The sequence below is a fragment of the Oncorhynchus tshawytscha genome, linkage group LG11, assembly GCF_018296145.1.
Source record: "Oncorhynchus tshawytscha isolate Ot180627B linkage group LG11, Otsh_v2.0, whole genome shotgun sequence".
In the NCBI taxonomy this organism is placed as follows: domain Eukaryota; kingdom Metazoa; phylum Chordata; class Actinopteri; order Salmoniformes; family Salmonidae; genus Oncorhynchus; species Oncorhynchus tshawytscha.
In genome coordinates this window covers 44,157,201-44,224,707 of record NC_056439.1, presented here as the reverse complement: position 1 = coordinate 44,224,707, position 67,507 = coordinate 44,157,201, and the positions used below count along the sequence as shown (strand labels likewise).

The 67,507-nt window shown below is 43.9% G+C and overlaps 2 protein-coding genes and 1 long non-coding RNA gene across 17 annotated transcripts; 2 read left to right on the top strand and 1 right to left on the bottom strand.

Annotated features, from left to right (window-relative positions):
• Positions 1–8,314: 8,314 nt before the first annotated feature.
• LOC112262038 (heterogeneous nuclear ribonucleoprotein Q) lies at positions 8,315–16,484 on the top strand. 4 transcript variants are annotated; one of them, XM_024437710.2, is made up of 12 exons: positions 8,315–8,467; positions 9,934–10,093; positions 10,834–10,952; positions 11,356–11,463; positions 11,590–11,703; positions 11,946–12,122; positions 12,226–12,361; positions 13,162–13,367; positions 13,577–13,726; positions 13,827–13,948; positions 14,135–14,499; positions 15,174–16,484. In XM_024437710.2, exons 2-12 carry the CDS (start codon positions 9,946–9,948, stop codon positions 15,197–15,199), a joined length of 1,671 nt encoding a protein of 556 aa, XP_024293478.1. In that variant the 5' UTR covers positions 8,315–8,467; positions 9,934–9,945; the 3' UTR covers positions 15,200–16,484. The 4 variants fall into 4 exon arrangements, with proteins under 4 accessions (XP_024293478.1, XP_024293477.1, XP_024293475.1 ...); XM_024437707.2 differs by lacking the exon at positions 8,315–8,467 and adding an exon at positions 8,549–8,685; XM_024437708.2 differs by lacking the exon at positions 8,315–8,467 and adding an exon at positions 8,550–8,685 and having other exon boundaries at positions 14,135–14,472.
• A 234-nt stretch (positions 16,485–16,718) lies between these two features.
• On the top strand, positions 16,719–43,371 carry LOC112262037. Of its 11 annotated transcripts, none has more exons than XR_002955273.2 (7): positions 16,719–17,045; positions 35,033–35,106; positions 36,784–36,909; positions 37,023–37,182; positions 40,122–40,231; positions 42,331–42,724; positions 43,135–43,371. It is a non-coding gene; the product is annotated as an uncharacterized LOC112262037 (long non-coding RNA). The 11 variants fall into 11 exon arrangements; XR_002955274.2 differs by having other exon boundaries at positions 16,721–17,045; positions 36,835–36,909; XR_006084583.1 differs by lacking the exon at positions 16,719–17,045 and adding an exon at positions 17,620–17,658 and having other exon boundaries at positions 36,835–36,909.
• Positions 43,372–44,681: 1,310 nt separating this feature from the next.
• LOC112262034 (snake venom 5'-nucleotidase) lies at positions 44,682–53,743 on the bottom strand. Of its 2 annotated transcripts, none has more exons than XM_024437706.2 (9): positions 53,367–53,743; positions 53,040–53,166; positions 52,621–52,809; positions 51,249–51,446; positions 50,509–50,663; positions 50,242–50,350; positions 49,840–49,989; positions 49,369–49,569; positions 44,682–45,074 (listed from the first exon to the last, which is right to left on the bottom strand). In XM_024437706.2, exons 1-9 carry the CDS (start codon positions 53,727–53,729, stop codon positions 44,908–44,910), a joined length of 1,659 nt encoding a protein of 552 aa, XP_024293474.1. In that variant the 5' UTR covers positions 53,730–53,743; the 3' UTR covers positions 44,682–44,907. The 2 variants fall into 2 exon arrangements, with proteins under 2 accessions (XP_024293474.1, XP_024293473.1); XM_024437705.2 differs by having other exon boundaries at positions 44,683–45,074; positions 52,944–53,166.
• Positions 53,744–67,507: the final 13,764 nt, after the last annotated feature.

Sequence of the window (67,507 nt, the reverse complement as noted above, 5' to 3'; positions counted from 1 at the left end):
TTTTTCCCCCCAGCATTCCCAGCATAAGGCGCTAGTCGATTCAGGCGCAGCTGGGAATTTTATCGACAGAGCGTTACCCCTTAGTTTAGGGATCCCCATTATTCCTGTAGTTAGACCTTTCCCGGTTCACGCTCTGGATAGTCGACCATTAGGGTCCGGGCTAATAAGGGAAGCCACTATCTCCTTGGGCATGGTGATGCAGGGGGGTCATGAGGAGAGAATCAGTCTCTTCCTCATTGACTCTCCTGTGTTTCCTGTGGTACTAGGCCTTCCCTGGTTAGCTCAGCATAACCCCCCTTTCTCCTGGCAACAGAGGGCTCTCACGGGGTGGTCGTGAGAGTGCTCGGGGAGGTGTGTAGGGGTTTCCGTTGGTGCTACCAGGGTGGAAAGACCAGACCAGATCTCCACCGTGCACATCCCCCCTGAATATGCCAATTTGGCTCTCGCCTTCTGTAAAAAGAAGGCGACTCAATTACCACCTCGACGGGGGGATTGTGCGATAAATCTCCTGGAAGATGCTGCGCTTCCCAGGAGTCAAGTGTATCCCCCAGTGTAAGGCTCCGAGACACCTGCCCAGAGGTAAGCTACACCCCTTACCCGTTCCTCAACGACCTTGGTCACACCAGTCTGGAGATTTTTTAACCAATCTACCTCTTTCACAGGGAAACACTACTATCCACTACTATGGATCGTTTCTCTAAGTCATGTCGTCTCCTCCCTCTGCCCGGTCTTCCTACGGCCCTACAGACTGCGGAAGCCCTGATTACTCACGTCTTCCGGCACTACGGGGTGCCTGACGATATAGTGTCTGATCGGGGTTCCCAATTCAAGTCGAGAGTCTGGAAGGCGTTCATGAAACGTCTGGGGGTCTCGATCAGCCTTACCTCCGGTTTTCACCCCGCGAGTAACGGGCAGGTAGAGAGAGTCAACCAGGATGTGGGCAGATTTCTGCGGTCCTATTGCCAGGACCGGCCAGGGGAGTGGGCGGCGTTCGTGCCCTGGGGTGAGATGGCACCGTAGTGAGACCCCGGTGTTCGCACCGGGGGACCGGGTCTGGCTCTCGACCTGAAACCTGCCCCTCCGCCTGCCCTGCCGGAAGCTGGGTCCGCGGTTTGTGGGGCCATTAAAATTCCTGAGGAGGGAGAACAAGGTGTGTTATAGATTACAGCTTCCCTCTGATTACCGTATTAACCCCTTATTCCATGTGTCTCACCTCAGGCCGGTGGTGGCTGGTCCGCTCCAGGAATCTGAGGTGCGGGAGGTCCCTCTGCCCCCTCTGGACATCGAGGGGGGCCCAGCGTACTCCGTTCGTTCCATCCTGGATTCGAGGTGTCGGGCAGGGGGCCTTCAGTACCTCGTGGAGTGGGAGGGGTACGGTCCGGAGGAGAGGTGCTGGGTTCAGGTTGCGGATGTTTTGGAACCCGAACTGCTGTGGGAGTTTTCAACGTCGCTGGAGCCGCGCGTCAAGGGGGGGGGTGTGTGTGTGTATGTCAAGACTTCATATTTGTTTTGTCTTGTTCCATTCCACACCTGGTTTTAATTCCATAATTGCTGCATGTATTTAGTCCTCTGTTCCCCACCATGTCTTTGTGTGTAATTGTTTATTGTTATGTGCATTTTGTCAGGCGCTATACTTTTGCTATGTTCCGTGTTTGTGGCACGTTCTTATGTGCTGTCATTTTTGGACCGGAATTAAAGTGCGCCTGTTTATTACACTCTGCTCTCCTGCATCTGACTTCGCCTCCTGTACACACCTCTGACATAGGGTTCTTTAACCTTAGATAAATCCTGCTCCGCCATGTTCCCAGTCTCACAGCTCTGTAAAGTAAATACCCCCACAGAGCCTCAGAAGGCAGCAGTCAGCTTGGGGTTGGTGATTCATACAACTGCCTTGTATCTGGTCCAAAGCACATGCAACAGGCTATGTTTAGGAGTAAACTGGGACAGAAAATTGGCCCTACACTGGCAAAAAAAAAATCCTTGAGGCCCCTAAACAACCCATTTATTTCCTTGAGAACACCATTATACTTTTGCTCAAAAAACCAAGTTAGACAGGCCCACTAGGCTTAAAATAGACCAGCCCATTTAGCATTTGCCCGAAATGCCAGATGGCCAGTCCACCCCTGGCTATGTTGTCATTATTCAAAATCCTAGATGCACTCTCCCCATAATTGCATGTGATTTTTATTTTGCTCCAGACATTTAAAAAAATTCAGCTGTTTGGTAAATTTCTATTCCAAATATGTTCCAAATGGGTTCCCCTTCTCTGACCAAATTAACTCATGACTCAATTATGTTTTATCAGCCAGGCTTTTAACTTCTCAATATTGGCCTATTGCATCTGACATGGAAACAAACAATACTAGGTGATGATTGATACCAAAAGAGTGCAATATAAAGGGTAGGTAAACAAGGGAGTAATGAAGACCAGGTGTGACTGATGACGGTTGCCAGGTGTATGTAAAGATGGCTTGCCAGGACCGGTGGTTAGTAGACCGGTGACGTCGAGCACCGGAGCGGAGGAGTGGACGTGACAGTACCCCCCTCCGACAAGCGGTTCCAGGCGCAGGACATCACCGGCCAGGAGGACGGGCCCGAGAGCGAGGAGCGGGCCGATCCGGACGACAAAGGTGGAAATCTCGGCTGATGTTGGGATTTAGAATGTCGTCCACCAGAACCCAACACTGCTCCTCTGGACCGTACCCCTCCCATTCCACCAGGTACTGGAGCCGACCCCCACGGCGTCGGGAGTCCAGGAGTGATCTGATGGCATAGGTGGGGCTCCCATTGATGTCCAAGGGAGGTGCGGGGGTGTCGTCGGGGTTGAGCAAACACCGGCCTGAGGAGGGAAACATGAAAGATCCGGTAGTTAGTAGGGAGTTGTAATCTGTAAATTACCTCGCTGACCCTCCTGAGGACTTTGAACGGCCCCACAAACCAGGGACTCAGCTTCTTACAGGGCAGGAAGAGAGGGAGGTTCCTGGTGGAGAGCCAGACGCAATCACCAGGATGAAACACAGGAGCCTCACTGCAGTGGGAATCCGCCTGCTCTTTCTGGCGGCGGACGGCGCGCTGGAGTCTCACGTGGGTATCGTTCCATACCTCTCCTGTGCTCCTGAACCAATCATCCACCGCAGGAGCTTCGGTTTGGCTCAGATTTGATTTGCGTCCACGGAGCCAGGGCTGGCTGATAACGCAGAACACACTGCACGGGAGTCAGCCCGGTGGAGGAGTGTTGCAATGAATTCTGGGCGTAATCAGGCCCAGTCCCCCTGCTGGTCCTGGCAGTGGCTCCTCAGGAACCTCCCCAGTTCCTGGTTCATCCTCCCCGCTTGCCAGTTAAACTCGGGGGTGCCCGGAAGTGAGACTGACCATGACCCTCAGCTTCTCCATGAAAGCCTTCCATACACGTAATGTGAATTGGCGGCCACGATCAGAGACAATATCCTCGGGAAGGCCATAGTGCCGGGAAGACCTGCTGCAACAGTGCCTCATTGACCTGGAGAGCGGTAGGGAGACGAGAAGGATGAAACAAAAGTATTTAGAGAATCTATCCACTATCACCAAAATGGTGGTAAAACCATCAGAAGAGGGGAGATCAGTGACAAAGTCAATGGACAGATGAGACCAGGGATGCTGAGGCACAGGAAGGGGAAGGAGTTTCCCTGCTGGAGCGTTCCGGGGAGATAGGGCGAACAGAACAGGAGTTGACATATCAAGTGATGTCCTGCACCAAGGTGGGCCACTGGTACTTTCCAGAGATGGACTGAATGGTGCGGGTAATACCTAAATGTCCAGCGAGGCAGGAGGCAGGTTTTCGAGTAATATGCACATGGATACAATTTCTGTGGATTACCTTGACATTTAAAACAGGAAAATGGTCCAATTAACACACTTATCAAGAGAATATCCCTGGTCTTCCCTACTGCCTCTTATCTGGCGGACTCACTAAACACAAATGTTTAGTTTGTTAATTATGTTTGAGTGTTGGAGTGTGGCCCTGGTAATCTGTAAATAAAAAAATTTAAGAAATGGTGCTGTCTCGTTGGCTAAATATAAGCAATTTCAAATTATTTATACTTTTAACTTTTGATGCTTAAGTATATTTTTGCAATTACATTTATACTGAAGTATATTTAAAACCAAATACTTTTAGACTTTTACTCAACTAGTATTTTACTGGGTGACTTTTACTTGAGTCATTTTCTATTAAGGTATATTTACCTTTACTCAAGTATGACGTTTGGGCACTTTTTCCACCACTGATCAGAGCTAACACATTCATTCAATGTAATAGAGCTGAGCTCTTTGACTTTCAGGCTACGATGTTTTTGAATGTAATGTAAAAGATTGAAGGGCACTTGAAAAGAAACCAAAAGAACTAGCTAGAGCCCTTCTTCCAAATCTTCATTTAAATGACAAATGCACAGCCTAAACTGTAAGTTACGGAGAGTAATGATCTAGCTAGTTAATAACACAGAATATCATGATTTTTGGAGGGAAACATATTAATCAAATCTACTTATCCTACAATACTTTAAAATAGTTAATCTCTCACTTTCTCTACACAACTGACTAGGTCATAGGTACCAATGCTTTGTAATAACCAGAGTATAAAACATAACTAAAGTAGTACAAACATATGTTTAGCTCCATTCGTGCAAGGATCCCTATTCTCGAGGGACAGTGGAAATCAGACCCTTGAATGGGAGATTGAGTAGATACGTGTGTTGTAGAGTCAGGTCACTATCAAGGTCAGCTTTCCCTGCCTATAAATTTACCACTGAGATGTGGAGACATACAGTGGCCATATGTGAATATTTAGGAAGTTCAGAAACTTCTTCCAACCACCCCTTCAAGCTACACAAATTGATTATGAGTCATCCATGGGTGACATATGCAGAAAGAATAGCATATTTTACAAAGATGGCTTGCTTAATTAATGCAGCATGTCCGGCTTCCGTCTGCCAAGTGAATTAATTAGTTACAAACCCATCATTCTTAGGGTCCCGTCTTATGGTGAGCCTAGAGCTCATAAATGACAAGGGCCCTGCACAATGACATTGGTCATGCCCTTTGCTCAGGCTCCACACCTTATGAATAAGCAAAGGGCATGCTCAAATGGCTCTGGCAAAATATGTAACTCTGGGCATTCAAGTCAACTTCTCATGGTTTGTGATCAGCTTGTGGTGGAGGATGTCATGTGATCATGACAGTATATAGGGGCTATGATACAAATGTGATACAGCCAGCCATTAGCCTACTGAGAAAAGGTCTCAGTAAGAGGATTTAAAAGCATAAGTGTGCTCACAAGTGCCGGTTTAGCAGCACAATCTTTAAAAAACCAAACCACAAGTTGTCTTGATTGACTGTTGTCAGAAGAATAGCAACTTTTGTTTCCAACTTTTTTAGGGCCAACGACTATCACAGCTATTTATCAACAAATCGAATTAAACAGTCAAACTATACAGGATTTCGTGATAAGAGTGGCGGTCTCTGGAATGAACACTTTGCCTGATCGCTTGTTTGGTTGAACTTCTTTGTTTACATCGGATGTTTGTGAGAACAAGCCAATGAAGAGGGTGACATGCTTTGGTGGATAAGGGGATTGTCAAGGGTGTTTAACTACGGTTCTCTCTCCTGTCAACCAAGGATGATTTCAACTCCTCCCTAGAAGCAGGATCGTAATTCATTAGGCACCAAACAGATGAAAACAGACTGGAACCAGGAGGTATCTACCTAAACTTGTCCAATAAGAATCAATTGTTTTTATTTTCTGTTGCGAAACATTTAAAGTTTTGCACTAGTGAATACAACCCTGCATTACCAGGACAGTTAGACTGAGACAATAATATCGGCCTCTACACCTCAGAGGTTTGCAGTAATTAGTGTGTCTGATTATTCTTCAAAAGAATATTGAGTGAAATTCAATAGGATCTGAACTGTGTAGGTTAAAAACGTGACTGACACATACTAGTTACTATGATGTCTAAAAAATTGTAATTTAGTTGAAAATAGCATATCCCAATAGTATCAAACACGGCCAACTCATTTTTAAAAGATAATGAAAAGGATTGAGGTTAATTCAAGGTAAATTCATGCATTTCAGTAATGGGATTGTTCAATTTACTGTTGATAATCGGTCATGTCTAGATGACACCCACACACACACACACTTTCACACTCACTATATATGCTGCTGCTACTGTGTATTATCTATCCTGTTGCCTAGTCACTTTACCCATATCTACACATACATAGGTACCTCAATTACCTCGTCATTTTTTTAGGTCAATACAATCTCATCCAGAGTTGAATTTGAGGGTGGTAGAGCATACTTATATGATATGTTTCTTCATTTGTAACATTATGTGATTTCAGAGGTGGCACCACAGGTCCAAGATATGTTGGGGGAGGGGGGTATTTCAATAAACAGTCAGGATACATCATCTCACATTTTATAGTTCCTGCAATATCTGTTGTGCAGACGGGGGGTCCTGGGGCCCAGAGTTTTTCCTGATCTCTGCAGTGGTTCTCAAAGGCTAACCCATTTGTGGTTCTCAAACTTGATTAGGTGAATCTGAACATCTAACACAAAATTGGAAAGCATCCTAACCAGATAAAAGCCAGTAATTCATGTATTTGATATGTTCCAAAACATTTTTGGCAACAACTGATTGGAAAATAGAACTAACATGGCAGAGTTTGCTTTATGCAGGTTAGACTCCTGTAGGCCTTTGTTGCTGTAAGTTGCTCACTCATCACTATTTTGTCTATTTAATTCCAATCAATTTTTTATTTTTTAAAAATTGAACCTTTTAACTTGGCAAGTCAGTTAAGAAAAATTATTATTTACAATGACGGCCTATCGGGGAACAGTGGGTTAACTGCCTTGTTCAGGTGCAGAACGACAGATTTTTACATCGTCAGCTCGGGGATTGGATCCAGCAACCTTTCAGTTACTGGCCCAACGCTCTAAACACTAGGCCCCGGATTGATACATTTTAATACAAAACCAAATTGGATCACATTCACATTTTCTCTTAACACAAATAAATGGGCTGATTTTAGGCTGTAAATACATGTTTGGGCTATAAATACATGCTGCAGTAGTTTGTGTCGGGGGGCTAGGGTCAGTTTGTTATCTGTTTGTTATATCTGGAGTACTTCTCCTGTCCTATCCGGTGTCCTGTGTGAATTTAAGTATGCTCTCTCTAATTCTCTCTTTCTTTCTCTCTCTCGGAGGACCATGCCTCAGGACTACCTGACATGATGACTCCTTGCTGTCCCCAGTCCACCTGGCCGTGCTGCTGCTCCAGTTTCAACTGTTCTGCCTGTGATTATTATTATTTGACCATGCTGGTCATTTATGAACATCTTGGCCATGTTCTGTTATAAACTCCACCCGGCACAGCCAGAAGAGGACTGGCCACCCCACATAGCCTGGTTTCTCTCTAGGTTTCGGCCTTTCTAGGGAGTTTTTCCTAGCCACCATGCTTCTACACCTGCATTGCTTGCTGTTTGGGGTTTTAGGCTGGGTTTCTGTACAGCACTTTGAGATATCAGCTGATGTAAGAAGGGCTATATAAATACATTTGATTTGATGTTACCGCTTTGTTTACAGTGGGCAGAGGCAATCGGAGCGAAAATGCTTTTCTTGCCTACCTGCAGCTTTGATTGTTCTCAGTAGGCTAATTAACTGAATCACAGATTAATTGTGCAGAATGGGCAAATCATGTGACAAATTAGCTTCAATAGTCGTTTGTCCCTTTAATCAAGGCTAGTTAATATTTTGTATTAAACTGAATCCAAAGTGTTGGGGCATATGCCAGCTCATCTGGTGGCAGCCCTGCTGTGTTGATCTCTGCAGCATGGATAGATGGAACTCGCCACATAATGATACAAATGAAGAAGCTATCTCGACATTTTTAGATAGTATGTCAATGTTTAGACAGTAGCTATCGACGTTTTTAAAAAATCGTGGCGGGAATGGCCTTCCATACAAAACCTTGATCATCTGCCACTCTACTAGGCAAGCCCGTGCATGGGTGTCTAAGAAACCCCATCGATGAGAAAAAAACTCGCGGCGTGAACGGGTTTTCGCTAGTTACCACTGCCACAAAGTTATAAACCCCGCCTTGTTCTATAATTAATCTTCTTAACATGTTATTTTGAACCTAAACCTAACCACAGTGCTAACCGGATGTCTAACCCTAACCTTAAATTAAACCCCAAAACCATTTTTTTGTTTTAATTAATGTTTACGAAAGCCATTTTAAAATAATTTTTACTTTGTGGCTGTGGTAACTAGTAGAAACCGCGTGAACGTGGCAGCCATTTTACATCCTCAAGAGTGAATGAGTGGAGCCGGACCAGTGCCGGGAGTTTTTACACTTTTTCCTCTTTTAATTCTCACATTTTCCTTCCGAAACAATCAACACCATACAAGTTGGTGATCCATCGGCAGGTATGATGAATACTACTAACTGGTCACGTGATCATAGTACAATGTATAGCTAAAGTCTGTGAGCTTGTGGTGTTTCAAACAATGTGGAAACTGGTGGTTGGGACGGGTTCTACAGACCGGCTTTTTGAAAATGGACTCTCCCTATGTGGCGGCACGTTGACAAACCACGAAGCTAGCTAGCATACTACAAGAAGGCCTCTGTTAAACCAAAGATGCTGGTAACATCAACCTATGACATTCGAGACAAATTATGTCAACCAGCAAGTTACATATGAGCTATCATGTTTTTAATGTTGCTAAATAGCTAATTTAGCCAAGTGAGCTAATTCTGACAGATCATGAATGACACATGTTCATTGTCACGGGCTAGCCCAGCCCGTGGCTAACCCAGCCTGCCAAGGAGCTATCAGCAACGCGTGAGCGTGCAAACTTCAAGAGGATTGCCTTCTGCCATAGTTTTAATGCAACTCGTGAGCTAGTTCTTCAGCTAACCAATGTTGGCTAATAAAACATTTCATTTCATCCCGCCAACGTAGCAAACTGGCATGCTTAGCTAGTAAGGTTTGTTATTGCGACTTGACAGCGTGAGGACTATCATTAGCTAGTTAGTACCGCATGCTATTATTTAGCTAACATTGGTTAGCTAGCTAACGTTAAGTTGTTGGGCTATATACAGTATTTGGATAACGCAGCTAGCTAGTTGACGTTGGCTAACGTTAGGCCACAATGCTAACTATGCGTTTTTGGTTGATAACTACTTAGCAACCCAGCTAAATGGATTAGTTAGATATTGGCTGCAATGAAGACTTGGCATGAACTGAAATAACGGGAGTTCAATTTGACTTACATTTATGCTCGCTAAGTTTGCTTACTAATTAATACAGCGTCAGTGGCTTGAGACAACGTATCAAACATTTGTTATAACCATTGTTAATAGTTAGTCGACCACGTAGTATACTCCTGTACACATGCTTGTTGACCGGCTTGCTAGCTACCGGAAACTGGTGGTAGTTACACTGCCGAAGGAACACGTGTATCAACTATAACGTTAGTTAGTGCTGAAGTCAGCAATCAGTAGACTAATTTATCATCTAGCAATCAGGCCAAGCCCTTGTAAATGTTAGTTAGCGTGTTGTGCAAATGTGTTCTTCAAACCTAGTCAAAGGCGGGAAATATGTAATTGCGTGTACACACATTTTACCATGTAGCCTAGCTAATTGTCCTCACAAATGGAAATAATTAACGTATGCAGTTAAACTTTTTTTTAAATCATTGGTATTCATAAGTGTCAGCATTATCAAATTTGATAGACAAGCAAAATCAAATATTGTAATTCAAATGTGACCTGATTCCACTGTAAGGGACCACATGGACCCATGTGTGCCTGTTGAACATGACATCCCCCAAAAGCTCTCAACAGCCTTGCACTTGACCCAGCATTAATTTGGCTCATTGCATTTGCACAGATTTCTGGAGACATGGCCACAGAACATATTAATGGAAATGGTCCAGAAGAACCAATGGATACCACTGCTGCAGTTACCCATTCTGAACACTTCCAGACTTTATTAGAAGCTGGTTTACCACAGAAAGTTGCTGAAAAACTAGATGAAATTTACATAGCAGGTAAGGCACACTGAATACCCAGCATATTTGTATACATAATTAAAAATGTTGCTATTGCATGTGCTGTCATGTATTACATTACATTTTGAATGTGGGAATTGGGATCCTCAAGCAACTTTTTGTGGTTTCCTACCAAAATGGGTACTGCAGTGTTATGAAAAAAGAGAATTTGGACACCACCAATATCGGTGTGAAATAAATGTCATGTCTACATTTCCGTTGTCTTAGAGGTACATCTGGGCAGAGACCACTGGCGACACGGCCAGTGTTGTGTTTAAGAATTCAAGTGTATCAGCACAGATGAGCGGCGAGTTAGGCCACAGTTCGGCGGAGGTCTCTCTGTACAGTCTCAGGCAGAGAATTCAGCCAGATGGGCGCATGCAAGAACAATGGCAGCAGCTGTCGGTGGCTGGGACAGGTGATGGGTCTTCCAAGAGCAGAATGTGGACACGCTCATTAGGAACGCACAGTGCAGAGGACTGTTACATCACATCTGTTGTGATTAGTTCTGCAAGGGTTGAAGGTGCTGTTACTCAATGCACTTTGTCCCAAAAAAATCTGACAATGTTATCTGAAGTATGACTGCATTATTCAAGATTTCAGAGATCCCCAATGCAGTTATAGCCACAAAAATAAGAACTTTGATACCTCCAAACATGCATTGCGGCTAGATCCGTTTTGAGAAGATATCCCGTAGTTCTGTTCCTGCTAGTAATGGATGTTTTCTGGTGTCTCCTCAGGTTTAGTATCTCACAGTGACTTAGATGATAGAGCGATCGAGGCTCTGAAAGAGTTCAACGAAGAAGGTGCTCTGCAAGTTCTGTTGCAGTTCAAGGACAGCGACCTCTCACATGTCCAGGTATGTTTGGAGGGGGACGGCGTAGTAGAAGTTGGGTCAGCTGCATAATTAGTATGAAAATGTATGCTCACTACTGTGTCGCTCTGGTTAAGAGTGTCTGCTAAATGACTCAAATGTAAATGATTAGACTGCACTGTGCGTCTTTAAACAAAATGCTACCATCTAAAGCAGTGTTTCCCAACCCTGGTCCTTGAGTACCCCCAACAGTACACATTTTTATTGTAACCCTGAAGTAGCACACCTGATTCAACTTCTCAACTAATCATCAAGCCCTGAATGAGCTAAATGAGGTGTTTGTCCAGGCTACAATGAAAATATGTACTGTTGTGGGTACTTGCGGACCAGGGTTGGGAAACACTGCTATAAAATATGTATTGATTATTGTTATTTTTTTACTCAACAGAACAAAAGTGCCTTTCTTTGTGGAGTTATGAAGACATACAGACAGAGGGAGAAACAGGGGACCAAAGTCTCAGACTCCAGCAAAGGACCAGATGAGGCCAAAATCAAAGTATGGTTTTAACAAATATTCTTGAAATAAGCGATCGTAGAGATTTTATAAGGGTATCATTATTTTATGACGTGCAGTTGTTCTCTGGAGGGTGTTTGACCTGAATTATGTTATTTAAATGAACAGGCCCTGCTGGAGAGAACTGGCTACACACTTGACGTGACAACGGGTCAGCGGAAGTATGGAGGCCCTCCCCCGGAGTCGGATCACTCAGGGACACAGCCCACGATCGGTACAGAGGTATGTCTCTACAATATTTAAATAGTGTTCGATTAGTGTGTAATAGTTTTCCTCAGTGTGGATGGTGTTTCTGCATTCTGTGTCCAAATGATGAAATCATGTACTTTTTCCTGGAGTGACTTCAGTTGCATTGATGGTTTACCGCTAAGATCTGACTGGACACATTAATTCTGTATTTTGGAGATTTATTTTAACAATGTTTCTTTCACACCAAGATAACCTCCATTTTGCTATCATCTCAGATTTTTGTTGGCAAGATCCCCAGAGATCTATTTGAGGATGAGCTGGTACCTCTGTTTGAGAAAGCTGGGCCCATTTGGGACCTGCGTCTGATGATGGATCCACTCAGTGGCCTCAACAGAGGTTACGCCTTTGTCACTTTCTGCACTAAAGAGGCGGCACAGGAGGCTGTCAAGCTGGTATGAAAAACTTGTGGTAAACTTCTCTCCTGACAGAACAGTAGGAATGGAGAATTTAAGCCCACCCAACAATGTCATGAACTCTCTTATCCTCTCCCCACAGTGTAACAACAATGAAATTCGACCTGGCAAACATATTGGCGTGTGCATCTCTGTGGCCAATAATAGACTGTTTGTTGGTTCCATCCCCAAGAGTAAAACAAAAGATCAGATTGTGGAAGAGTTTGCTAAAGTCACAGGTAAGGTTGAATGATCCTCTGGACATTTTGAAGGGCCAGTCATGTTGTGTTGGCAAAAGTGATTGTTTCCTTGGCTTAGCAGTAACTTTGACAACTGTCTGTAGCTGTTGCCTTACTATCACTGAATGCACCAATCGTGATCAAGCACTAGAGCAGGGCTGCCCAATCCTGGTCCTGGAGGGCCAAAACACCTTTGTTTTTTGTTTCTACCTGGCAGTTAATTGCAATCACCTGGTGTCCCAGGTCTGAATCTGTCCCTGATTAGAAGAGGATGAAAAACAGTGCTTGGTCCCTCCAGGACAAGGATTGGCAGGCCTGCACTAGTGTGTTAGATTGCGTTCATTCTGAGTTAAGAGTTATGTGAGGGCTATATATTGTAATGTAATAGTTCATTCCCAATGTGATGGTTCTGTGTCCAAATGATGAAATGCATATATTCTACCCTGGAGTAAATCTGTTTACGCTGATAGTTTACCGCTAAGATCTGACTGGACACTTAACTGGGCACAAATCAACAATCTCTTGAGACTAATGTCCAAAGAGAACAGCTGTGTCAAATAAAGGAGACACTAAATGTTTTGAGTAAACTGAAGGGAACATTCTTTGATTGCATAAAGTCTTGAATGTGAAATATTCTCTTCTGGTGCCAACTGCTGTATGCTTTTCAGTAAGGTACTCAGAGTTCAATTTTTTGACTTGGCATTGCATATGGAGGCGCTAGAGCGAGCTGTCTGGTGCACTGGTCACTGTTCAGCTAGGATACCCTTTATGCCTTTCCCTTTCTGCCCCTCTTTCAACAGAGGGTCTTAACGATGTCATACTGTACCATCAGCCAGATGACAAGAAAAAGAACAGAGGCTTTTGCTTCTTGGAATACGAAGACCACAAAACTGCAGCTCAGGCCCGCCGCAGGCTGATGAGTGGCAAGGTCAAGGTGTGGGGGAATGTGGTGACTGTGGAGTGGGCCGACCCCATAGAAGACCCTGATCCTGAAGTCATGGCCAAGGTATGGGGAGCAAAGATAACATGGCTCATTTTGCTTGTGAATAAATTGTGATTTGATTTTTGTTCTGTCTATCTGTAAACTTGTAGACGAACACTGATTTGTGTTGGAGGCTGTTGACCAAGGAGTAAGAATAGAGGTAACCACCCGTGTCTGAGAGCCAGAAACGGATTTACGGGATTGATAACCCACCACTACTTTTCCCCTCCCAGGTGAAAGTGCTGTTTGTCCGGAACCTTGCGAGTACTGTAACGGAGGAAATACTTGAAAAGGCCTTCAGTCAGTTTGGCAAGTTGGAGCGGGTGAAGAAGCTGAAAGACTATGCCTTTATCCACTTTGAGGAGAGAGACGGAGCAGTCAAGGTACAGGCTGGAGTCTTTATATTTCTCTAATGAGAGTATCACGAAATTGTGGTAAAAATTGCAATTTTTTTGAATAGTTATTAAACTTGCATCTTGACAGGCCTTGGCCGACCTGAATGGGAAAGACCTTGAGGGAGAGCACATTGAAATAGTCTTCGCCAAGCCACCTGATCAGAAGAGGAAAGAACGCAAAGCCCAGAGGCAAGCGGCTAAAACACAAATGTAAGCAAACCTTGATTTGCAGTTATTCGAGACCTTCATTATAGTTACATTGTTGGGCGGCCTTTCATCATTGAGTTCTCTTGAGTGACTGAACAGAGAAGTTTAAAACATGAAAAACATAAAATTCTCGTGTCCTGTATGGTTACTAAACAAGTGCATATCCTCTCGCCTACCCATTCTTCACAGGTATGACGATTACTATTTCTACGGCCCACCCCAGATGCCACCTCCCACAAGAGGCAGAGGACGAGGCGGCGGCCGTGGTGGCTATTCCTACCCCCCTGACTACTACGGCTATGACGATTACTACGATTACTATGGCTACGACTACCACAACTACCGGGGCGGCTATGAAGACCCCTACTATGGCTATGAGGACTTCCAATCTCCCGGCCGAGGACGATCCCGAGGCGGAGCCCGTGGTGGTGGTGTCCTATCCTCCCGGGGCCGTGGAGCCGTCACGCCCAGGGGCAGACTAGGGGGTTTCTCCCAGCGAGGAGGCAGTGGCCCTGGATCAAGCAGAGGTGTGCAGGGGACCAAAGGGGCACTGGGTAAATGGGGACTAGCTGTGTCAATGTCAATGCAAATCATAGCTGATGGCAAAGTGTTAAATGCAAACATACTATTTGGACAGGACTTTTTCCCCCTTAACTTGAATTACCTTTTTATAGAAATATTATTTTTTACCTGCATTTGTCTTCCTTATTTGGCATAAATTGACCCACGGTGTGTGAGAAGCCTAGAAAAGTAAGGAATCAGTCATACAGATGGGCCCATTTTTATTTTTACTTTTGAAAGCTGGGCTAGATGTCCCTCACATTAAATTGGAAAAATGTTATGTATGCAAATGTCTTTAGCTTTATGTCCAAATGATGAAATACTTATATTCTATCCTGGAGTAACTCTGGTTATGCTGATAGTTTACCGCTAAGATCTGATTGGACACCTTGGACATTTTAGGTTATTGTATACATGACTAGAAGACTTCCTCAGATTTGTGTCCATTGATGGGCAAGTATCCTTATTCTCAACATTTGAAGACAACTGCCTTGACTGATGTCACCTTTCAGAGCACCAACTCTGAAAGGTCTGTTCCTCTGCATATTTAGATTAGCATATATTTAAATCTGCATATTAGGATTACCCTGAACTAGTTTTATATAATGTTAAATGATTGAATGTCATTAGTGATGATTATATTCTGTATCTGTTGCTTGGCCAACAGGGAAAAGGGCTCGAGGCCGATCCTGACCTGTCACTATGAAGACTGACCTACTGTGTTGGGTTACACCAGAAGCGGCAACGGATACGGATGGATAAGTCAGCGAAATGGTCCAATATTCCAGCCTTACAGAAGCATCTCCCCCAAACTGCCACCTAAACAATCACCAGATTATTTAGATACACACACACACACACCCCCTCCCCCAATGCCATTTTAGATAATTATTGAAGAATTTGCACTTTTTAAGTTTTAGTTTGAAGTGGCTCAAAGGAGCTTGATGCTATTGTATATTTTTGTGCTAATCGGAATTTTTATTGTCGGAATATCCATGTTAATCTTAATCGTTTGATTTGGATGTTTGAAGAGAACATCTGCAGGTTTTGGGTGTGACCACCAGGCATGGATAAGTCAGGCATTCCAGGAAAGTGGTTCTTTTCAGAACTTGTCTTTTAAAGGGTTGGTTAACTACCTCAGTACAGAGGATTAAACTACCCTGCCTGTACTGTAAATAGGGAAACTATATTGATGAAAGCAGGGCTTGTTTCCTACAAAATATGCACAAGAGCAGTAGAACAACCGAAAGTACTTAATGTAATATAGTAATTTTGTTGCAGTTCTGACACTGCAAACAGTCAAACTGGCCGTGCAAAATAATTGCATATGATGAGCCTGAACAAGCCCTGCTTTTATCCTATTTTCAACTGAATTAGCTGCCTTGCTTATTCAGATTATTGTAGTTACTGGTTGTATAGTTTGGAAAATGTTACTTTTGTAAAGGCTTGAACATCAACGAAGGCATCAACTGCCTTTTGAAAAAGCCCTGCAGTGTCCCTTTGCCACTCCAATGGATAAAAAAAAAAAAAAGAATAGAACATAATTATGTTCAGTCAGTTACACCGACCCCCCCATTTAGTTTAAAAGAAATGTCCCAATCATGTGAAATCTTGAACAGTCCCCCTCTAACTCTAAGCCAGCTACTATTTAGTTAAGCCACTTGATTGAAATGAATTGCCCGTGTGCCTGTAGCTGTTTCAGGGGGGTGGGGGGTCGTTGTCATTGTGGTCAAAGGGATACTGCAGCTATGATTTGTATTCCATGTATAGCAAAAAGGATACCGAACTATTCATCCGGTTTTGTACACAGTTAACTCCCTCAATAAAATCATTACAACCACCTTTTGAAAAGATGTTAGCAGTTTTAAACCATTGTTGGTGGCCAACAACGTTTTTTGCATTCCTGCAAATAAATTGTTTTATACTGTAAAATGGAGGTGAGTGTAACTTATTTTTGTAATAAAGTTTTTGATTTCTATCTGTGTCTTACTCTCTGTATGACTTTCTGTTGAACCATCTCAGTTATGCACTGATTATAGCATAGAATTGTAACATCCTTTTCTGATTCACACAACACAGTAAGCACTACTTTCTCACGCAGGGATTCTTCAACCAGAGGCACATGTGTACTGTCCTGTGATTTCAATTGAATCATTACGTTGATCAGTACTTGGCAGTGACACATCGGTTTTGTCGTCAGCCTGCTGCAACATGAAATGAGCGTTGTCGAGATTAATATATGCTTTGCTTTTAGAATATTGTGTATCTTCATCGTTATGATAGAAGGTGATGTCTACATAAAGGCTATAAAAATAACGGCCAACAATGTTGCGTGATCCCATAATGAACCGGAGGTGACAAGCATGGCGAAGACCGACTCCCGTTATTTTGATGACGAAAACACATGTTGGGTGTATGATTGATATTCATAAATACAAAGACCGTGAATGCATGGGGAAGCCATTGTTGACATAAGCAAGTCTTCCGCTAAGGGACAGCACGAAATGTAATGAAGGGACATGGGTGTTCCAAAATAGGGGTGAGTTTTCTTTTCTTTTTTTGGCGGGGGGAGGTTGTCTTTGTGGGGGGCGGCACAGGGGAGGGTAGTGTTTTTTTTATTCTCTGGTTTAAATTCACTCTTCTGCACATACTTTCCCTATAAACAATAGCTTGACTTTTGATATTACCGTAATACATTTTAGAAACATTTGTGAAGGTTTGGTATGGTGTGACTATTATTAAGCTTTAGTTACTGCAAGCCTATGATAGGAAAGCAGTGCGCCCTGGCTCTCCAACTGACTCTGACAGTTGAACTTGAGGTGAGGAACACGCAGAGCCTGTCACAGGCGGGAAAGGGGTTTGTTCGCCACTTTCAAAGTTCCAACTACGAGCGCTATCAATGGCTCACAGGCTCCGAGAAGCACTGCAAACTGTACTGCTGGGAATGCCTATTATTTGCAAGTGATCGATTTGGTGTTTGGAGCCACACTGGCTTTGCAAACTTGAGTTGTCTAACCAAGGCAGCAACGAGACACCAAAGTATGGCTGGGCACTTACAAGCAATGGTGCTTTTGAAAACTTTTGGGGACACCCGAGTGGATCTACAGCTCAACGAACAAGCTCGCAGGGCAACGGAGCTGCACAATGAAAAGGTGAAGAAAAATAGGGAAATATTGAAAAGACTCATTGATTATTTTTGGGGGGGACTTAAAGCTCAAAGTTTGTGGACCAGAAATGGATAGAAGAATATTAATATAACTCTGTTGCACTCGACTATGTTCTTGCCTATTAGTTGAACTGTACTGTATTGTACTCTTCCCCTGCAATTCTCTGAATAAAAATGTCAATTTCAAGGTGACGCAACGTGTGGTTATACTGCATTTCTGTCTAAATGTATAGTGTCTAGAGCCATGGCATTATAATGATGGTAATAAGAGGTGGATTAATTCGGGTGGGACTGTGTAGGACCTCGCTGAAGGCCCACTGTAGTTGAGTGTATGTAAACTAATGACCCACTGGGAATGTGATGAAAGAAATAAAAGCTGAAATAAATCATTCTCTCTACTATTTTTCTGACATTTCACATTCTTAAAATATAGTGGTGATCCTAACTGACCTAAGACAGGGAATTTTTACTAGGATTAAATGTCAGGAATTGAGCCTCCCGGGTGGCGCAGTGGTGCTGTACTGCAGCGCTAGCTGTGCCACCAGAGATCTGGGTTCACGCCCAGGCTCTGTCGTAACCTGCCGCGACCGGGATGTCCGTGGGGCAACGCACAATTGGCCTAGCGTCGTCTGTTGGGGAGGGTTTGGCCGGTAGGGAAATCCTTGTCTCATCGCGCACCAGCGACTCCTGTGCGGTTGGCTTCCGGGTTGGATGGCGTTGTGTTAAGAAGCTGTGCGGCTTGGTTGGGTATTGTATCAGAGGACGCATGACTTTCAACCTTTGTCTCTCCCGAGCCCGTACAGGAGTTGTAGCGATGAGACAAGATAGTAGCTACTAAGCAATTGGGGAGAGAAATAAAAAATGTCAGGAATTGTGAAACTGAGTTTAAATGTATTTGGCTAAGGTAAACTTCCGACCTCAACTGATGTGTTATGAATTCTAGCTAGGTGGCTAACATTAGCAAGGTTCGGGGTTAAAACGTCTTATGGCTGGGGGCTTGTATTGAGTAGCTTGGATGAATAAGGTGCCCAGAGTAAACTTCCTGCTACTCCTGCCCAGTTGCCTATATATGCATATTATTAGTAGATGTGGATAGAAAACACTCTGAAGTTTCTAAAACTGTTTGAATGATGTCTGTGACTATAACATAACTCATATGGCAGGCCTGAGAAAGACAAGGAAGTTGGAAATCTGAGGTTTGTAGCTTTTCAACTCATTGCCTATGGGATATACAGTGGGATATTGGTCATATTGCACTTCCTAAGGCTTCCAATAGATGTCAACAGTCTTTAGAACCTTGTTTGATGCTTCTACTGTGAAGGAGGGGGGAATGAGGGCTGAATAAGTCAGTGGTCTGGCAGAGTGCCGCGAGCTCTTTCTCGCACGCTCACGTGAGAGCGACCTGCGTTCCATTGCATTTCTACAGACAAAGGAATTCTCCGGTCTGAACATCATTGATGATTTGTGTTAAAAACATCTGAAAGATTGATTCTATACTTTGTTTGACATGTTTCTACGAACTGTAATATGACTTTTCGTCTGAACTTTCGCATGGACATGCCCGCGCGTCTTGAGTTTGGATTGTGTACTGAACATGTGAACAAAAAGGAGGTATTTGGACATAAATGATGGACTTTATGGAACAAATCAAACACTTACTGTGGAACTGGGATTCCTGGGAGTGCATTCTGATGAAGATCATCAAAGGTAAGTGAATATTTATAATGCTATTCTGACATCTGTTGACTCCACAACATGGCGGATATCTTTTTGGCGAGTTTGGGCTCTGAACGCTGTACTCAGATTATTGCACGGTGTGCTTTTTCCGTAAAGTTTTTTAAAAATCTGACACAGCGGTTGCATTAAGGAGCAGTTGATCTAAAGTTCCATGCATAACACTTGTATCTTTTATCAATGTTTATTATGAGTATTTCTGTAAATTGATGTGGCTCTTTGGAGGCAAAACATAACAACACGCCAATGTAAACTGATATTTTTGGATATAAATATGAACTTTATCGAACAAAACATACATGTATTGTGTAACATGACGTCCTATGAGTGTCATCTGATGAAGCTCATCAAAGGTTAGTGATTCATTTTATCTCTATTTCTGCTTTTTGTGACTCCTCTCTTTGGCTGGAAAAATGGCTGTGTTTTTCTGTGAATAGGTGCTGACCTAACATAATCGTTTGGTGTGCTTTTGTCGTAAAGCCTTTTTGAAATCGGACACTGTGGTGGGATTAACAACAAGTTTATCCTTATAATGGTGTAAAATACTTGTATGTCTGAGGAATTTTAAATATGAGATTTCTGTTTTGAATTTGGCGCCCTGCATTTCCACTGGCTGTTGTCTTATCGATCCCGTTAATAAGAAGTTAAGGGTTAGGGTTAAGGTTAGGGGTTAGGTTAAAGGTTAGGGTTAGGGGAAGTGTTAGCTAACATGCTAAGTAGTTGTATAGTAGAGGACCTGTTGGACTGTATATTTTCTTAGTAGGTGCTTGTTAGGGCACAGATGACAGACCGGCAGGATTATAGTTGAGGTAGTTTAATGACGCTGATTCACATAGAGCAGTAACGGTACAGCACAGTACAGCGTATGGCTTGACAATTGTGTTAACCAAAAGTGGTGTGGTTCTGAAAAGGGGGAAATTAAATACAATAGTAAATGGCAGCTATAAGCTTAATACAACCTCCAATTACATAAACTATAAATAAAATGTCTACAATAGGTTATCTGCTGCACAGGGCAATACAATCTAACAACAGGGATGTGACTTCACTAATGAATGATCAGAAAAGTGCAACTACAAAGCACTACTGAGCAGCATCCTCACACAACTGCATGAACTTGAATGTACAGTATATAGCTACATCCACAAGGCTCATTGCTAACAAAATACCCACAATCTATACAGTATAGATCCATAAAACCACAGGGCATATAAGACTAAACACTGAAATGCTAAATGTCTGAAGTGAGATGACAGAAACAACAGGGTTAGCAAGCTCACAGTTGCTAGCTCATGGTAAAACACTAATTAGCTCAATAAAGGAGTGTGTCCAAAACACATGAATAGTAAGAAATATGAACAATTCTGTAGGACGCACACCGGCCTTGGCTAAAACAAAAAATTAAAACGAAAGGTAATCACAGGTGATGGCTGGAACTTATCACTTGGCTTGTGTACTTTCTCTAGTTACTTCCTTCTCCTCAGTTAGAGATTGCCCAGCATGCTCTGCTCCACATCACCGTTGGGCAAAGCTACAGCTCTCTTCTGATGAACTAATATTTACTCTCAATAGTCTTTCGTACAGCTGCCCCCAATTGTGACATCAATTTTCTTCTGAGAAAGGCTCAGGGCATTTGGGAGGGGTTACGGCAGGCATACTGTCATCATCTTCTCTGTCTGGGAGAGCTGGGAGGACCACTAACTGGGCAACACTACGGGTGTATGTTCTGTCATTGATCTTTACATCAGCAAACCTCACATGACCATCTGCGCTTGAGTGAACTTTAAATGACACGTCTGATGGGCCAGAGGTCTCTCGGAAGCTGGGTGTCCACCAACATAACCACCATATCCCTTTTGAGGTCAACAGGGATGGCATGCCGCTTCTGGCTGGCCATCAGAAAGGAATCAGCATCGATGTTGGTCAGGAGGTCCAAGTATACACCCATCATGGTGAGGCGGATCTCTGCAAACACCCTCTCAGGGCCGGGATGGCACAGACGGCTGTCGCAATCTTGGATCAGAAGTCGAGTGGATGGATGACCAGGATGGAGGACGATGGGATGAACTGTAGCATGTTCTAGATCTTCGGCACAACGTAGTCTACCACCAACTTGGATGAGCTCTCTAGACTCGTCAAGCTCAGGTGACAAAGTAAGTAGGCTATTGCTGGACGGGACAGGCTTATCAGCTTTCTGTGAAACTCTCTTACTGGGCTGTCTTGTAGATGAAGATCAATGCTTTCTGGTAGTCTTCGGCAGTAGGTTCACCACCCTGACCTGGGTCTTGGGGACCAGCAAGTCGAGTGACATCGTAGAAGGTGGGCTTCCGGAGTTAAGACGTGTCCTATTCAGGATGAGTGTTTGGCTTAGCTAGCCACTCGTCTGGAATTTGAAGGAGAAATGGTGGTCCTTTGCTCGATCTGTTGAGCACCACAAGGTCTTTCAGGGTCTTGCCTTTCGTGATGTCATTACTGAATCCACATATGCACGGAGGTCTGTAAGATCTTGACTCTGCCACCTGGGTGCCTACAAAAGCTTTGAAGCAGCATGATTCCAACCACAGCCACATCAGCACAGTTATCCACAGGGTGGTCTGGTCAATCTTCAAGGTAAGCTCTTTCTCTCGCAGCTTAGCAAGCTGGGCTCCAGTGACAGCTACACATAGCTCCTGTCTTGGAATGCAATGTAGTCGCTTAGGAGCAACTCTGGACCTGGCCTTCAGGAATGACAGGTAGGTCTTGTTGTGACTGTCTCCAGGTACGTAACAGACCCGTATGCCTTCTCTGACGTGTCGCAGAACACATAGATGTCTCTGGTGACACTGAACTGGTAGACATCTGTAGGTACGTAGCACCTAGGCAGGGCGATGAGTGGCAGATCTGTAGCTCTCCTTCCCAATTGTTCCAAGCCTGGAGTAGATCTTGAGGGAGAAGAGGGTCATCCCAGTGTCACGAGAATTTTTATCCCAATGGTTGAACTCAACTACCACTATAGCTTTGACCAATTCCCAGAAGCTTGTAAGACCCTGGTTAATGAAGAATTAGACAAAGCCCTCAGTCTGCAATAGATCAATCCTTTATTCAGAGAGTACTCTGAAGTCAAAAATGAGAACACAGTCATTTTATAACTCCCATACCCCCCCCACACACATGATCTTTTACAAGCCATATCTAGCCGTTCCTCTCCTTATTATTAAATTATGACTCTAACACATTTCATACAATTATATGATTTCAGGGTGGAATACTTTAATCATTACTTTAAACATATAAATTCCTTTATCACCCAGTCCCCATGTTTATCCCAGAGCTGCTGGACCAACACTTTGGCTCGGGTGGTGTATGGTAGAAAGAACCAAAGGGGGTCATACTGGCTGGCAAGAACCTTGTACACATTTTGCATGGTCAGCACTCCGTAGTCCACAGCTCTATGCTTTTAACCCAAGGTGTCTGACCGTCTGGCAGTGCCAGCTGAAGCCTAGGGTAGACTTGGGTGAATCTTCTTTCTCTTGGGCAAACCAAAGCTCGAGGTTGTTGATCTGGCCAACCACCTTCGGTAGGCGGTTGATTCTTGGCATGTTGCTAGCCCACTGGTGTAGCTAGAACCCGCCAGATGCCAGGAGCTCTCGTAGCTTGTCCACTAGCTGTCTGGCTTCTGCTAGTGTTGGCACACTCCGGAGGAAGTTGTCAACTTAGAAGCACCTCTCTACGGAGACCAAAATATCTTCGCCAGGCTCACTGTTTTCTGTGACATGCCTCTGGAGGGCAAAGACTGAGCAGCATATGCTCCCAGGAGTGACTCACCCAAGTTAGATCCTGGCAGCAGGGACTCATTCAGGTTGAGACCCTGCAACTGGTAGGAGCAGTTGAATACGATGTGATTCTTGCCGTTGTGACTCACCATGTGGTGGGTGATGTACCATGATTCTCCTTCTTGAGTTAGCATGTCAGAGCTTAAATTCTTGCGGATCAGTGGGACGCTAGCGTCCCATCTCGACAACTTCCGTTGAAATTGTAGAGCGCAAAATTCAAATGACAGAAATAGTCATATTTAACATTCATAAAAATACAAGTGTCATACATCAGTTAAGAGCTTAACTTCTTGTTAATCCAGCCGCTGTGTAAGATTTCAAAAATGCTTTACAGCAAAAGCACACCATGCGATTATCTGAGGACAGCACCCAGCACACAAAAACATTAAAAATAATTCCAACCAGGCAGATGCGCCACGAAAGTCAGAAATAGCAATAAAATTAATCACTTACCTTTGAAGATCTTCTTCTGTTGGCACTCCAAAAGGTCCCAGCTACATCACAAATGGTCGTTTTGTTCGATAAAGTCCTTCTTTATATCCCCAAAATCTCAGTTTAGCTGGCACGCTTCATTCAATAATCCACCGGTTTCCATCCTTCAAAATGCATACAACAGGAGTCCCAAACGTTACCAATAAACTTCTCCAAACAAGTCAAACAACGTTTATAATCTAACCTCAGGTACCCTAATGCGTACATAAGTTATACAATTTACGTCGGAGAATCATTATTGTCATTACCGGAGATAAACAACAAAGTACTCGCATTTACTAGAACGTGTAACAAACACTACAGCCAAAATGGGAGCCACTTAGAAAAACTACAAATTATAGCTCATTTTTCCAAAAATAAGCCTGAAACTCTTTCTAAAGACTGTTGAGATCTAGTGGAAGCCCTGGGAACTGTAATCTGGGAGGTTTTCCCTTCATATTAAAAATGAAAGCCATAGGAATCAATGGTGGGCTGAATTTTTTTTTCTGGATGGTTTGTCCTCAGGTTTTCGCCTGCCATATCAGTTCTGTTATTCTCACAGACATTATTTTAACAGTTTTAGAAACTTTTGTTTTCTATCCAAATCTACCAATTATATGCATATACTAGCTTCTGGGCCTGAGTAACAGGCAGTTTACTTTGGGCACGCTTGTCATCCAGACGTCAAAATACTGCCCCCTAGCCCAAAGAGGTTAACTGAGCCTGCTGCACCAGCTTCTGTATCTCAGTACTGTAGGCTGCAGTTCTCTTTGGATCCTTAGCAAGCCGTCTCTACATGCTTCTAAGGCTTTGCATTACCGCTTCCTTATGGGCTTGGAAGCAGGGAGTGTCTCTCTTGTGCAGCAGTGGGATGGTGTAGCAAAACACTAAGAATATACAGTCTATCAGTGACCCTGAAGTGTCCATCCAAGTCTGGTCTGAATGGCTGCTGGCCTGCCCGGAGGATCCAACTTCAATGGTTTGATGGGGGTGATCAAATGAGGATGATCTGCACCAATGAGGACTAGAGGCTTGGCATTGATGAACGGCTGACCAACCAAGTGCTTGTACCTTTTCTGAAGGCTGGTCACTGGATAGGAATGGTCTGGTAGTCCAAGGCGAGTCGTGGTGAAGACCCCTTTCATCTGGAAACTGGTCTTGGGTTGTGAGGCAGGAGAGATGCAGAAGGTCACTGATGCACCACGGAGGGTCTGGATGTCCTACCAAATTATTCTGGGGGCTAGTTTTTCTGGGGTCGCTTGTATCCCAAGCTTCTGTGCAGCATCTGGAAGGAGTATGGTCGGACCTATCATCCAGAATAGCATAGGTGTCGAGGGTACATTCTCCATAGTGTAGGAGCACCCTGATCACCTTCAGCAAGACTACAGTCAACTGGTCATTCTAGGTAAAGCACCTCTGTGGCTTTGCTTATCAGGCAGCTCTCCTCTTTTGGTGCCTCTTTGGGGGTTCTGGCATTGACCTCACGAAGGACTTGCAGATGCGTTCCCTTGCAGAGACCGCAGGGCTTCTTGAGGGTGCACTGGGACGCCTGATGGTTCCTTCCACAATGCCAACACTTCTTGTTGGTCCTGATCCACTCTGCCACTTGCTCCTTGGTGAGCTTCTGGATGGCTGAGCACTGGTTGAGATAGTGCTCAGGGTTGTTGCAATAAGGACACTATGCCTTCACCTTGCCTTTCTTCTTGCCGGCAGCCGAACTGTTGAATGCTGGGGCAGCAGCTCCACTCTCTGGGTTGTCTTTAACTCCGTGAAGGATGGATGTTTCCCGTGGCGCGCTTCTGACTTCTGCCCAAGTCTGTCCTTATGCTCTTTGTTTGAAGACTGGCCATCATAGCCTTGCCACCAGGACTTGTACTGTAACCACTCTGAGAACTCGAGTAAGGTGTATGTGGTACCTGGCTGATGAAACATGTAACAGTGGAAGTCTGACCTCATCTCAGGTGGTAGTTTGCTGAGTAGACGTGCCACATGAGACCCACACATCCGCTCTATGTTGCCATCTGGACTCAGTGTCCGGAGCATGCCCACTAGGTACTGGACCTGTAGTGCAAACTTCTCGAAGGCAGCTTTACCCCAGGGCATACATCGGGAGAATCCATGACACTGGCTATCTTCTTCAGCGACATAGTGTGGCTGTCCAAACTTGTTGTTCAGGGCTGCCATTGTGTCTGAGAAAGGCGTAGGCGAGTTGAGTTATGTATCTGCTACTAGGCAGGCTTCTTATAGCTTTAAGTGATCCACTAGGATCTGATACTTGAAAATATCATTCCCATCAGCTGGTAGGAGGTTCCCTAGTGCAATCTTCAGGCGAGCAAACTCACGTGGGCCTCGGCAGTTGAAGTTATGGCTGGTTGGCCTAGGCCCTCTGAAGGTCTGCACTGCTGCTGTGATGGTGAAGCCTCTAAAGGGCTACGGATGGGGTTCAGGGTCTGGCCTAGGTATCCATGGAACCTGACCTGGTTGGCAACCTGGTGGGTGCCCTGGTTGCCTTTGGCTGGCGGCTCTTTATGGCTCATAGGCTGCTGCATGAGGTTGAGCTCTAGGAGGAAAAGACTGCTGAGGCACTGCACCAACGTAGCGCTGTGAAGGTTTGGCACTGGTTGGCTATAGTGCCTATCAGGGTGGTAACTTGACTCTCTGGGACACGGCAAAGGTGTAGCCTCTATTGAAGGGTGGCCTGGAGTCTTGACTACTGATGCTTGTCTGCTCTGCTTAGCAGCAGCGGAAGTAGCCTGATCCCTCATGACCTTGAGCTCACTCATCAACTTGTCCAGGAGTTCTACTACTTTTTCTTTATCTGGCTGCTCTGATTCTTCCTCTGTTGGTCATGGTGGTGGATCAGGCCACTAACAATCATCGCATTCCTCTTCAACGTTATTATACTCTTCACTGTACTCCTCGCTGAACTCGTCCTCTAGCTCAGGTGGGGGAATGAGGTGGACTGGGAAAACCGACTCAATTTGTACAGACTGTTGTTGAGTAGACTTTGTGGGGGTGTAGCTGGCTGCAGTCGGAACAAGGGGTGGCTGGAGATGCAGACCTTATCCACAAGCTTCCTCATTTCCTGTTTAACTGTTTAACTGTCAAACTTCGCCAATTCTCTCTGTATGGCTAGTTGAGATATATACGTAGCTTCTCTTTCTCTTTCGGGATCTCCTCTAGTTCTGCTTGGTAAGTTGTTGTTAGCTTTCTGTGTTCCCGGTAAACGTAGGGTGTGGAGGCTTCTCTGCTTACCTCCATGTGCTCTCTTCTTCTCTGCTGGCTGTGGGCTAGCTGGGGTTCTGAACCATACCTTCTGTGGTGATGGCTCTGATGGTCCCTCTCTGGGGCAGCATCCCATTGAACCTGGCGAGTGGATGAGGTTGCACATGACGAGGTGAAGAGGGTCATCTTTGCCGCTTCTTCATGATGCTGTGCTATGGTGTGGTGAAGCGTGCAGTCTATGGCTCATATAGTCTACCTCGTAATCCTGTAGATGCTGTAATGGCTGTGTCTGACGCTTCGGACAAACAGCAGGCTGTGTGAACGCTTCACTCACGTAGTAGTCTTGCATCTTGCTCCAGGAAAGCACTGAAGATCCATCTCGAATGGACCTCAATGTAGTGGAGGACCTGTTGGATTGTATATTCTTAGTGTTTCCTTAGCACTATGCGTTCTCTCCCAAGGGCACAGATGACAGACTGGTAGGATTCCAGTTGAGCTAGATTATTGACGCTGATCCACATAGAGCAGGAATGGCACAGCACAGCACAGCGTATGGCTTGACAATTGTGTTAACCAAGAGTGTGTGTGGTTCTGAAAAGTGGGAAATTAAATACAATAGTAAATGGCAGCTATAATCTTAATACAACCTCTGGTTACATCGGCAATAACTAATATGGTTACAATAGCTACAATTTATTTGATTTTAATAGATTATCTGCTGCACAGGGCAATACAACCTAACAACATGGCTGCGACTTCACTAATGAATGATCAGAAAAGTTAAACTACACAGCACCCCCGAGCAGCACCATCATCCTTACACAACTGCATGAACTTGAATGTATATTGCTACAGCCACAAGGCTCATTGCTAACAAAATATCAACATAATCTATACAGTATACATCCATAAAACCACAGGGCATATAAGACTAGACACTGAAATGCTAAATGTCTGAAATGAGATGACAGAAACTGTCACGGATTCCCAAGGGTACTGCTGCTGTCACCGGCCTCTAGGCGTTGCTGAACTGTCTGATTACGCACATCTGATTCCAATTCCCCCCGATTAGTAATTGTATATATGTGCCCTCTGTTCACCATTGTCTTGTCAGTTATTGTTCCCATGTCTGTTGGTCTTGTGAGTACCTGTGCTTTATTGTGTTGGGTTTTTGTGCTGCGTGTATTGTGTACTTGTTATTACGGGTCTCGTCCCGTGTATTGTTATTACAGATCTCATTCTGTGTATTTATTAGAGGTTTAACCTTGCTCTTTTGTTTGTTACATGCCTGTGTTTTTGTATACATGTTTGTTTTGGGCTTCCTCCCCCATGCCTATTCCTGGCATGTTGTATTTTTGGGTAGAGTATTAAAAACCCCTAATAGGTATTCCTGCACCTGTCTCAAGTCATTTATACAATGTGACAGAAACAACAAGGTTAGCAAGCTTACAGTTGCTAGCTCACATAAAAACACAAATTAGCATAACAAAGGAGTGCGTCCACAACACATGAATGGTAAGAAATAGGAACTCACATTTCTGAAGGACGCACACTGGCCTTGGCTAAAACAAAGAATGATAACTTAAGGTAATCACAGGAGATGGCTGGAACTTGTCACTTCCTTCTCCTCAGTTAGATCTCCCAGCATGCTCTGCTCCACATCAACGGTGGGCGGCGCAATAGTGCCCTTATGATTAACTAATATTTACTCTCAAGTCTTTTGTACAAGTAGCATTTGAGCAACTTTAACTAAAGTTCCTTGTTGAGCCATGTACTCGCAACCTTTCGGTTGCTAGACGTTTGCGTTATATATCACCCCGACCAACTACCCTACGTTTGTTTTTGCTTTAAGTAACCATATGTCTTATGTAACCAAATGTAACATATCATATTAATTTGAGTGTCCCGGATTTAAGTTTAATGTTTACCCTCTACCACACAGAACCCACTAATCTTCCGACGGAAACGCACGGGGTGGCTAAAAACAGACCTCCATCTTCTGCTAGCTTGCTACCCATGGCTCGGCTAGCTGTCTGAATCACCGTGATCCCCAACCAACCTCACTACTCACTGGACCCTTATGATCACTCAGCTAAGCATGCCTCTCCTTAATGTCAATATGCCTTGTCCATTGCTGTTCTGGTTAGTGTTTATTGGCTTATTTCACTGTAGAGCCTCTAGCCCTACTCATTATACCTTATCCAACCCTTCAGTTCCACCACACACACACACATGCGATGACATCACCTGGTTTCAATGATGTTTCTAGAGACAATATCTCTCATCACTCCTAGGTTTACCTCCGCTGTATTCACATCCTACCATACCTTTGTCTGTACACTATACCTTGAATCTATTTTATCGCCCCCAGAAATCTGCTCCTTTTAATCTCTGTTCCGGACGTCCTAGATGTCCACTTCTCATGGCTTTTAGCCGTACCCTTATCCTACTCCTCTGTTCCTCTGGCGATGTAGAGGTGAATCCAGGCCCTGCAGTGTCTAGCTCCATTCCTATTCCCCAGGCGCTCTCTTTTGATGACTTCTGTAACCGTAAAAGCCTTGGTTTCATGCATGTTAACATGAGAAGCCTCCTCCCTAAGTTTGTTTTATTCACTGCTTTAGCACACTCTGCCAATCTGGATGTCTTAGCCGTGTCTGAATCCTGGCTTAGGAAGGCCACCAATGACTCTGAAATCTCCATCCCTAACTACAACATTTTCAGACAAGAGAGAACAGCCAAATGTGGCGGTGTTAGGCTGCAGAGTTCTGTCCTACTATCCAGGTCTGTACCCAAACAATTTGAAATTCTACTTTTAAAAATCCACCTCTCTAAAAACAAGTCTCTCCCCGTTGCCGCCTGCTATAGACCACCCTCTGCCCCCAGCTGTGCTCTGGATACCATATGTGAACTTATTGCCCCCCATCTATATTCAGAGCTCGTGCTGCTAGGTGATCTAAACTGTGACATGCTTAACACCCTGGCCATCCTACAATCTAAGCTTGATGCCCTCAATCTCACACAAATGATCAATGAACCTACCAGGTACAACACCAAAGCCGTAAACACCGGCACTCTCATAGATATCATCCTAACCAACTTGCCCTCTAAATACACCTCTGCTGTTTTCAACCAAGATCTCAGCGATCACTGCCTCATTGCCTGCATCCATAATAGGTCAGCGGTCAAAAGACCTCCACTCATCACTATCAAAAGCTCCCTGAAACACTTCAGCGAGCAGGCCCTTCTAATTGACCTGGCCCGGGTATCCTGGAAGGATATTGACCTCATCCCGTCAGAGGATGCCTGGTTATTCTTTAAAAGTGCCTTCCTCACCATCTTAAACAAGCATGCTCCATTCAAAAATGTAGAACCAGAAATAGATATAGTCCTTGGTTCACTCCAGACCTGACTGCCCTTAACCCACACAAACATCCTGTGGCGTTCTGCATTAGCATCGAACAGCCCCCGTGAAATGCAATTTTTTTCAGGGAAGTTAGAAACCAATATACACATTCAGTAAGAAAAGCCAAGGCTAGCTTTTTCAAGCAGAAATTTGCTTCCTGCAACACAAACTCAAAGTTCTGGGACATTGTAAAGTCCATGGAGAATAAGAGCACCTCCTCCCAGCTGCCCACTGCTCTGAGGATAGGAAACTCTGTCACCACCGATAAATCCACTATAATTGAGAATTTCAATAAGCATTTTTATACAGCTGGCCATGCTTTCCACCTGGCCACCCCTACCCTGGTCAACAGCACTGCACCCCCCACAGCAACTCGCCCAAGCCTTCCCCATTTCCCCTTCTCCAAAAACCAGTCAGCTGATGTTATGAAAAAGCTGCAAAATCTGGACCCCTACAATTCAGCCGGGCTAGACAATCTGGACCCTTTCTAAAATTATCTGCCAAAATTGTTGCAACCCCTATTACTAGCCTGTTCAACTGCTCTTTTGTGTTGTCTGAGATTCCCAAAGATTGGAAAGCAGCTCTGGTCACCCCCCTCTTCAAAGGGGGGGACACTCGACCCAAACTGCTACAGACCTATATCTATCCTACCCTGCCATTCTAAGGTCTTCGAAAGCCAAGTTAACAAACAGATCACCGACCATTTCGAATCCCACCGTACCTTCTCTGCTATGCAATCTTGTTTCAGAGCTGGTCATGGGTGCACCTCAGCCACGCTCAAGGTTCTAAATGATATCTTAACCGCCATCGATAAGAAACAATACTGTGCAGCCGTATTCATTGACCTGGCCAAGGCTTTTGACTCTGTCAATCATCACATCCTCATCGGCAGACTCAACAGCCTTAGTTTCTCTAATGATTGCCTTGCCTGGTTCACCAACTACTTCTTCGACAGAGTTCAGTGTGTCAAATTGGAGGGCCTGTTGTCCAGGCCTCTGGCAGTCTCTATGGGGGTGCCACAGGGTTCAATTCTTGGGCTGACTCTCTTCTCTGTATATATCAATGTCGCTCTTGCTGCTGGTGAGTCTCTGATCGACCTCTAGGCAGACGACACCATTCTGTATACTTCTGGCCCTTCTTTGGACACTGTTAACAACCCTCCAGATGAGCTTCAATGCCATACAACTCTCCTTCCGTGGCCTCCAACTACTCTTAAATACAAGTAAAACTAAATGCATGCTCTTCAACCGATCTCTGCCTGCACCTGCCCGCCCGTCTAGCATCACTACTCTGGACGGTTCTGACTTAGATTATGTGGACAACTACAAATACCTAGGTGTCTGATTAGACTGTAAACTCTCCTTCCAGACTCACATAAAACATCTCCAATCCAAAGTTAAATCTAGAATTGGCTTCCTATTTCGCAACAAAGCATCCTTCACTCATACTTCCAAACATACCCTCGTAAAACTGACCATCCTACCAATCCTCGATTTTGGCGACGTCATTTAAAAAGTAGCCTCCAACACCCTACTCAACTAATTGGATGCAGTCTATCACAGTGCAATCTATTTTGTCACCAAAGCCCCATATACTACCCACCACTGCGACCTGTACACTCTCGTTGGCTGGCCCTCGCTTCATTCTCGTCGCCAAACCCACTGGCTCCAGGTCATCTACAAGACCCTGCTAGGTAAAGTCCCGCCTTATCTCTGGTCACGTAGCACGCGTTCCAGCAGGTATATCTCACTTGTCACCCCCAAAGCCAATTCCGCCTTTGGTCGCCTCTCCTTCCAGTTCTCTGCTGCCAATTACTGGAACGAACTACAAAAATCTCTTAAACTGGGAACACTTATCTCCCTCACTAGGTTTAAGCACCAGCTGTCAGAACAGATCACTGCACCTGTACATAGCCCATCTATAAATATCCCAAACAACTACCTCATCCCCCTACTGTATTTATTTATTTATTTATTTATTTTGCTTCTTTGCACCCCAGTATTTCTACTTTGCACACGTCTACTGTCAAATCTACCATTCCAGTGTTTAATTGCTATATTGTATTTACTTTGCCACCATGGCCTATTTATTGCCTTTACCTCCCTTATCTCACCTCACTTGCTCACATTGTATATAGACCTATTTTTCTACTTTATTATTGACTGTATGTTTGTTTTACTCCATGTGTAACTCTGTTATTTGTGTCGAACTGCTTTAATTTATCTTGGCCAGGTCGCAGTTGTAAGTTGAGTTTGCGTATTGATTTAGGAGTTCAAAGACCAGTGACAATGAGTCAAATATTTTATAACACAGTTACACAATGTAAGCGTATATCTTGACATGTCCCATTTTTATTGAATCCACAGATATCTGCACATGATTATGGGTTTCTGGTTGTTTCTGGCAGGAGTTGTTACTTCCTACTATTTAGGCCCAGAAACTGTTTCTTTACTGAGTCTTTCAAGCCAAAGACCTTTAGTGTAGCTACAGTTGAAGTTGGAAGTTAACATACACCTTAGCCACACATTTAACACATTTAAACTCAGTTTTTCACAATTCCTGACATTTAATCCTAGTAAAGATTTCCTGTCTTAGGTCAGTTAGGATCACCACTATATTTTAAGAATGTGAAATGTCAGAATAATAGTAAAGAGAATAATTTAATTCAGGTTTAATTTCATCACATCCCCAGTGGGTCAGAAGTTTACATACACTCAATTAGTATTTGGTAGCATTGCCTTTAAATTGTTTAACTTGGGTCAAACTTTTCGGGTAGTCTTCTGCAAGCTGCCCACAATAAGTTGGGTGAATTTTGACCCATTCCTCCTGACAGAGCTGGTGTAACTGAGTCAGGTTTGTCGGCATCCTTGCTCGCACATGCTATTTCAGTTCTGCCCAAACATTTTCTATGGGATTGAGGTCAGGGCTTGGTGATGGCCACTCCAATATCTTGACTTTGTTGTCCTTAAGCCATTTTGCCACAACTTTGGAAGTATGCTTGGGGTCATTGTCCATTTGGAAGACCCATTTGCGACCAAGCTTTAACTTCCTGACTGATGTCTTGATGTTGCTTCAATACATCCACATCATTTTTCTTCCTCATGATGCCATCTATTTTGTGAAGTGCACCAGCCCCTCCTGCAGCAAAGCACCCCCACAACATCATGCTGCCACCCCCTGGCTTCACGGTGGGGATGATGTTCTTCAGCTTGCAAGCGTCCCCCTTTTTCCTCCAAACATAATGATGGTTATGGCCAAAATTATTTTTGTTTCGTCAGAACAGAGGATATTTCTCCAAAGTACGATATTTGGCCCCATGTGCAGTTGCAAACCATTGTCTGACATTTTTATGTCGGTTTTGGAGCAGTGGCTTCTTCCTGGCTGAGCGGCCTTTCAGGTTATGTCGATATAGGACTTGTTTTACTGTGGATATAGATACTTTTGTATCTGTTTCCTTCAGCATCTTCACAAGGTCCTTTGCTGTTGTTCTGAGATTTATTTGCACTTTTGCACTACGTTCATCTCTTGGAGACAGAACACGTCTCCTTCCTGAGCGGTATGACGGTTGCGTGGTCCCATGGTGTTTATACTTGCGTACTATTGTTTGTACAGATGACCGTGGTACCTTCAGGCGTTTGGAAATTGCTCCGAAGGATGAACCAGACCTGCCGAGGTCTACAATTTTTTTTTTTCTGGGGTCTTGGCTGATTTCTTTTGATTTTCCAATGATGTCAAGCAAAGAGGCACTGAGTTTGAAGGTAGGCCTTGAAATACATCCACAGGTACACCTCAAATCAAATTTATTCGTCACATACACATGGTTAGCAGATGTTAATGCGAGTGTAGCGAAATGCTTGTGCTTCTAGTTCCGACCATGCAGTAATATCTAACAAGTAATGTAACCTAACAATTTCACAACTACCTAATACACACAAGTGTAAAGGAATGAATACGAATATGTACATAGAAATATATGAATGAGTGATGCCCGAACGGCATAGGCAAGATGCTGTAGATGGTATAGAGTACAGTATATACATATGAGATGAGCAATGTAGGTTATGTAAGCGTTATATAAAGTGGCTAGTGATAAATTGATTACATCAATTTTTCCATTATTAAAGTGGCTAGAGTTGAGTTAGTATGTTTGCAGTAGCCACTCAATGTTAGTGATGGCTGTTAGAAGCTGTTTTTCAGTCTCTCCGTCCCCGCTTTGATGCACCTGTACTGACCTCGCCTTCTGGATGATAGCGGGGTGAACAGGCAGTGGCTCGGGTGGTTGTTGTCCTTGATGATCTTTTTGGCCTTCCTGTGACATCGGGTGGTGTAGGTGTCCTGGAGATTTATTGACATCAAATGTCATTTAGCCAATTAGCCTATCAGAAGCTTCTAAAGCCATGACATAATTTTCTATAATTTTCCAGGCTGTTTAAAGGCAAAGTCAACTTAGTGTATATAAACTTCTGACCCACTGGAATTGTGATACAGTGAAATAATCTGTCTGTAAATGATTGTTGGAAAAAGTACTTGTGTCATTCACAAAGTAGATGTCCTAATCGACTTGCCAAAACAATAGTTTGATAACAAGAAATGTGTGGAGTGGTTAAAAAACTAGTTATAAAGACTCCAACCTAAGTGTATGTAAACTTGCGACTTCAACTGTATATACTTATAATCCAGGTTGATTGAGTGTGGTTTTCTATTTCTCTTTACAGCAGAACCAGCAGGAGTTGTTTCCCTTCGGGCGTAGCTGTGCAGTCTGAGAAAAATTAAGATATAAAAGGCACAGGTAAGTCCGCTGCTACAAAAGATGTGTGTGACTGAATGTCTATTAGGATGTTGGTCATATTTTATTTCTATGAGTTTGAGAATGATGATTGTACTGTTGCTGCTGTTAGGCCTCTGAGTTTATGGTTCATTTTAATAGATTCTCGCAATACAGTAATAAATAAATGAAGTACCATCAGTCTTATGTTTTACTGACTCCCAATGGCCAAATAGTATACTGGCGCACATCATGGAATTGAAAGGGTCCCACTTGAGCACTTTTATTAATTTGGCTATATGTGACAAAAGGGTGGACTAATGGTTTTATCAATATTTAACAGATTAAAAAAAACAAAGTAGAGTTAATTGGCATTATTTATCTTAATATTTATCTATTGACAGACCAACCTTACTTCTAGAGAACTATCAACCATGGCTGGACTTGAAAGTTCCCTCAAGTGAATGCCTCTCTTTAGGTAGAGGTATGGGACATTGAAAAGATCTCCTTATTTTGTGCATTCTTAAGTGGTTCTGTTATAAGATGTGATATTATTTTGCTCTGTTTCAAGGTTCTGGAACTGGTTCTTCAAAAAGTTGTGTATCCCTGGTACAGAGGATCACTGGCGAGTTAAACAAGGCTTCTGTTTGCAGTGAACATGTTGCCAGAGTAACAATTTCAGTTGAATGATTTGAATGAACAGTCCAAGTTTAGGGTGTGTTTGTAAATTCCCTTTAGCTATCTATTCCGAGTTCAGAGGACTCATCTGTGTGCAAGAGTACAAAATAACTGAATTTACGAACGCGTAACACCTGTTGAATATGACCAGTGTCAATAAACTTCTGGCAAAAAAACAGAAATTCCATTGTTTCCAGCAGCACAGTTAGTCACCAACGCATTAGATAACATAAACAGTCTAACCAGCTCTGCTAGGGTGAGAAAAATGGCCAGAGTGAGGTGTTCTCTCATTTGTCTGAAAGTAGCTAGCAAGCTAGCTAACTTTATCCGGTTATATTGGGTGCTTGACTGCCGTTGTGAGGTCAGAATCCTCGGATCAACCCTACTCCTCGGCTAGAGGTTCCAGAGCACGTTTGGAACACTCCGAGAGCCAAAACCGCTGAGGACAATCTGACAACGCAGTGAATTTACAAATGCCCAGAGCACACTCTGAGCTTATTCTGACAACCCAGAGTGAATTTATGAACACACCATTGTTCGCCGCACACTATCTTCTATGCCCTTCAGACTGTTAGCTGCTAACACAAAACAAATGGAATATGTTAGCTAACTATTTACCTTGTTGAACGCACCTCAGGTGTGTTACTGTATTCCTCGAAAGTAGTGCTTCATGTTGCATTAAATATTTGTATGCATAAACATATGACCTGGTTGTTTTCACCAGTGAAGGGATATTACAGATGATGAGGTGTTTGAGGATGAGCTGAGTGACTCTGCATTTTGTTGCTGCTGTGCTTGTACGCCGAACTCAAAAGATAAAACGGGCTTTAAACTATTCTAGTGATCATATTTTTTTACCTTTAATAATATTTAACCTGTAAAATGTTTCATTGACACATCAGAGATGATTTATATTCTGATTCACATAGAAAAAGGTTGTTTTCAGGCTTGATTTGCTGTCTCTCCCAGGACTTAAACAAGCCAAAATGGGCCATTATAAATCAATTCTCATTCCCATTTTAGGACTCCATGAACCATTTGCTTCTCATATTCATAGACAACTTTCCTCCCAAGGCCACCATAGAGCCTAGCTCAACCTTGGTTCCCTTCTTGCACAACTACTGTGACGTTTGCAACAAGAAGCCCTCTGTAAGTAGCCTAGTAACCCCTCCCTCCTTCCTCTTCTCCCAAATACTGCCCTTCCCTACAACTAATTTCCTCCTAGGTCTGATAACCCTCTCCCAATTCATTTGAACTGAAAGGGCTTTATTGTCATGGGAAACATGTTTACACTGCCAAGCAAGTCTCTCGTGCTGAAGCTACAGCTGAAGATCAGGGAGCAGCAGGACCTGCTCTTCTGCTTCATGAATTTCTTCACGCTGGAGGGTGCAGTGCACGTGCTCCAGTTCTGCCTCACGGTGGGTAAGTAGGCTTTGGCCATTCACCTATATCCCAGATAGTTTTCAGTCTATTGTATCCCTATGTCCTGGCCCAGAAACAACCCCCCTAGCCTCTATTCCTTCAGTGTTTAGAAATCTGAAGGAAATGGATAAGTGAAAGCAATATGGCAGAAACTCTCCGGTAAACAACCCCTTCCCCCTTGGTGATTGCAGATTTTAAGCCTTCAATTTTGACTGAAGGGGGAAGGGTTGTTTCTGGACCAGGTCCAAGTCTTGATTCCCCTTCATTACACAGGAAATAAGGTATTGAGTTCACCTAGCCCTCTAATAGGCTAATTAAAGATGTATTTATTTCACACTGTATACACATTCCTTAATTAGCTATAGCACTGGTTGTAGTTCCTCCCTCTCATTCACCACTCTTGTCTTCCTCTGTCTGTGGTGACTTACTTATCACCAAGTGACACTTGTGAAAATGTCAATTGGTGTCAAGTGGCACTGAGAGAACATGTCTGCGAAGTTGAAGGGTTTACATGGTGCAACATGTCTGCTAGAGCAGCCTGTCTGCTGCTGGTAAGGCCTGGGGTCATGTTATTTTAAACTGTTATGCAACGGCAAAAAAAGAAGGGGTTTTGAAGTACAGGTAATCCCTTCCTGTTTATTTTTTATTTATTGTATTGAATCTTTATTTCACTAGGCAAGTCAGTTAAGAACAAATTCTTATTTACAATGACGGCCTACCCTGGCCAAACCTTAACCCGGACGACGCTGGGCCAATTGTGCGCTACCCTATGGGACTCCCAATCCCGGCTGGTTGTGATACAGTCTGGAATCGAACCATGGTCTGTAGTGCCACCTCTAGCACAGATGCAGTGCCTTAGACCGCTGTACCACCCGGGAGCCCCATATGAACAGTTTTCTAAGCAGAATATTCATTTTTACAAATGTCAGGTTTGTTAAGTCATGCTGATATGTGTTTCTCTCTCCAGTTGCTGAGGTCCTCATGCCACAGTGGTCAATCAATCAAATGTATTTATAAAGCCCTTGTTACATCAGCTGACGTCACAAAGTGCTGTACAGAAACCCAGCCTAAAACCCCAAACAGCAAGCAATGCAGGTGTAGAAGCACGGTGACTAGGAAAAACTCCCTAGAAAGGCCAGAACCTAGGAAGAAACCTAGAGAGGAACCAGGCTATGAGGGGTGGCCAGTCCTCTTCTGGCTGTGCCAGGTGGAGATTATAACAGAACATGGCCAAGATGTTCAAATGTTCATAGATGACCAGCAGGGTCAAAAAATAATAATCACAGTGGTTGTCGAGGGTGCAACAGGTCAGCACCTCAGTAGTAAATGTCAGTTGGCTTTTCATAGCTGATCAGTCAGAGTATCTCTATCGCTCCCGCTGTCTCTAGAGAGTTGAAAACAGCAGGTCTTGGACAGGTAGCACGTCCGGTGAACAGGTCAGGTTCCATAGCCACAGGCAGAACAGTTGAAACTGGAGCAGCAGCACAGCAAGGGGGACTGGGGACAGCAAGGAGTCATCAAACGTGCAGCTTGTTCTAGCCCACCACCATGGAGGGAGCCATGTTGCCCTCCTACGCCCAGGTGGAGGCAGAGGACGACATGGTACGTTGTACAGTGTATGGCCCCTGGGTGGCAGTGTGGATCCAGGATTAGTTAGGAAGGCACACAGTAAATTTAGTGAATCAAGATCTGTTCTGTACAACGTATGTGGATTTACTGGCCTATACATTTCCTTATTCAATACCATGATTTGTTTCTTTCTTTGTACAAAGGTGAATGGGGAAAATATTCAGAAATATCCATTCAAAGGAGCTCTGAGACTAACTCCTTTCAAGATCATTAGTGAATTTACAAAGTTGTCAAAGTGACTTGTTTTGCTGTTATTAATTTCAAGCAGGATTTTCATTTAAGGGTATCTGCTAAGAAAATATGTAATGTTGTGTGATCAAATGTGATTCACTGGCAGAGACCACTGCCCTCTGACTATTTCATCCTCATAATTCCCACAGCATTGCTCAGCAGACTTGAACCTCAGTATATTGCTCTTATTATTCTTCTCCCAGAGTCTTCCGTAGCTGATGCGCTAGATATTTCCCATTCTAGCTGTATTTTACCCCTACTAGAGCTGTTATCAGGGAATACATATCCTATTTTAGATCCTGTACTAGTTTATTACAGTACTTCCTGTATATGTCGCTCAATCACAGTGGTCCTTTGCAATGTGTTTCCCCTTTAACCTTGCTGCAGTTCTGTCCCGTTCCACACAAGCCTGTGCCTGTATTCACAATAGTGTTGGAGTAGGCATGCTGATATAGGATCAGATTGTAATGATTGAGATTAACTAGAGAGGGGAAACCTGATCCTAGATCAGCACTCCTACTCTGAGATCCTTTGTGAATTCAAAGCAAGCAATGCTTTATTATAACATTGTTTTTTAATGTGTTCTGGTACCAAGAAGTTCCAGGAGTACATCCAGGTAGTCATTATGGAGTAAACAAGCTCTGGGGTGAAGTGTCCCTTAGGTACAGATCTAGGATCAACTTCCCCTCCCCAACCATAACCTTAACCATTAGTGAGGAAAATGATCAGCTGATCAGCTTCTAGGGGCAACTTCACACTGCACCAGTAAAACAAAAGAGATCATGCTTCAGAAATAGCTTTGTGGTCTGTCACTATATGAATACCTACCAGCTTATGTAGTGGCTGCAGTAAGTGTAGAGGTTGGAGAGGTGGATTAGTAACCAAAGGGTTGATGGCTCAAATCCCAGGGCTGGTGTGGTCAAAATCTACCACTGAACCCCAAATATAGGCTTACTGTGGTTTACCCTGCACTGTTTCCAGTCTCTCAAGTTCCATTGTTCTAAATTAATAACAAAGTGCTATTCTGTCAGCCCTCTATGAATCTGTAAACAAAGTGAATATTGTTGGCTATCTTCCAGAAACTGCTCCAGGACCCAGAGCTGAGCAACAGTCAGCTGCTGGCAGACTTCCCATCTCCTCATAGTCTGGACTCAGTTCGTGGACAAGATGCTGCCTGATGTCAATCTAGGTATGCAACACTGGCCAAGTAGCCTGGTCCCAGATCTGTTTGTGCGGTCTTGTGCGGTTCTATGTTAATAACATCTCTCACAACCTGCTCTCCTGTTGAACTCTTTTGACCATCAACTCAGTGCCCAGACAACTGATAAAATAAGTACATCATGCTTTTTCGACTTTGGTGGGGAAAGAATGCTGTGGGGGCATCATGGTAAAATAATTCCCGGGGGAGGACGGGCTCATAGTAATGGCTGGAACGGAAGAAATGGAATGTTATCAAACACATGGCTTCCATGCGTTCGATTCCATTCCAGCCATTTTTATGAGCCGTCCTCCCATCAGCAGCCTCCTGTAAATTCCGGGATAGTCCTTTAAGAATGTAAGCCCAACATGCCTGTGGAATCCACCTATAACTCATGTCAGCTATGTTATTATAGTGCGCCAATTTAAATAAATAGGAAGATAGGATAAAATAGGAAGGGATCCAATGTCTCCAGTGTAACATAACAAACGTAACTGTTTTAGATCAAACTTTCTCAGTTCATGAGCTCCACCACCCCGTTCACAGAAATGGATGGCTCCTACAAACACGCACGACAGTGTCTAGGGTTTACCGAAAATGGTGCGACAAACAAAAACATCCAGTCAACGGCAGTCCTGTGCGCGGAAACAGCTAGTTGATGAGAGAGGTCGAAGGAGAATGGCAAGAATTGTGCAAGCTAACAGTTGGGTCACAAACCGATAAATAACGGCGCAGAACAGCATCTCGGAACGCACAACTCATCAATCTTTGTCAGATGGGCTATTGCAGCAGACGACCAACACTGGACAATTGAGGAGCGGAATATTTTTTGTCTAACATGACAGTGAGTTCAGTTTGAGCGGCCTGCGCAGTCCCCAGACCTCAAACCAATAGAGCAATTTTGGGATGAAATGGAATGGGCTTTTTGCAGCATGAATGTAACATTGTCCAATCTGCAGCAACTGCGTGATGTCAGCATGTACCAACATCCCTGTGGAATGTTTCCGACATCTTGTAGAATGCTCCAAAGAATTCAGGCTGTTCTGGAGGCAAAGGGGGGTCCGACCCGGTACTAGATGGGTGAACCTAATAAACTGGCCGGTAACGTATAAGGAATCTCCTCTGTGTTTTTTCCATCTCAGAAAGGCCAGTATTTGGAGCCATTCCGCCAGTCCTTTGTGAATTACCCAAGCCCCAAACCCAGCCTGCCAGAGCTGACCATCCTCAGTCCTATGTCAGAGAATGACAGGAAGGTGGTCACACACACCACACCTGGATCTAAATAGTATTTGTTTACTTTCTGTTTTTTTTTAGGTTGGACTTTGCACTTTTCCATTGGTTCCATTAAACTGGGGAAGTTAAATCAAATGCACACGACATATTTGAAAGGGAAACTAATACTTTTCCGACCTGTGTCTGGCACAGACTCCCACACGCCTTTTTAAATTTTTTTTTATTTCACCTTTATTTAACCAGGTAGGCCAGTTGAGAACAAGTTCTCATTTACAACTGCGACCTGGCCAAGATAAAGCAAAGCAGTTTGACACAAACAACAGAGTTACACATGGAATAAACAAACATACAGTCAATAACACAATAGGAAAAAGTCTATATACAGTGTGTGCAAATGAGGTAAGATTATGGAGGTAAGGCAATAAATAGGTCGTAGTGGCGAAGTAATTGCAATTAAACACTGGAGTGATAGATGTGCAGAAGATGAATGTGCAAGTATAGATACTGGGGTGCAAAATAAATAAATAACAATAACAATATGGGGATGAGGTAGTTGGATGGGCTATTTACAGATGCGCTATGTGCAGTGATCTGTGAGCTGCTCTGACAGCTGATGCTTAAAGTTAGTGAGGGAGATATGAGTCTCCAGCTTCAGTGATTTTTGCTATTCGTTCCAGTCATTGGCAGCAGAGAACTGCCTACCTCAGCTGACAAGTGTTTTTAGTTAGGAGAGACATTTGATCGCCCAGCCAAATGAGAAACGATCCTATAAATATATTGCCATTGCTGGAAGTTTTCTTTCATGTTGTAATCTTCTCCACTGCATTTTAAAGTGATGTTTGTTTTGAACTCCCTAGCTCTTCAATGACCTGTTCAAGAACAACGCCAACTGATCGGAGAGAGCAGAGAAGAAACACAACCAGAACTACTTCATGAAGATGATCACTGTGGAAGGGGTCTATTTTATGTACAGTATGTGAAAAGTTAGATGCACAAATATTATACACCCCCAGTAAGTATGGCACCCAGGGTATTCAGTGCAGTACACTGCACAACATAGTTTACCACAATTCATCAACAACTTTTAAGGGCTGTTTGACTGTACTGTATGATTTAAACAGAAGTAAACACATTTCAGTTCAGTGATGAAAAGACCAGATTAGGATGTGTCAGAGTTTGTATTCATTTGCGTCTATTTTCCTCAGTTGACTGGACCTGGTTCTTTTAGAACTGTTTCCTGAACTGAACAAGGTAAATTGACGAGTTATGTTATGATTATTTCAATGTAACTTATTGAAAGTGAGGCACCTGCATGTCTGCTAGGAGACTCTAGTAGCTGTGTTGGAACATGTCATTTGATTCACACAACTTTTCCAGACAATACTTTACAATGTTTAATTCACTTTATTGAAATGCAGATGTATGGCTCTACTGACTGATAAAGCAGAACATTCATCCTATAATCATTCCATCATTGTTAATACAAACAAACATGTGTAATGGGTCCACACAAAAATGTCACATAAAGCTTACTTCATTATTCAATGTTTTTCATTATTTTCACTGCATCAGCATACACAGATGTTTGGGCTTTACAGCCTTCAGTGTTAATACATACATTGTACATGTGGATTTGATGTGGGTTTTTTTTCAACCAGCAGCAAGGACAGCAGGAGACTGCTTCTAACATGGCTCCATGGACGTGGCAAGAGGATTGTCAGGCTTTAGTCTCTGCTTCATCTGCTGCATGTTGTTGGAATAAACTGTATACAGCACTTAAACCACTCATACCGCTGCACTTGTGATAATTTTTACTGATTCATAAAACAATAATACTGAAAAGGATGTGACTGAACATGATTGTGATAATAAAAGAAAAACGTCTGAAGACTCATTAATCAAACTTGGTCGCTGCTTTTGTAAACTTCCCCATATTGTTTCTTGTCTGGCCTTGTCACACCCTGATCTGGTTCACATGTCCTTGTGATTGTCTCCACCCCCTCCAGGTGTCGCTTATTATCCCCGGTGTATATATCCCTGTGTTTCCTGTCTCACTGTGCCAGTTCCTCTTGTTTGCCAAGTCAACCAGCGGTTTTCCTTGCTCCTATTTTTCCCAGTCTCTGTTTGTTTCTAGTCCTTCTGGTTTCAACCCTTGCCTGTACTGACTCCGAACCCACCTGCCTGACCACTCTGCTTGTTCTGACCAACAGCCTTCCTATCCCCTTGTACTGTTTTGGACTCGATCTGGTTTCTGACCCCTGCCTGGCCTGATCTTGAGACTGCCTATCGCCTGGTACTGTTTGAACTCTGACCCGGGTTATGAACTCTCGCCTGTCCCCGACCTGCCTTTGCCTACTCCCTTTGTTATAATAAATATCGGAGCTCTACCATATGCCTCCTGTGTCTGCATTTGGGTCTCGCCTTGTGCCCTTATAGGCCTATAATTATCATGAAGTAAACATGCGCATGTTCAGAGCCATGACTCATTTTAGTCTGCACTCTGCCGCTGTCATTGGCAGCTTGCAGTCCTGCCTTTCCGGAAAGACTTGGAAATAGTGATGTTTTAATGGCATGGGTTTTTACATGATATTATTTGGCTTGCCTTAGAGCTAAATGGTGAGAATTCTTTAGATTCCTTCATCGGAACTGTCATCACTTCAGTGGAAACACAACAGCTCCCCCGAACACACAAGACAGTCAGACTTACTGTACAGTGCATTCAGAAAGTATTCATACCCCTTGACTTAATCTATTTAATTCATTTTAAATTCAGGCTGGAATGCAACAAAATGTGGAAGAAGTCAAGGGGTATGAATACTTTCTGAATACTTTCTGAAGGCACTCCTGCATGCAAAATACACATTTGACATGCACCAGCTCTTCATCTACTAAATCTTTGAGAGGTCTGAGAGTATCAAAAGGTTTTAACCTAAAATATTTTGCTTTCATTAACTTTCACAAATATGTCAATCAATACGACTAAATTGCAAAAGCAATAAAATACAAATATACATGACTCTATAAAAGTGACAAAACAAAGTCATTTGTGTCACTTGCCTGTATGTACCTGCATTTTTATTTTACCTTTATTTAACTAGGCAAGTCAGTTAAGAACAAATTCTTATTTTCAATGACGGCCTAGGAACAGTGGGCCTGTTCAGGGGCAGAATGACAGATTTGTACCTTGTCAGCTCAGGGATTTGAACTTGCAACCTTTACGGTTGCTAGTCCAATGCTCAAACCACTAGGCTACCCTGCCACCCCACTAGGCTACCCTGCATTAAAATATACTGTAGTAATGCAAATATAAATACATTATTTCTTGAAATAGTATAATACTCTTTCTCATAAACAGCAGCCATTTTAGAAAAATTGACATTTGTGTCACATCACCACAGAAACCTGCCATATTGTGATCTTCTGGAAATAATCTCTCATAAACTTGTGGACAGGGCCCACATCAGGCCTAGCAGTAACAAAGTCAGACAGTTGGCCCCAGCCGCCACGGATGAGTTTCTGAACTTGATGCGGCCCTCCACAGTTGGGTACACCCTCTTCATCTCCTTGATGTAGTTGGCGAAAACCGAGATGTCCAGATCACCTATAAGCGATAGTATAGAAAATATGAGTTTAATCCTCTGTTGCTATAGCAGGGTTATAGATTCTTTAAAACATTTTTTTTACATGTACTACGGTATTCACTCACTGTATGGCTTGAGGTAAGGCATCAAGGTTGCCACAACCAATATTAGTTAAAACCATGTTGATTTACAAGATCATTTGAACCCTCTGTGAATATGTTTACTGCATTGTAATGGCATATTTTTTAAGCCTGTATGACATGCAATACGCCCCCATAAGCACAGTCAACAAGTATTTTAAGCCTGTACTCATGAAGTAGTAATGGGTCTCTTCAAGTGCTTATGAGTTCATATAACTAGGATATGTTTTTCACAGATATTTTCTGGAAGTTGAAGGCCTTTTATTTAATAAATCTCTGTAATGTAATGTCATATACAGTGTTACAGCAGCAGAGTCAATGCCTTCATCTGTGCAGTGTTTTAGCTTTTAGAGGACAAATAGAGTATTTTTTTACATGTATTTAAAATGTTTAAAGAAAGGTTGTTTAGATTGTACGTACAGTAATGCTACTGTAAAAGATTTACTTTGCGTCTGGGAAACAGTGTTTAACAGGCCCAGAGTTCACACAATGCTAATTCATGGTAACACCTGCTGTTACTCGTGAGTGACACTCACTGGTCGGACATACACCGGACCCTGTATGTGAACATTTTCTAATATAACACTGAATGATAACCAATTCTAACGTAACACTGAATGGCAACCAATTCTAATGTAACACTGAATGTAACTTTAAAGGTTGCTTGTTGGTCATCAGGAAAACTACTTAGTTAGCTGTATCCCAGTGAGCACAAGATGCTGATAATATGTATTTTCAACTAAATCAACATCTTTTGCTCATAGGGATGTTGCTAGTCAAATCGAGGAGGATGACACCATGGTCTCCTAAACTAGTGTTTTGTCATAACCTTGACACAGATGCTCACCAGATGAGCCAGCCACGTCCAACGGCCCATTAAATTGAGGTTACTACAACTCAAAGGTATTTTCAGAAAACAGAGAACATTGATTTCTCATTTGAGACTTTTCATTTGGATATTTGTCCTCCAGAAAAGTTACTACATGAGCCTATTTGTAATTTATAATGAGGCACAGGGGTTATTTATTCCTATTCTTCATTAAATTTCACTACCAACAGGGCTTCAGTACATACAGTGCATTCGGCAAGTATTCAGACCCCTTGACTTTTTCCACATTTTGTTACGATACAGCCTTTTTCTAAAATTGATTAACTTGTCTTTACCCCCTCATCAATCTACACTCAATACCCCATAATGACAAAGCAAAAACAGATTTTTAGGAATTTTTGCACATTTCTAAAAAAGAAAAACTGAAATATCACATTTACATAAGTATTCAGACCCTTTACTCAGTACCTTTTTGAAGCACCTTTGGCAGCGATTACAGCCTTGATTATTCTTGGGTATGAGCTACAAGCTTGGCACACCTGTATTTGGGGAGTTTCTCCCATTATTCTCTGTAGATCCTCTCAAGCTCTGTCAGATTTGATGGGGAGTGTCGCTGCACAGCTATTTTCAGGTCTCTCCAGAAATGTTTGATTGGGTTCAAGTCCGAGCTCTGGCTGGGCCACTCAAGGACATTCAGAGACTTGTCCTAAAGCAGGTCCTGCGTTGTCTTGGCTGTGTTCTAAAGGTCGTTGTCCTGTTGGAAGGTGAACCTTTGCCCCAGTCTGAGGTCCTGAGCACGCTGGAGCAGGTTTTCATCAAGGATCACGCTGTACTCTGCTCCATTTAATCTGTCCCTCGATCCTGACTAGTTTCCCAGTCCCTGCTGCTGAAAAACATCCCCACAGCATGATGTTGCCACCACCATGCTTCACCGTAAGGAAGGTGCCAGGTTTCCTCCAGACGTGATGCTTGGCATTCAGGCCAAAGAGTTCAATCTTGTTTTCATCAGACCAGAGAATTTTGTTACTCAAGGCCTGAGAGTCCTTTAGGTGCCTTTTGGCAACTACAAGCGGTCTGTCATGTGCCTTTTACTGAGGAGTGGCTTCCGTCTGGCCACTCTACCATAAAGGCCTGATTGGTGGAGTGCTGCAGAGATGGTTGTCCTTCTGGAAGGTTCTCCCATCTCCACAGAGGGACTCTGTAGCTCTGTCAGAGTGACCATCAGGTTCTTGGTCACCTACTTGGCCAAGGCCCTTCTCACCCGATTGCTCGGTTTGGCCAGGCGGCCAGCTCTAGGAAGAGTCTTGGTGGTTCCAAACTTCTTCCATTTAAGAATGATGGAGGCTACTTGGATCTTGGGGACCTTCAATGCTGCAGAAATGTTTTGGTATCCTTCCTTTGGTATCTGTGCCTTGACACAATCCTGTCTCGGAGCTCTACCGACAATTCCTTCGACCTCATGGCTTGGTTTTTGCTCTGACATGCACTGTCATCTGTGGGACCTTATATAGACAGGTATGTGCTTTTCCAAATCATGTCCAATCAATTGAATTTACCACAGGTGGACTCCAATCAAGTTGTAGAAACATCTCAAGAATGATCAATGGAAACAGGATGCATCTGAGCTCAATTTCAAGTCTCACAGCAAACGGTCTGAATACTATGTAAATAAGGTATTTCTATTTGAGTTTTTTGCAACATTTTCTAAAACCTTTTTTTGCTTTGTCATTATGGGGTATTATGTGTAGATTAATGAGAAAAAAATGATTGAATCCATTTTAGAGTAAGGCTGTAACATAGCAAATGTGGAAGAAGTCAAGGGGTCTGAATACTTTCCAAATTAACTTTGTACAATTTAGTTTCTCGGGTATATTCAGTGAGGTGAATTGTAATGATTAGAGGTCACATAATTTAAGCAATAAGGCACACCAGGAAGTGCTGCGCCATGAATACAGTCACAGGTAAATGGCGTTGTTAGGGTCCCACAAGAAGATATAGTCCGGACAAAAATCTGGTTGTTAGTTATTTTGGGCATGTTGCTACGTAATTAAATTGAGGAGTTTAGCACAACAGCCACAGGCTTCATCATTGACAATGTCCTCACTGATGATGTCATCCTCACAGAGAATATAAGAACGTATCCTAACCAATCCACATCGATGGGGCTTTGTCGAGCGGGTCGAAAGCTTTAAGTTCCTTGGCATCCACATCACTAAGGACTTAACATGGTCCACACACACCCGCACAGTTGTGAAGAGGGCACGGCAGTGCCTCTTCCCCCCCAGGAGACTGAAAAGATTTGGCATGGGCCCTTAGATTCTCAAAACGTTCTACAGCTTTACCATCAAGAGCACCTTGACTGGCTGCATCACCGCTTGGTATGGCAATTGCACCGCCCTTGATCGCAAAGCGCTACAGAAGGGTGGTGCGGACAGCCCAGTACATCACTGGGGCCGAGCTCCCCTACATCCTGGACCTCTATATCAGGCCGTGTCAGAGGAAGGCCTGAAAAATTGCCAAAGACTTCAGCCACCCAAGCCATAGACTGTTCACTCTGCTACAGTTCGGAAAACGGTAACTATAAAACGGTAACTATATATACACACCATATACACACATTCACTAGACTTTATACACACCATATACACACTCACTAGACTATATTATAGATCCACATTGATCTGGTTCTGATAATACCTGTATATAGCTGCACATTGATCTGGTACTGGTAATACCTGTATATAGCTCCACATTGATCTGGTACTGGTAATACCTGTATATAGCTCCATATTGATCTGGTACTGGTAATACCTGTATTTTGCTCCACATTGATCTGGTACTGGTAATACCTGTATATAGCTCCATATTGATCTGGTACTGGTAATACCTGTATATAGCTCCACATTGATCTGGTACTGGTAATACCTGTATATAGCTCCACATTGATCTGGTACTGGTAATACCTGTATATAGCTCCACATTGATGGTGGAGCTGGTACTGCTGTACCAAAATAAATGCTAGTCTGGAAGCAAATGGAAATAATGTGCGAGTTGAGATAAATACAAGAGATGTTTCGACAGCAACATGAACATGATATTCTTATGAGGCGCAGTGATCATTTTCAGATGGAACTGTTAGCGGCCATAGTGGACCTGTGTCCACCAATACAGCATGGTTTGGAACGCTGCTTGTCCAGTCAGCATCTAGGATCCAAACAAACAGTTTTATAATTCCCTATCCTCCATGACAGACGGTCATTTCAATGTGAAAGTTCTGTATCTTTGCACCTTCCTGAACAGGCCTCTGTTCTGTTCAAACCATCGCACCCTGCCCAATGGACTCACCAGTGTCATGTTTCAGTTTCTCCTCCTTAATCATGGTAAAACCATCTCCTCCGTCTGCGATGTAGGATGGTAGGACCAGCTTGTACAGCCTGTCTGGGTCCAGAGATTCGTATCTGGGCACACGGCACTGAGAGCAGCGGAGGCTCAAGGACATCACACGGTCCCCCACCGACCGTGACAGGTCGTATTCAACATGGATTCCTGGGAAGTTGAAGCAGCCAGAAAGGGAATCAGTATCAATCTTTACATTTGGTGGCAGCAGTGGGATCCAAAAATACAACTTGTTGGTCAATATACTGTATACAAAAAGTACAGAAAGGAATTAAGTCAAATCTATAAAGATCACATTGAGTGTGTTACAAAAGTGTTGTTTCTTTTAAAGGAATGTAAAATAGAACTATAATGTACAGTATATCCTCCAATTATATTTTTAAACCACAGTGACCAAAAGAATCACTTATTGACTGGTACCTGAAACTTGAAGAAATTCTCCTCTGCTGCTCCCGTATCTTCGGACAGAGTTTTCAAATGCCTTTTTCAAGGTTGATCCCTTCAACTGCACCAGATCAAAAGTTCCCCCAAATGGTAAGACTGATATAACTTCCTCCATGGTGATGGTGCCTTGAGAAAGCAATGTAGAATAAATGTATGGTGTCCATAATATGGACAGCCTTACTCTGTAGAAGTTTATTAGGACAGCCTCACACTGTAGAAGTAGGGGGACCTTCATTTCTGAAGTCATGAATGGCATCACTGTAAAGTGGCTAATTTTTCCATTTTAAAATTACTGTTTAGTTAGTAATATAAGGATTCTTAAATTAGTTGGCAGAACTTTCAAAACACTTTATGAACCCATTATGAGTTATGACACACCATTTTTGTGACTTTCATCTATTCCTGTCCTTATGCTTCCACTGTTCAGGATGCATAAACTGACGTGATTCCACTGGATCTCATCTGCATACTTGATATTGTGATGAATCTAGAAGAGTCAGTGGAAACACAATGGTCACACACTTCAGTATAGGGGAAAGCCCTCAATCTGGGGCAAGTCCACCTGTAATGGACAGAACACTGACATACTTTCACCTGGGCTGAGAATGATATTCCGCATGGTGAAAGCGTCTGCCACGTACTCACCATTGCGTCACAGATGAGGTTCCCCAGGTTGCACTCTCGGAACCGGCACTCATTGAAGGTTCCATTGAGATACACCAGGGTTTTCCCCACGTACTGAGACGAGTACTGGGCCAAGTTCTTCTTCCACTCGTCAACATCAGCAAGGATACCTGGATCTGAGAGACAGAGACAGGAGTCATGTTGTTTAGTGTAAAAACATGGCTTTGAATGAATGTTCAACAAAAGAAAGAGGAAAGCAATGACTGCAGTTAGGCCTCGATTCAATCAGATCAAGCGTTAACCTGCGTTGTCCGACATCCGCATAGTGGATGTTTTGGCGGTGTTGGAGATAACTAACTGCGTAACTGCGGTATGAGCTGATAGGAAGGGAGTGTCAAAAAATACTCCCTATTATCTCTACTGTGTTAAAAGTTCAAAACCACAATAGAAGGTGTAGGCTCAAGCGATGCTATAAATATGTCAAATCGATGTGTAGACAATAGTACATCACGCATTCGAGTGTTCGAACTTGTAATGCGGCTGCATAGGGTTTCTCTGATATATAGTCGCATGCGGTTTTGTTGCATCCAATAGCAGTGTCCGCGATAAGTTAACACAATGATCTTCTTCTGGTTTGACAGCTATCACGCAGTTCCACCTCAGACACCGCCAAAACAACCACTGTGTTGGCTAGTGCATATTGATGTCTATTGTTATCAGTCAGATCCAGATAGTCAGTCACAACTCTTCCAGTAGTTTACCCTGGGCTATGCTGCTGTCCAGCAGGATGGGATTCCCATTCGCCTTCAGCACGTTCCCAGCTTTATCGAAGACCAACTTGAGGTATCCCAGGTACTTCCCAAAGGCAAAAGCCTGTACCACAGGGACATCTCTCCCGTCCTCAGACCTCACCATGAAGGGGTAGGGACCCGTCGGCACCTCTGAAGATGGGACACTCCCTACAATGACAAACAGGCCTGTTATCTATCTTCCTCCCACTTGACTATTTCACATTTTAACTTTATCATTGTGTCTTAACATTGACAGGCTACATTGACACTTGACAGTGTGTGCTTCATTCAAATTATGCCAATATCTCAATTTGGTTTGTAACATACAATGCCATTCAAAAGTTTGGGGTCACTTAGTAATGTCCTTGTTTTTGAAAGAAAAGCATTTTTTTTGTCCATTAAAATAACATCAAATTGATCAGAAATACAGTGTAGACATGGTTAATGTTGTAAATGAATATTGTAGCTGGAAACGGCAGATTTTTATTGGAATATCTACGTAGGCGTTCAGAGGCCCATTATCAGTAACCATCACTCCTGTGTTCCAACAACACATTGTGTTAGCTAATCCAAGTTTATTATTTTAAACAACATTCTCAACATCAACAGTGAAGAGGCGACTCCGGGATGCTGGCCTTCTAGGCAGAGACCAGAGTCCAGTGTCCAGTGTCTGTGTTATTTTGCCTATCTTTTATTTTTATTGGCCAGTCTGAGATATGGCTTTTTCTTTGCAACTCTGTCTGGAAGACCAGCATCCCGGAGTCGCTTCTTCACTGTTGACGTTGAGACTGGTGTTTTGCGGGTACTATTTAATGAAGCTGCCAGTTGAGGACTTGTGAGGCGTCTGTTTCTCAAAATAGACACTCTAATGTACTTGTCCTCTTGCTCAGTTGTGCAGTTGTGTCCTCCCATTCCTCTTTCTATTCTGGTTACAGCCGGTTGGAACACAGGAATGGTGGTTGCTGATCGTGGGCCTCGGTAAGCCTATGTAGATATTCCATAGAAAGTCAGCCGTTTCCAGCTACAATAGTCATTTACAACATTAACAATAAATACACTATATTTCTGATCAATTTGATGTTATTTTAATGGACAACAAATGTGCTTTTCTTTCAAAAACAAGGACTAAGTGACCCCAAACTTTTGAACGGTAGTGTATTTCCTTGCTGAACAAGAAACTCCCAAAATGTGACTGATATGATAAAACCCAAGAGGATACTTGTGAAAGGCTGACATAGTGGACATTGACCCTGTTTACACATCCACATAGTTCAACTTTCTGTTATGATCTAGAGCTGTAATCACAGAGCTATGACAATGTAACAACTGAATAATTGGGCACCTGTGTAGAGGAAAGTGTTGGTGTGTCCGCCGATGACCAGGTCCACGCCTTTCACTCGCTTGGCGATGTCTATATCCACGTCAAATCCAGAGTGACCAAGGGCGATGATCTTATTGTAACCAAGAGTGATCAGTTTATCCACCTGGACCTGCAAGGCTTTAATCTCATCCTCAAAGATCAGGTGTGGACCTGGAGTGTACACAATATAAAAGGTTAAGGTGAGTCACACAACTGTGAGTGACTTGACCTGAAATTCCTAGAATAAGCTAGTGATTAAGTGAGCAACCCATCAAATGATCCATCAACCAAACCCTCTATTTTACCTGGTAAGGATAAGACTGGAGTTTCCACTGAGGTGTAACCTACCACAGCCACTATTTCAGAACCCATCATGAATGTTGTGTAGGGTTGATAGTAACCATTGATAGTTGGGGCGAGTGTTGCATCTGCCTTGATGTTGGCACTGAGAACAGTGAAGTTCACCTTCTGCAGAAAAGGGCGGAGCAGGCCCTCCACTCCATTGTCAAACTCATGGTTTCCAAATGCCTGAAAGCCAGGGAAAGATAACTGTTACCTGTCTCACTACATGATTATGTGAATTATTATGTCAGATCATGCTCTTTCTCTCTCTGTGTGTGTGTGTATGTACTTGTGCGTGTGTGTGAGAGATACTGAGAAAGATAAAGTGTGATAAAATGTACTATACCTAATTCACAATTTCATCAAGGTTGATGGAAATGGCTTACCATCGCATCATATCCAAGCTTGTTCATGAAATACGCAGCTTCCTCCCCTTTGTAGTAGTTGAACCAGACAGTACCCTGAAACTGATCGCCAGCATCCAGCAATAACACATTCCGTTCTTTGCTCCGGATGTCTGCTATTTTTGTGAACCTCCTGGCCACTCCGCCAAAACAAGGACTTCCTGGGCTACATTTACCCGACTCTCTACTATTCTCCTCAATCCGAGCGTGAGCATCGTTGGTGTGTAGCAATGTAAGCTCGAAAGTTGACACACTTTCAAAATGCATGAAGAAAAAGAGCAAAGCCAAATGCATGCACGGAGGCAGAGTCCTCCACACATCCATTTCACTCACGTCAAAGCACATACTGTGCAATAGGCTCTGTGCCTAGACTCCAGTTCCAAATTAAACTAATTTAGTAGGCGTGTACATGGGTAGTTAAGTGTTAACACATGTTTAAATACTTGGCTCCTCGGATGTTGTTGCCGTGGTCGTCTGTCCCTATAATTTTCTCCACAAAGAACAATAGTAGGTTTAGTTGAGGAGCTAAGACCACATGAATACCCATTCATGTTTTCCACACAGTGCCTCACTATAATACCATGTGGCTACGCTGGATTTATATGGCTAAATATATGCAAACATTTATTCAGTTTCATTGGCAAAATCTTCAATGCATTCTGTTTTCAGTGTCAAGTAAAATGTACATTACACCAGTCACAACGTCAACAGTGAAGAGGTGACACCGGGATGCTGGCCTTCTAGGCAGAGTTCCTTTGTCCAGTGTCTGTGTTATTTTGCCAATCTTAATCTTTTATTTTTATTGGCCAGTCTGAGATATGGCTTTTCCTTTGCAATGTTGTCTAGAAGGCCAGCATCCCGGAGTCGCCTCTTCATTGTTGACGTTGAGACTGGTGTTTTGCGGGTACTATTTAATGAAGCTGCCAGTTGAGGACTTGTGAGGAGTCTGTTTCTCAAACTAGACAATCTAATGCACTTGTCCTCTTGCTCAGTTGTGCACCGGGGCCTTCCACTCCTCTTTCTATTCTGGTTACAGCCAGTTTGCGCTGTTCTGTGAAGGGAGTAGTACACAGCATTGTACGAGATCTTCAGTATCTTGGCAATTTCTCGCATGGAATAGCCTTCATTTCTCAGAACAAGAATAGACTGACGAGTTTCAGAAGAAAGGTCTTTGTTTCTGGTCATTTTGAGCCTATAATCGAACCCACAAATGCTGATGCTCCAGATACTCAACTATTCTAAAGAAGGCCAGTTTTATTGCTTCTTTAATCAGAACAACAGTTTTCAGCTGTGCTAACATAATTGCATAAGGGTTTCCTAATGATCAACTAGCCTTTTAAAATGATAAACTTGGATTAGCTAACACAACATGCCATTGGAACACAGGAGTGAGGGTTTCTGATAATGGGCCTGTACGCCTATGTAGATATTCCATTAAAAAAATCAGCCGTTTCCAGCTACAATAGTCATTTACAACATTAACACTGTATTTCTGATCAATTTTATATTATTTTAATGGACAAAAAATGTGTTTTTCTTTCAAAAACAAGGACATTTCTAAATGACCCCAAACTTTTGAATGGCAGTGTATGCTATGATCCAGCATATCAGTGTCACAGGCTAGACATTAGCATTATGAGAAATGCTGCCCAGTAGCAAGGTCCAAAATACATGGACTCTTGGAGGTGTCATGGAACTCTTGGAGGTGTTCTGAAAATAGGGTTGCTGTCAATTGTTGTAGGAAAGTACTACAAAGGTGATGTGTTACTCTATTTGTGAGGCTGTAAAAGTGATAGACCACATGAACTTCGGACCAGATAGATACCTCTATTCTACCCTTGCTTGATTGAACCTGCTAGGCTCAATTTACCTCCCCGACTAAAAACACTATGTAACAGTACCCTCTAGTGAACATTGAAGGTAAATTGAAGTCCACCGAAGCCTTTCATGAAGTACAGCTCCCTTTCAAATATATTTTCAGTGAAATCCAGATTCACGTCATCAATCACCATACAATTTTCAGTTCCCTTTAATCTCTTTAGGGAGGCTCTCGTTATGGACTCTATTTTGGAGGATTTCTGGCTATCACGTTGCATGCAGCAAAATATTTTTTTTGCCTTTGATTTATATCCCTTGTGTGTGATCTGTCACAACAACGCAGTGATACTTCAATGGGAAACCTGCACATTTATGATGAATTAGTTAAATGAACATTTGATTAAAGAGTAAAAAACATCAACATTAAGCTATTGCAAGTTTATCAAGGGGTGGCAAGATCAATGCATAAAACAAAAGGTAGAAAAAAAGCTTTCAAGAAGAGCAAAAGATAATATAATTAATTGGACCAAAATAAATGACAAATTAATAGGAATATCTCACTGGTAGGTTTCAAACAAATGTGATGGGCACAGCATGAACGTTTGAAGAGTTTTTAAAGTGGCATCTCCAGAGTTCACATCCTGAGAGATAAGGGACATACTTTTTACATTTAGTCTCTGGGGTTAGGTGGGGATCCCAAAGGAATGATGGCACACTGCCAGTTTATTCATCAAGTCCTTCATAGCAGTCTTCAAATGGTCCCATCAGTAACATTTTCAAGGCTTTCCTTGTGATCACAACTGATAGATACTTAAACACTTAAACTTGACCATCCGAACTGATGCCATTGCTTATAAAGTTGGAATGCCTTTAAACAGTCACATCCTTATCATCAGAGTCAGAAATATACTGTATATGACATCTGTCATCACTTTATAGATGCCGTGGCTTATTAGAAGTGAAGCGGAAATGTGATGTGAAGACTGCACGGCAGGTGGTGACACGTAACACTTCAAACACTCAAAGGTTCCACTGCAATACAACAGAGGAGCTGACAGAGATAAACAGAGAACTTCTCTATGATGAGATCACTGGGATTACAATAAAATGACTTCCTTTACTTTTTTGTTTGTAGTGCTTAACAAAATGTATTATTGCCTTACAAAGGTGTGCACAGTCCCAAAGTGGGAAAACTACACCGAAGCCATAACTGTCAAACTGTAATGAAGAACTTGGTGGTCTGTAAATTCTTAGGCTTTACTTTATGTGTTCGCTCCCAGGTGCTGGTTAGCCGCCTCACCGCTCTACAACATAGCACCATCATCCTCACGCAACTGCCTGAAACAATTCACAATAAGATACCCACATAAACTATACAGAAGTTACCTAGCTATATAATTACAGGGAATATAACAAGGCACTAGAGAACATTGTACTATACAATTCCTAGCATACATGTCAGAAATAAAACCAAGACTGTTCTCAGGGCAGGCCTGGTTGTAGCTAGATATGTTTGAGTCGTGTTGGGGACAATTGTCACGACTTCCTCCGAAGTTGGCTCCCCTGCCGGGTGGTGCTCGGCGGTCGTCGTCACCGGCCTACTAGCCGCCACTGATCCCTTTTCTTTTTTCTGTTTGTTTTGTCTTATTAGTTGCACCTGTGTCTAATTGTGTTTTACTGATGTGCTTCCTTATTTAAGGCTAGTAAACCCGACCTTGTTTTGTGCGAGATTGATTTTGTGTTACGTGTTGTTGTCGTTGGGTGTGTTCGTGCTCCGGACAGTGTACCCTGTGTTTTGGGTTGGTCAGTATTTTTCGCGCCCTGTGTTTTGGGCATTGTATTTTGGTGTCATATTAAAGTGCACTTTTCCCTTTGGAACTCTCTGCTCTCTGCACCTGATTCTTACCTCACACACCCAGTCCCTCGTGACAGAATCCCGCACCCTCTGTTATGGAATCAGCAGGAGCAGCCGCACCTCCTCTCCCATCGATGGAGGAGAAGGTCCTCCATCAAACCACCATTCTCCACCGAATAGGATCGGCAATGGATCTGATGATGGAGAGGATGGGCCGATGGGAGACGAGTGGCCTTCCCACCTCATCTCCAGCACCCCCTCCACCAGCACCACCTACCCCTGCTCCCTAGAGAGCATGATGGGACGGCGGCTGGGTGTCAGGGGTTCCTCCTCCAACTGGAACTATACCTGGCGACCATCCGTCCTACTCCCTCAGGGGAGGAGAGCGTGAGCATCCATGTCTCCTGTATGATGGGATGAGCCCTGGAGTGGGCTAATGCAGTGTGGAATGGCCCAGACTAGGCGAGGAATCACTACCCCGAGTTCACCCGTCGATTCTGAGCTGTGTTCGATCACCCACCAGAGGGTCGTGTGGTGGGTGAACGGCTGTTCCACCTGCGACAGGAGACGAGGAGCACGCAGGACTTTGCCCTGGAGTTCCGGACCTTGGCCGCAGGAGCGGGATGGAACGACACGGCTTTGATAGACCACTACCGATATAGCCTCAGGGAGGACGTCCGCAGGGAGCTAGCGTGTCAGGACACCACCCTCACCTTGGATGAACTCATAGACATGTCCATTCATCTGGACAACCTGCTGGCTGCCCGCGGGCGTCCGGAACAGGCCCTGTTGTTTCCACCCCCAGGCCCTCCTGCTCCCATCCCCATGGAGTTAGGGGGGGCTGCATCGAGGGGGAGCGGAGGAGGAGTTTCCTCCTGCACCTGTTGTGGTCGGCGAGGACACATGGCCGACCGGTGCTGGAGGAGCTCGTCTGGGAGTCGGGAGGGCAGGCGGAGCACTACTTGGTCACCTCAGGTGAGTCAGCACCAGACTCACCCAGAGCTTCCTGTCGGTCATATGTTTGTGTTAACCTCTTTTCCTGGGTTTTCTCCCTCTCTACAGCATAAGGCGCTAGTCGATTCAGGCGCAGCTGGGAACTTCATGGATCGTGGGCTCGCATTAAGGCTAGGGATTCCCCTGGTGTCGTTAGACCTACCTTTCCCCATGCACTCCTTAGATATCCGACCATTAGGGTCAGGAGTGGTCAGGGAGGCCACGGTGCCACTGGACATGGTAACGCAGGGGGGTCATAAGGAGCGGATTAGTCTATTTCTTATCGATTCACCTGCGTTTCCAGTGGTGTTGGGAATTCCCTGATTAGCTCAGCACAACCCGGTGATTTCATGGCGACAGCGGGCTCTTAGAGGGTGGTCAGAGGAGTGTTAAGGCAGGTGCGGCTACGGTGGAGAGTCCAGACCAGGTTTCCACCGTGCGCATTTCCTCTGAATATGCCGATTTGGCTATCGCCTTCAGTAAGAGGAAGGTGACCCAATTACCACCCCATCGTCGAGGGGACTGCGCGATAGACCTCCTGGAGAACGCTGCACTTCCTAGGAGTCACGTGTACCCATTGTCCCAGGAGGGGACCGTGGCTATGGAGACATATGTCGCTGAATCGCTGGGACAGGGGTACATTCGGCCCTCCGCATCCTCAAGCTTATTTTTTGTGAAGAAGGAGGGAGGTCTGCGTCCGTGCATTGATTATTGAGGTCTAAATTCTATCACAGTGGGGTTTAGTTACCCACTACCTCTCATCGCTATGGCGGTGGAATCATTTCACGGGGCGCGTTTCTTCACAAAACTGGACCTGAGGAGTGAGTATAATCTGGTGCGTATCCGGGGAGGAGATGAGTGGAAAACCGCATTTAGTACTACATCTGGCCATTATGAGTACCTCGTCATGCCATATGGGTTGAAGAATGCTCCATCCGTCTTCCAATCCTTCGTAGATGAGATTCTCCGAGACATGCTCGGGCAGGGAGTGGTAGTGTACATCAATGACATCCTGTTCTATTCTGCCACACGTGTCTCTGGTGTGTAAGGTACTTGGGCGACTGCTGGAGCATGACCTGTATGTCAAGGCCGAGAAATGTGTGTTCTTCAAACAGGCCGTTTCCTTCCTGGGTTATCGTATTTCCACCTCCGGGGTGGTGATGGAGTGTGACCGCGTTACAGCCGTGCGTAATTGGCCGACTCCGACCACGGTGAAAGAGGTGCAGCGTTTTTTAGGGTTTGCCAATTACTACCGGAGGTTTATCCGGGGTATGGTCAGGTGGCTGCTCCCATTACTTCACTGCTGAAGGGAGGACCGGTGCGCTTGCATTGGTCAGCAGAGGCGGGCAGAGCTTTCAGTCGTCTGAAGGAGCTGTTCACCAATGCGCCCGTGTTGGCGCTTCTGGACCCCTCTTTAGTGTTCATAGTGGAGGTGGACGCGTCTGAGGCTGGGGTAGGGGCCATGCTGTCCCAGTGCTCGGGCGCCCCACCAAAGCTCCGCCCTTGTGCTTTTTTTTCGAGGAAGCTCGGTCCGGCGGAGCGAAACTATGACGTGGGGGACCGGGAGTTGTTAGCTGTGGTCAAGGCTCTGAAGGTGTGGAGACATTGGCTTGAGGGGGCTAAGCACCCTTTTCTCATCTGGACTGACCATCGTAATCTTGAGTATATCCGGGCAGCGAGGAGACTAAATCCGCGTCAGGCTAGATGGGCCATGTTCTTTACCCGGTTTCGCTTCACCATCTCGTACTGGCCAGGCTCCCAAAACCGACGCGCTGTCCCGCCTCTATGATACCGAGGAGCGGTCCGTCGAGCCGACCCCCATCCTTCCGCCTTCATGTCTCATGGCACCTGTAGTATGGGAGGTGGACGCGGAGATAGAGAGGGTATCACGGTGTCCAGCAGGGGCTCAGTACGTGCCAAGGGGGGTCCGTGATAAATTAATACGTTGGGCTCATACTCTACCCTCCTCGGGTCATCCTGGCATTGAGAGGACAGTGTGGAGTCTTAGGGGGAGATACTGGTGGCCCACATTAGCTAAGGACGTGAGATTTTATGTCTCCTCCTGCTCGGTGTGCGCTCAGAGTAATGCTCCTCGACATTGCCTAGAGGGAAGTTACAGCCCCTCCTGTTCCGCAACGGCCGTGGTCACACTTGTCGGTAGACTTCCTCACCGGCCTTCCCCCGTCCCAGGGAAGTACGACGATCCTGGTCGTTGTGGATCGGTTTTCTAAGTCCTGCCGTCTCATCCCGTTGCCCGGTCTCCCTATGACCCTGCAGACTGCGGAGGCCCTGTTTACCCATGTCTTCCGGCACTACGGGGTGCCTGAGGACATCGTCTCTGATCAGGGCCCCCAATTCACGTCCAGAGATTGGAGGGCGTTTATGGAGAGACTGCGGGTCTCGGTCAGCTTGACCTTGGGTTTCCACCCCGAGAGTAATGGGCAGGTAGAGCGAGTAAACCAAGATGTGGGCAGGTGTCTGCGGTCATATTGCCGTGACCGGCCAGGTGAGTGGGCGAGGTATGTTCCTTGGGCTGAGCTTGCTCAGAACTCCCTCCGCCTGCCCTGCCGGAAGCTGGGGCCGCAGTGTGTGGGGCCATTTAAAGTCCTGATCAGGATAAACGAGGTGTGTTACAGGTTACAACTTCCTACTTATTATCGTATTAACCCCTCGTTTCATGTGTCTCTCCTCAGGCCGGTGGTGGCTGGTCCCCTTCAAGAAGGTGAGGTGCCTGAGGTCTTTTTTTGTTTTTTTTTGCTATTGGTAAGTTGGTATATTGGTATGCCAACTTTTAATGTCCCTTTAAAATACACTTAAAGATGCACTATGCAAAAATTGCTCTGCCATTTCCTGGTTGCAAAAATTCTAATAGTATGCCTAATTTCAGTTTATGTGTCAAAACAAGAAAGTATAGTATAGAGAATGATTGTAGCATCTAGACCGCTGTGAAATATCGTTTCCATAACCAAAAATATTGTATTTTCATCTGTTTGAAGCTGGTGAACAAAACTGAAAGCAAAAGACACAAAACCTCGACCTAAAAACAGGAAGCGTAGAAATAGCGCACATAGAACAGATCTACCGCTTCCTAGACTTGCTTTCCATGGGATTTTTTATGTGAATTTTGTTGGGTCGCCCAAAAAGTTATATATTGCAACTTTAAAGGTTCACTCTATATGGGTCAGAGTAGTATATGTTAACATCCCACTGACTATAATGTATTTGATATTACCCTCAACATAACCTCTCCTGAGTGGACAGAATCTGTGGTCTCTACATGATCACAGTGAGTATCTTAGTTTGATTAGAAAGGAAATCATGACCTCTCTGTAAGTCAGATCAAATATGGGAATGTGTGCTTCAAAAAGACAGATAATGGCATCACATTAAAAACTCCTTTCATGGTGAGTTGGCATTTATCTTAGTTAAGGGCAAAAGGGAGCTAGAAAAGACAGGGAGAGAGGAATAGAGAAATGACAGACTGAGAAATAGAAAGAGAGACAGAGTAGCATACAAAGGCATAGAAACAGATAGAGAAAGCGAAACATCACCTCCAACCATCACCTCCACCATCACCATCTCCACCGCCATCACCACCACCACCACCACCTCCAAAAACAAATTTCAAATCAAATGTATTTATATAGCCCTTCTTAGATGATACCAGCTGATATCTCAAAGTGCCGTACAGAAACCCAGCCTAAAACACCAGACAGCAGGCAATGCAGGTGTAGAAGCACGGTGGCTAGGAAAAACTCCATAGAAAGGCCAGAACCTAGAGAGGAACCAGGCTATGAGAGGTGGCCAGTCTTCTTCTGGCTGTGCCGGGTGGAGATTATAACAGAACATGGCCAAGATGTTCAAATGATCATAAATGACCAGCATGGTCAAATAATAATAATCACAGTAGGGATATCTTCAACCACCAGCTTACCATCCTGAGACAAGGCCAAGTATAGCCCACAAAGATCTCCGCCACGGCACAACCCAAGGGGGGGCACCAACCCAGACAGGAAGACCACATCAGTGATTCAACCCACTCAAGTGACGCACCCCTCCTAGGGATGGCATGGAAGAGCACCAGTAAGCCAGTGACTCAGTCCCTGTAATAGGGTTAGAGGCAGAGAATCCCAGTGGAGAGAGGGGAACCGGTCAGGCAGAGACAGCAAGGGCGGTTCGTTGCCCCAGTGCCTTTCTGTTCACCTTCACACTCCTGAGCCAGACTACACTCAATCATAGGACCTACTGAAGAGATGAGACTTCAATAAAGACGTAAAGGTGGAGACCGAGTCTGCATCTCTCACGTGGGTAGGCAGACCATTCCATAAAGATGTAGCTCAATAGGAGAAAGCCCTGCCTCCAGCTGTTTGCTTAGAAATTCTAGGGACAATTAGGAGGCATGCGTCTTGTGACCGTAGTGTATGTGTAGGTATGTACGGCAGGACCAAATTGGAAAGATTGGTAGGAGCAAGCCCATCTAATGCTTTGTAGGTTAGCTGTAAAACGTTGAAATCAGCCCTTGCCTTAACAGGAAGCCAGTGTAGGGAGGCTAGCACTGGAGTAATATGATACATTTTTTTGGTTCTAGTCAGGATTCTAGCAGCCGTATTTAGCACAAACTGAAGTTTATTTAGTGCTTTATCCAGGTAGCCAGAAAGTAGAGCATTGCAGTAGTCTAACTTAGAAATAACAAAAGCATGGATTCATTTTTCTGCATAATTTTTGCAATGTTACGTAGATGGAAAAAAGCTGTCCTTGAAACAGTCTTGATATGTTAGTCAAAAGAGAGATCAGGGTCCAGAGGTACAAGGAGGTCCTTCACAGTTTTATTTGAGACGACTGTACAACAATCAAGATTACGTGTCAGATTCAACAGAAGATCTCTTTGTTTCTTGGGACCTAGAACAAGCATCTCTGTTTTGTCCGAGTTTAAAAGTAGAACGTTTGCAGCCATCCACTTCCTTATGTCTGAAACACATGCTTCTAGCAAGGGCAATTTTGGGGCTTCACCATGTTTCATTGAAATGTACAGCTGTGTGTCATCCGCATAGCAGTGAAAGTTAACATTATGTTTTCGAATGACATCCCCAAGAGGTAAAATATATAGTGAAAACAATAGTGGTCCTAAAACGGAACCTTGAGGAACACCGAAATTTACAGTTGATTTGTCAGAGGACAAACCATTCACAGAGACGAACTGATATCTTTCCGACAGATAAGATCTAAACCAGGCCAGAACTTGTCTGTGTAGACCAATTTGGGTTTCCAATCTCTCCAAAAGAATGTGGTGATCGATGGTACCAAAAGCAGCACTAAGGTCTAGGAGCACGAGGACAGATGCAGAGCCTCGGTCTGATGCCATTAAAAGGTCATTTACCACCTTCACAAGTGCAGTCTCAGTGCTATGATGGGGTCTAAAACCAGACTGAAGCATTTCGTATACATTGTTTGTCTTCAGGAAGGCAGTGAGGTGCTGCGCAACAGCCTTTTCTAAAATTTTTGAGAGGAATGGAAGATTCGATATAGGCCGATAGTTTTAAAATATTTTCTGGGTCAAGGTTTGGCTTTTTCAAGAGAGGCTTTATTACTGCCACTTTTAGTGAGTTTTGTACACATCCGGTGGATAGAGAGACGTTTATTATGTTCAACATATGAGGGCTAAGCACAGGAAGCAGCTCTTTCAGTAGTTTAGTTGGAATAGGGTCCAGTATGCAGCTTGAAGGTTTAGAGGCCATGATTATTTTCATCATTGTGTCAAGAGATATAGTACTAAAACACTTGAGTGTCTCCCTTGATCCTAGGTCCTGGCAGAGTTGTGCAGACTCAGGACAACTGAACTTTGGGGGAATACCCAGATTTAAAGAGCAATCTGTAACTTGCTTTCTAATGACCATGATCTTTTGCTCAAAGAAGTTAATGAATTTATTACTGCTGAAGTGAAAGCCATCCTCTCTTGGGGAATCCTGCCTTTTAGTTAGCTTTGCAACAGTATCAAAAATACATTTTGGATTGTTCTCATTTTCCTCAATTATGTTGGAAAAATAGGATGATGGAGCAGCAGTGAGGGCTCTTCGATATGGCATGGTACTGTCTTTCCAAGGTAGTCGGAAGACTTTCAGTTTGGTGTGGCACCATTTCTGTTCCAATTTTCTTTAAGCTTGCTTCAGAGCTCGGGTATTTTCAGTATACCAGGGAGCTAGTTTCTTATGAGAAATGTTTTTAGTTTTTAGGGGTGCGACTGCATCTAGGGTGTTGCGCAAGGTTAATTTGAGTTCCTCAGTTAGGTGGTTAACAGATTTTTGTCCTCTGATGTCCTTGGGTAGGCAGAGGGAGTCTGGAAGGGCATCAAGAATCTTTGGGTTGTCTGAGAATTTAAGGCATGACTTTTGATGATTCTTGGTTGGGGTCTGAACAGACTATTTGTTGCGATTGCAAACATAATAAAATTGTGGTCCTCCACCGCCAACTCCACCACCATCACCTCCACCACTATCTCCACTTCCGTTACCTCCACCACCTCCACCATCATCTCCACCACCACCATCCCCTCCACCACCACCATCTCCTCCACCACTACCATCACCGTCTCCACCACCACCACCACCACCACCACCTCCACCACCATCACCTCCACCTCCCCCACCATCACCACACACACCAGCACCCGTCAAACCACCACCACCATCACACACACACACACACACACGCACACACGCACACACGCACACGGACACACAAACCCTTTAAAAAACCAACAGCTTTTATCTCCGTGAGCTGGTGAATAAAGTGTCACCCCAGATAGTATGATATTACACGGGATCGCTACCCACAAAAGACTGAAATGATTCCTCCTGGGTGATTCTGCTTGATATTCCATCCATTGATGTCTTTGTTTGTTATCTCAGCATTAGAAAATCCCCAAAGAGTGTACAATATTGTTTTTTAGATTGATCTACTTTTGTATAATCTCGAAAAGTGAGGTTGAACCACTGGTGCAGAACTTTCAAAATGGCCACCCATGATCATAATGTTGTAAAGATGAAAGGAGCGTGAGAATTGAAATGAATGTAGGATCCTTAGAGAACGACAATACCTACAACATCCACAATGGTAAACGCTCTATGGTACACGTGTCAAACTCATTCCAGGTAGGGCAAGAATGTCTGTGGGTTTTCGCTCCTCCCTTGTACTTGATTAATGAATTAAGATCATTGATTAGTTTGGAACTCCGCTCACCTGGTTGTCTAGGTCTTCATTTAAAGGAATAACTGAAAACCAGTAGTCACTAGCCCCTCCATGGAATACGTTTGATACCCCTGCTCTGGGGCATCATCACATTATCCAAACAGCGTAAACCCCCATGTCTTGATACATCATCATGCGCTTTATCCTCAACAAAGTGTGGAACAGTTCCACTTCCTACACTTAATGAGTACTGATGGAGTGAGGGAGGCACATTGATATTTTGTGGCGAGGAAGTTACCCGCCATTCATTCACCGCCTAAAAGGACTCTTCAACGATCCATTATCATCATGACCTCCCTGCATAAATACCAGCCAATCATCAATCATCAGCTCATTTCCTGTGACACCTTCCATTCCAGGATATAAAACACTGCTCACGAAAGTGCACTTAGTAAATGGTCCCCCGATGCATTCTGGGTAAGGCATTATGAGTCATCTACCCTGGAGAGCTTCTGTAATAGGAGTCCTCTTTCCCTTTCCTCTGTATGCTGTGCAAATGAACTTCAGACACTGGCGTGTAGAACTCTTGAAATCTTAGAAGTTACTTTGCTCCTCAGGGCCACCGTACTAGCCTACCATGTAGATCTGCATAAGACGACACAGCAGACAAACTGGGCAGCTTCAACTCCCCAATCATTTCATTAGTTTTGGGAAACTTCAAAAGGGACCAGTTGAAAATAGTCCCCTTCTCCCTCCTGTCACATTTTTAACAGGAGGCTTTGGAGAAGGATCTGACTGGAATATCTAGCACCATATGTCATCCTACAACTGAGACTTCAATCATAGTCACATGGATCTGAAGCTCAGTGTGTGGCCTACATTTGATCCTCTCTGCAATGTTTTTGGATACTGCATGCCTTCAAGTTCAGTATTTGACGAGCAGATGATTGTTCGAACTTGAAATGACATGCAGTCTTTCCTGTTTAGCCCATTCAGGGTATCATGGTCAACACTGCATAGGTGAATCAGAGTTCCATAATGAGTTCTAGTCAGCTATAGAGCCCACTTTCCTGAACTGTGTGCATCCTGTTTATTGTGTTAGCCATTTAGCCTGACGCCAGGCATTACTGACCCATATCAGGTTTGTCAATCTTCCGTGTTTCACATCATGACCTGGGGTTGGAATAAACCATTCCCCACAACGAGTATTCCAAGGGGTGTCTCATATCCACACATCCAGGGGTCTGAATTTGTGTTTTTCCTTATTCGCTGTGAACCAGTAATTGCGTGACCCAGTAACAAAACAAAAAAAGTAATCCCAAATATAAAAACCCTGCCTGGAGATGTGAGTGACAAAATGAAAGTAATATATTTTCAATGATATTATGCAAATATATACAGCAATCCAGACAATGCCCATAAAGATGAAATACCCCCAATAAAAATAATAATAATCATTAGTCCACTTACACTGTTTTTATGGGGACTGATATCACGAGTTTGATGTTGGATACCTTATTGCCTGCTTAAAATAAAAAGACTGTATGGCCTGCCTGAGATTGGATGCTATGGCTCTGTCTCTGCTGTGCTCTGATGTATTTAGTGAGCCCAGATAGCTGAAATCATGGTGATTCTACTCTGTTCAGTGCAGCAGCTGAAGTGGGTCACTCTCCCTAAGGCCTACTTTCCAACTGAGGTAAACACACACAAAAGGCTTTTTGATTTGATTTTACTTCACCGTTATTTAACCAGGCAGGCAAGTTGAGAACAACTGCGACCTGGCCAAGATAAAGCAAAGCAGTGCGACAAAAACAACAACACAGAGTTACACATGGGATAAACAAACGTACAGTCAATAACACAATAGAAAAATCTGTATGCAGTGTGTGCAAATGAAGTAAGGAGGCAAAGCAATAAATAGGCCATAGTGGCAAAGTAATTACAATTTATCAATTAACACTGGAGTGGTAGATGTGCAGATGAGGATGTTGAACTAGAAATACTGGTGTGCAAAAGAGCAGAAAAACCATAACAAATATGGGGATGAGGTAGGTAGTTGGATGGGCTATTTACAGTTGGGCTGTGTACAGCTGCAGCGATCTGTAAGCTGCTCCGATAGCTGATGCTTAAAGTTAGTGAGGGAGATATATGTCCCCAACTTCAGTGATTTTTGCATTTTGTTCCAGACATTGGCAGCAGAGAACTGGAAGGAAAGGCGGCCAAAGAAGGAGTTGGCTTTGGGGATGACCAGTAAAATATATCCGCTGGAGCG

Bases quoted from the DNA above. Each gene is read 5' to 3' on its own strand.
- LOC112262034 (XM_024437705.2), bottom strand. From the start codon at position 53,729: ATGTGCTTTGACGTGAGTGAAATGGATGTGTGGAGGACTCTGCCTCCG. The intron at 51,447-52,620 runs GTGCCCAATTAT...TTGTCATTGTAG, and splicing joins CAACACTTTCCTCTACACAG to GGAGTGTCCCATCTTCAGAG. The intron at 49,990-50,241 runs GTGTGTCATAAC...TGCTTTCTCAAG, and splicing joins AGATGAAAGTCACAAAAATG to GCACCATCACCATGGAGGAA.
- LOC112262038 (XM_024437707.2), top strand. The intron at 10,953-11,355 runs GTATGTTTGGAG...TTTACTCAACAG, and splicing joins GCGACCTCTCACATGTCCAG to AACAAAAGTGCCTTTCTTTG. The intron at 11,704-11,945 runs GTATGTCTCTAC...CTATCATCTCAG, and splicing joins AGCCCACGATCGGTACAGAG to ATTTTTGTTGGCAAGATCCC.